A 70,365-nucleotide genomic window follows, 5' to 3' on the forward strand; every position below is an offset into this window, starting at 1 on the left:
CTGAAGTTGGGCAATAAATAAAATACAAGGATTAGAGGGTATGATTCACAAAGTGAGATTAAGGAATACACCCCATACTGCCCAAAAGCAAGATTACAAGAGAGGAACAAGTGATATTTGTATACAAACACCGTTGTTGCAGGCAATGCTTCGATTCCTACCTGCCTAGCTCTGACTCCAGGGTTATGCAGGAATGTATTTAACCACACAGTTGACTTTAAGCATGTGCTTAGCTTGTATTTACTATCCCATAGCCACAGCCTGTTGCTTAGCCTTCCTTGTTCCCCTCTCTGACCCCACAAAGTCTCTGCCTTTTGGGGTCCTGTGCAGAGCACATTGGACCTTCTCCCTCCTCCAGGGATTTAAGCTTATTCTCAATCACTAATAGAATTAGGAAAAAAGTACTAGCACCAGACACCATTTTTGAGGAAGACACCAGCAAAAGAAGCTAGTCTCCTTGCTTGGCCATCTACAAGGACATGTGGCAGTAGAGCCACAACCAGGGAAACCAGGGCTTTTTGCTCCTCTGAGTCTCTCCATGAGGAGACTGATAGTGTGAGGCTGCAGACACTGCTCTCATCACAGGGAAGCCAGAAACAAGGCAGAGCAGCTCTACTGCCTGCACCTTGTTGAGCAGAGCATCCATTCTTACTCTTCTCCTCATGAGCACAATCTTAGAGCTAACCTTGCACAAGAAAAGTGACACCAAAATCCATTTCAGGTATCTGGCTAAACTAAAAAAGTAGGGAAAATATTTTTGGTTGGACCGGTGTTCCTATAAGTAAAGAGAGATGCCATTTTGCAGTGAGAATTAGAACATTTCCACTCTGAAAAGTCTGAATATGAAGACTTTGGCTTCCCCCTCCCCAGATCATTTTCTAAAACCACTACTGCCGAGGAAAGTCATCCTGAGGTTTTGTTTGTTTGTTTTTGTTTTTTTTTCAGTCTTCCCCCTCCAATTCTGCATTTCCCTGTAAATTCACTTTTTGCAAAAATCCCACCCCTCTCCACCTTGCAAAAAAACTCACTCTAGATCTCTCCATCTCCCCAAATTCAAACGCATTTCTCAATGACACGTTCTGTTGTAACTAGCCCTGAAAATAGTGAACTCACCTTTTTGCTTGGCTGTACTGTGCTTCTGGGAAGTAGCTGAGGCTGGTGCTACTTTTCCAGCTTGTTTTTATTGACTTCTAGCAGGTGTTGCAAGTGCAGTTAATTTCCTTTGTTATGTAGGAGTTTGACAACACTGGGAAGGAGGGATACAAACAGACGCAGCATTCACATGTTATTTGGCTCTTAATGGGTAGGAAAGATGCAGGTTTCTTTTGGCACAGTGGTTACTTTCTCCTCTAGAAAAAAAAAAAGGAAAAAAAAAGGAAGCAAGAGGACTTTAATTGAAGCCTGCAATGTTGTATAAATGGAGGATCTAAGTTTTAATTGAAAAATAATTATAACCACTTAATCATTTTAAATGAGGGCTGTAATTGCAGTCAGTTCATAATAGCCAAATACAGACACTCAGATTCCTGCAATAAAGCAGGGATGGTACAGCTTGATTTGCTAATAGCTCTTCCACTTCTCTCCTCTTTTGTCTCAAAGATTAATTCAGGCAAGGGCTATTAGTGCCGTTAATTGGTTCTGCAATTTAGACCTTGTGCTGGTGAATGAGTGACTGATGCAGACCTATCAGCCAATAATGCCAACACTTTGTCAATGTGTTTCTCATTGTCCAGCCACTGCCGATGGCTCCTCCGCCACCCAACTGCGCAGGGCTCCCCAGGGGGATCAGGAAGAGTGGCCTCCTTGGGGGTGAGGGATTCACTTAGCTTTAGATAGGTCAACCAGATGTCTTTGAAACCCGGCTGGCTTATGAATAAAATAATTATTCGCTCGAGATGTCCTCCTTGGCAGGGACAAATCTGGGATTCAGGAGCAATCCACTCCTGCTGTGATGGGGGAAGACGGTTCATCGGGAAGGTGAAGCTTGGAAAGGGGACGTGGAAGTCACCACGGCCCAAAGGGGCTGTGGGCATTGGGCCAGCTGTGTAAGGTCCCACAAGGAGTCTCTTTGCTTGGGTCTGTAGCGGTGGCTAAACGTGCCAAGTTCTTCAGCACTGCCAGGACTCAGCAAACTGGTATCTTTCCTTCTGGTCCTTGTGGCATCCTGGATGGAAATGGGAACAGCTGGCAGGCACAGCTGGATGGACTTCGACTAACAGGAGCAGCTTGCCTGCAGACAGGTTTTGCCCAAGGGGTATCCATTTCATGGGAGACGATCTGACCGAGAAGAGCATACTGTAGACTCATAGAATCACTATGGTTGGAAAAGACCTTCAAGATCATCAAGTCCAACCGCAGACCCTTCAACACCATGCCTGCTAAACTAAGTCTCTAAGTGCCTCATCTACACATTTCTTGAACGCTGCCAGGGACGGTGACTCCACCAGTTTCCTGGGCAGCCTGTTCCAATGCTTGACCAACTCTTTCCACGTAGAAATATTATCTTTAACAGAAATAGGTTGGATTAGCCATAGGTCCCAGGGGAGGCTGGACTAATGCTTGCTCCTGGGCCCTGCTCTGAGAAAACCAAAATCCACAAATTGGCTCTTATGGAAAACCTAAGTGGGGCTAGGTGCTTTATTTAAGTGATAGGAAAGCAAGGAGGAATTATGCCAACAAGAGGCTAGAGGAAGAGCTGAGACTGATGTTTGATTCTCCCAGAACGACCCAGAATTACACTTGAAGCGCATGAAATAGCTGTTAAAGGTGCTGGTGAATCCTCAACGAAGGAAGTAAGTGGCACTCTCATGTCAAGTCTGCAGGTTTAGGTGGTTGAAGGAGTTCAGCTCTTGATTGTTTCCGCTGCAAAGCACTGTCAGCAGATAAAAAATGTCTTTTTGGTTACAGTTGTGAAATTTCTATTTGTGAAGGATGCTACCACAGACTTGCACCCAGGTCTTACGACTGCCTAAGTTGGTACAGTCATTGAAATAGATGGAGTGAGGGCATGGCTAAGAGCTGTCCCTTTTCATGCATAGAGCACTTTACAACTGGGGATCAAAACGTATAGAGTGCACTCGTGTTTCTCAGGCCTCACAGACTGATTATCTGCAGGTAAAATCCCCCTTTTACTTAATTTATTTCCCAAAAAAGTCACAGTTGCCATGAGCCTTTCCCATTGCCAGCTAATCTCAGCGGTGACAAACACAGTGAGTGTATTTGTGCTCTCCTTTTAGGCTCTATATTTAGCTATGTGGTACCAGGAAAGCTTTCTGCGATTAAGCTATGTTGACTGATACCGAAAGTAATCACGGCCCTAACGTGCGGACGCTGAGGTGTGTCACCGGGACTGGGTATCGCTATGCCTTAAAAGGGCCCAGGAGTGAGGGAGAATTATGAAGCTGAATGTGAACCAACCATTCTTTTGGGAAAGAAAAAAAATAATTAAAAATAATAATATTTTAATTAATAATAATTTTGAAAACTTAATATGGTAGTGTAGTGTTTAAATGGGAAGATTTTTGATGAGACACATGAGGTCACCTTTTCTCTGTTTGATATCAACATTTCATGAACGATACAGATTAGAATTCAAGAAAAGGAAGTATGAGTGCACCTGCCAAGAAGGATTGAATGGGGGAAAAATAATCTTCGGGCAAGTAAAAGTTGCTGTAGAGAGATATGGAAAAATCTCATCCTCCTCAGTATCTGATTCACCCTGAACTTGGAGAAAAAAAGATACAAGTTCATTATTAGGTTAAAAAAAGAAAATGTACAAATTCTTTTGTGAAACTTTGGGAAAGCCCATGGAAAGTTGGGCTAGGAAGGAGCAATCAAAGATAATCCACAAAGTGATGTACTGAGATAAGACTAGGTCTCTTAGTTGTTCTTGTCTCATGGTTATGTGTAGTAACATCTGTCTTGTCCTTGCTGATGCTATCCACCTAAATAGAGTCTAAATTCAAATATGGACAAGGGAGAGAAAGCAAATGAGGATAGACCCTTGCACCTACGTTTTCTCCTCAGGTTGTCTGACAGACTTGATCAGAGAGTAAAATAAACTCTTCTGGTCCCATCACGGCTGCTTGGTTGGTCACGCTGAGCATTTGTTCATGACTGCTGCCCTTCCTGGGGTTCCCAACCTGAGCCCACTAAGGTGGGAGAGGCGGCAAGAGCCAGTAATTTGGTCCAGGGGTGCCAGGGGCATTGCAAGGAGATACGTAGCTCCTCAGGGTTGGCCAGGCTGGGCTGGGAATGTGCCTAATGCTTCTGATGAGGTGCCACTCCTGGCACTGGGCTCTGTGCAATGGCTTGGAAATCAAAAGAGGGCAGTTTGTAAAATCCCTTGTCCTACACATTTGCAAATGCCCTCCAGATAGAGGGATGCTCATAAACGCCTCCCCAGCCAGCTTGACAGCATCATTGCTGCTGTGAAAAAAAAAAAAAGGATTAGACTCGTTGTGATTTTTGTCTGCCATATCTGATTTAAGCCCCTCTGGGCTGCCTTCCCCAGCCACTTCAGGGGGATCCAGTGCTCTCCCCGTGCCGCAGCTCTGCGTTGAGGCAGAAGGCAAACAGAGAGCAAGGCGTTCACGCTGTGTGGAGCAGCCGGCTCTTGGTACCGGTTGAGAAAAATTATCTCGCCGAAGCAGATAACGGGAACAGAGTTGGTTTCTGTGGCGCAGGCCGGACCTCTCCTGACTCCCATCTGTGACGTAGGCGGCACCTGCAGCTAAAAGTCCTTCCTGCCCTGGCCGCGTGCCTCAGACCCAATCTGGTTTGTTCGTGCCTTGGACCCGCAGCAGAGAGCAGCCATGTCTGTGACAATATGCCAGTCCATGGGCTTCGTGGTGTCCGCCTTAGGGATTGGCGGCATCATAGCATCCACATGCATGGACCAGTGGAGCACCCAAGACCTCTACAACAACCCAGTGACGGCCGTCTTCAACTACCAGGGCCTGTGGCGCACATGCATCAGGGAGAGCTCTGGCTTCACTGAATGCCGTGGCTACTTCACCATCCTGGGGCTGCCAGGTAGGGCTCGCTCACTTCCATGCAGGAAGGGCAGAGGGGTGGCAAGGAGCTCGAGTCATCAGCTTCTGCTCTCTGGCAAGAAGAAATGTGTGAGCGGTGGCAATGGGTGACTTCTTGGCTGGGAACCCTAGTTTTGACCAAGGGGGCTTGTTGCTCATGAGTGCAGCCCACCTGAAGGATGGGCTCCTTGAAGGTGTCTCAGCAGTGTCCTTCTGCTGGGATCTAGCTCGGGCACTCCAGTGCCAAGCTCTTGCCTAGGCCTTTCATACACCCGAGAGAGAGTGACTGCCCCACAAGATGGGGCATCCACCTTGTCGTAGCTCAAGAGTTGTCTTGGGTATCTGTGTGAACGTACGTGTCTTCTCAGCAGAAGCCACCGGTATCTTTGGCATCAGAGAGGGTCGTTTCCAGAGAGGAAATGTCACAGCTCGGCAAACTGTATTTCTGCCCCGTCTAGCAACAACAGGCTGTATTTCTCCCTCATTCTCCTTTGGTTCCAGGTTCTTTTCCATAGAAATCACTGCAGGCCTGGTTGCACACAGAGCAATTAGAGATATGAACAATTAGGTTAAAACAGGATTATCTGGACTTCTTTCTTGACCTAATACACTGAGAAAAGGAGTTCATAGACTATTGTATCCAGCTATTTTCCATGCCTTTGACACAGCAAGAATGGAGGGAAGGAGCCAATTTTTATCGGCAGATCATTGTATAACTTCTACAAAACAGCATTTCCAGAATATGCAGAAATAAGCATTGGGCACAAAAAGAGTCCTGGGATTAGGCATGCCCATCCCCTAGCTCCTAGAAGGACACAGGGCTGATCCTACCCGATGACCCATTAGTGCTAGCAAAAGCTGGGAGATGTAGCATGTACGAGGGGGATGCAGGATGCCATCTGAAGAGGAATGGGATTTTGCACTCGCAGAAATTGCCTAATGGCAGTTGCCTGGTTGCCTAATGGCAATTAGGGAAGCGGACCGATTTTGCAAAGGAAAAACGCATGAGATGGCGGATGGGATAGATTAGCAGAACTTGACTCTAGCAGGCTAATTGCCTGTTGATAAAGAGATTAAAGTTGCCAAATAAGTAGGGAATGGAGGAGTAAAAAACGAATCTCCCCACTGCCGCTTGCACTATCTTATTGTATACTGAAGATGTTCCTGAGTTCTCAAGCTCTTAAAAGCTTCAGATTAAGGAAAATTTGCCCATAGAGAAGGAGCAATGGCAGCTTTTCAACTGCCCACCTCTGGAAACAACTTCAACCCTTGAAGAAACCGGGAGACTACTCAAGGTCCAATATATCTCCATCATTATTTCCAGCATGATAGTGGAAAAAGGCAGGGCATTTTTTAGGGGGGTGAGAATTGTCAGCTTCTCCAGTTTTTAACAGGTGAACTGCTATGTGTGATTCACCTGGCTTAATGTACTCACCAACAAAAAGAGATTAAAAAGCCCAAAGACTTAAAAAATAAAACAGCGGTGGGTGGGATCCTGCCTGCTCCTCCTGAAGTTTGCTGTTGGAATTCCAGTAGTGTTGGAGGGTCCTTCCTCACTGGTGTGTCGGTACATGAATATTTATTTATTCATATACAGCTGATGTGCTGTGCAGCTCAATGGTGTGACCAGGGCTACCAGCACTGCCCTATAGAGTGAGCTGGGTTTTCTTTTCTTTTTAATGAGCAAGACTTGCTCCTTTTTTTAAAGTCTCTGTTTCAATCCTCCCCACCTCCTTTCTTTCCTGCTGTTATATATTGTCTGACACTTCCAGTCTCTGGAGAAACTAGTACAAAAATAAACTCCCCACCGCTGTGTAGATTGACTTGGTCTCCTGAATTCTGCTCCTTCCAGGCATTTCTTCCCCCTCCCTGGTTAATGAAGGGCAATTGCATCCCAACCAAAAAGTGTGTGTGTGGGGAAAGATGCTAAAACTCAAATTATTAATTTGAAAAGATATCATTTAAGCAGATCATCCCAAGGTTTGTTTTAAGCATGCTGCATGTTGATCTCAGTTAAAACCCCTTCGCTAGCTACACCATAGTTAATGGTTTGTCAGCATTTCCATTATAAACTCCTATTTATTATCCTGACAATGGCAATTTGTATTGGGAACAATAGTGCCGGAGTGAATAAAAATAATAGGACTCCAGCAACACACCCAGGTGACCTGAGCACATCAATGAAGTTTTGGGTTCAGAGGTTCAGAGGTTTTTTGTTCTTTCTTTTTTTTTTTTTTCATTTTGCAGTCCCTTGCTCCCATAACAAAGATTAAACTTGCCTTGCCTATCATCTATCTTCAATTTAGTTGGGAATTTTAATTTCAAATAGATTGAGGGAAAATCAAGATAATAGATGAAAAGGAGAAATAACACAAGTAGTTTATGACTCTCACCTTGGCTGTTCAGCTACAAACAGTTAGTGGTGAAATCTGTCATTTGAGAGCAAAGCCAGTTTGTTCTGATTTTGCTTTCTTTTATTAATTTTTGTTGCTGGCTTTGGCGTGTGGACAGACCTCACTGTAATTGTCTGGAGGATATGATCTGAATTTGAATGTCCGAAGAATAAAGAAATAGCAGGAGCTAAGCATTGGCAAAGCAAGTAGTTTTCCTTATGACTGAAGTTGCAAGACACTTTCTTCCCAAAGGAATATTTTGCACTTGCCTATAACTTTGCTAAACTACAACAGCATGGGCAGAATTTTTCCTGACATCTGTCTTGGTCATTTTTTTTTCTTTTTTCAGACCTCTTCAGTTAGACCAGTTCATCCTTTTGTGAAAGGCCATTTTGTTCACGAGCCAAAAGCTCTTACAACCCTTTCAGAGAGGCTGAGACATCCCCCGTTTCTAGGGTGAGAGGTCAGGGACTTAGAATATTAGAATATTTTCGCTATTGTAAGGATGATCTTCTGAAAATTTGAGCGTGCAGTGTTAGGCTTCTTTACCCGGTAGCTTTCAGTGATCGTGGAAGCTTTCCTGCTTCCTGAGTGCTTTGAGAGTTCAGTTGGGCTTGTGATAAACTCTATTTACACTACGGCAGGTGCTTTGTGATCAGGGTTGGAGGTGGAAGAGGTAGCGTGTCTCAGTGACAGGGTGATGTGGGTGAAAGGAGTTGAGGGGGTATGTGTTGCTAAAAGGGTCAAATAGGCCACGGAAATGCAAACACGAATATCCAGATCTTTGTAGAAGACAACTGTTTTCATTTATGCTGGTGTAACGTAGCATCTTCTAACAGGAGAATTCATGTATTGGGAGCTCCAGTGTTTTCTCCTCTATCAATGATCCTCCTATGACGTTTTCCCTTTGAGACAACTGATGCCTATTTGGTGGTATAACCCAAGCAAAACTCTCAATCTGGGGATTTTGGAGATGAGTTAGCTGAGTGGCCAAGGAAATGCACTTTACTCAATGGAGCTGCTTTTTACTACAAATATGTGAGGTCGGAGACTGCTAATTGCCATGTTGTGATCCTCAACTGACCACATCTGCGGCAAAGTGTCTTCAAAGCTCAGCTTGCTTACTGCCTAAAATCCTTTAACCCACTCAGTTCAGCTCCTAATTTTGACATGTCTGCAGGCCAACTTCTTCAACTTTCCAAAAATCTTGCAAGACCAGCCTCGTGCATAGAGGAGTTCAGGTGACGCAGGCTGGTTGAGGCCTTGACACAACCCACCAAGGGAGCTTGGGAGGCCATAACGTAACTCACCTCAGAGATGAACAGGGCAAAGTAGGGCTGCCAGGTGCTGTCACGATCCCCTTTCCCTGCAATTTTATAAAGCCCGGTCTTCCCTATGGCTGCTACTGTTGGTGACTCTCCACACCTTTCCTGGAGGTTGTGGCCATCACAGCAAGGCAGGACAGAAAGAGAGGAGGGTGGGCCTGCTTTGTTTCAGTCTGGACAAGCTGGAAATTACTCGCAGGGTGTGAGTTATATTTGCAATTTAGAAAGTAAATATGAGCTGTAGGTGATTTTTATGGGAGAGGCGGTGATAACATTCAGGAGTTGCAACAGGCCCCATGAACAGTTTTGAGATAATAAAGAGTTGACGCCTAGGTAGATAAAGCAGGTATTGAAATAAAGGTTGCGGAGGAGAGCAGTCACAAAGTACCCTTCCTTTTTCCAGTCTGGGCAAATCCCTATGATTGTCCCACACTCAGGGTGGAAGTGGTCCCGTTCTCTGCTCCCTTGATGGGAAAACTTGGCCTTTGGGAGAGCTGTCTCCTCACCCTGTCCCTTCCTGGGACATCGCTCAGCATTATCATGTAGCATGGTGAGGCCTCTGCCCCAGACTTCCACCCACCCTCATGGAGACTGAGCTTCAGGTGCAGGCTTGGAGAAAGATACACTAATCTTTAACCACTCCAAGTCATAGATGTCTCCAAGGGTTGCTGGAGATATGAGTGCCTCACAGTCCAATCTTACCATCCAATAATATTTTTTTTCAAGTTGTGCTCAAGCCTGCGGCTTAGAGAAAGCTTCCAGGTGATCTTATACTATTGGACTGGGTGGCAGGGAAACGTCGTGATGAGTTTTTGCAAGAGGAAATGTCTTTTCCCCTACTATGAGTGGCTCAGAAACAGCCACTAACAGTAAGCACATTGCATTTTGGCTTAAAATAAGAATATTTCAGAAAGGCAGAGAAAATGGGGTGGACGATATTTGAATGGAAGCAGGTTGGTTGTTCTTTTTTCTCCAGAACTTTACTAAAAACAACCCAGGATGATGTCAGTGGAAGTTTTGAGTACCCAGTGCTTATGAGTATGATGCTTTTCAGAGCATAAGAAATGGCAAGCAGCATTATGCTGGGCTGCCTGGATAGCACCTTTGGCAATATCCTTAGGGATGAGCAAATAGAAACTCCTCCAAAATGCAATAATCCTTCAAAGACAGCATCGCCTGGAGTGGTCAACGCTGCTGGGTACTCATTTGCTGCTTAGCTAAAGATCTGCAGCATGAGCCTCGTTGTTGAAGGTGCGTGTTCAGCTCTACTTTCTGAAGAGGCAAGTAAGAACAGCCATGGGGTGAGAGGCAAAGCAGGATAAACCAACCACCTTGGGATGGTTAATCATGTTCAGAGACGTGGCTAAATTTACACACTGAAATCAAAGAGACATTGGTTCATGTGCGCTTTCTTGCAAACATGGAGACTGTTGGTAGTAATTTGGGATTCCTGTACTATGCTCTGGGGGTTTGATGCCCCTCAATAAGAGGGTCACTGAGAAGGAGTAAGCCCTATCAGCCAGAGGAAACCATATCCCTGAGAAAACCAAGTGGCGTTGCCCAGAGGGCTCACGGTCAGGGATAGGAGTGTTTCGTGCCCATACCTGGTGTTGCTGAACATGACTGGGATGTGTGGGAAGCTGGATTAATCTTTCATTCAAAACACTATTCATTGACCATTTTGAGCCTTCCCAAAGAAGGGAAGAAACATGTTGCTTTGCAAAGGGAAAAGGAGGAGGAAGGTTAAAGGCAAGGAAGAAAAGCACTAGGGAAGAAGACACAAGGAGGTAGAGGGTTTCACTCAATCATATATTCACTCATATATTATCTGAGGGACTGTCTCAGGAAGCATTAGGGAGCTTGGGAGTGTGAGACACTTGGCAAACACTTGGGCATGGTGCACAGGAAGGCCGGCTCAGCAGGGAGCCAGGGCCCGGGTCTCAACATCAGGGAATTTTTGCACGAGTTAGTGCCAACTCATGGATCTTGATGAGAAGGTACTGCCCTCCAGAATCGCTTGGGCCAAGCAACAGATCACATCAAATTTCCTTTCCTTCCTCCTTCCTCACAGCTATTATAATGACTCGGTTTGGTTTGGTTTGGTCACGCCTGAAGCGGTGTGGTTGTAAAGCCTGTTTCAGGCAACTATTGACCTGTTCAATTTAAGTTGAAAACAGTACTCATTTAGAAAGCGCCCTTACTTAGAGGGCTAAAGATTTAAGTCTGGGTGTTTTCTGTTTTTTTTTCTTTTTTTTTTTTTAAAATGAAAAAAAAGTTAGTTCTTTTCATTGACTATCTTTTTTTTTTTTTTTTTTTTTTTTTTTCCTCTGGGGTTATTTTTGGCCGTAACCGGTCCCTGGGCCCATTTTTATGTGCAGTGCTGTGAACACTTGTGCACAGATGCAGTGCGGTGAGACTAACCTTGGAAGCAGGGTTATATCCTAGAGGAATATCCCCTGAGAGAGGTTTGTAGAGGAGAACATTACTCTTCAACCATTCCACTGCTCTGGCGACAGAGCAATGTGGTCTCTTGCCACTAGATGGCAAGAAGAAGACAAGTCCTGAGGCACGATTGAAGAAGAGAAGTCCTTGAGAGCTGTTGAAGAGCTTTGGAGTGCTCTCCAGGCTGTTGGGCAGTAAAGCCATTCTGAAACGCAGGCTCTCATTCCTCCCGGTACCAGAATTTCCATCTGTTACAGGCTGTTGGGCAGTAAAGCATGGGATAAAGACTTGGCCATACTACTTGTTTTAGGACTTGTTATTTTCTCCAGGTTTCTCAGTCCTCCCCAGCCCTGCTTTTTCAAAATGAATGATCTGAGACAGCATATTTATAAGCAAGCCCCCATGTTGGGACCTGGATCAGTGAAGCAAGCTGCTTTCATCTTGTAAATTTAGGATGGAGGATCTAGGATCCTTGATGGAGTTTAGTTTTCTCCAGCTTCGCCCTTCCAAATAGCTGAGCTTTGCCAAGTCCAGAATGCATTATACTGCAGGGCTGTAAGATGCAGCAAGTATTAAAGAGATGTCCAGCGTGGTCATCCTCCAGGGTGAAGACGCAACTGTCAATACGTAACAACCCTGACGTAACTCATCCATCCATGGAAATTAGCCTCGCCTCCCTTGCTGGTTGCTTTGCTTCGTGGCGAAGTGACCATATTGACTCTGTCTGTGACATGTAAGGGCATTAGGATTAGGCAAAGCAGAAATTTGTTTCTAGGTCAGGGTTGAAGTGCATCAGGTGGAGCAGAGTATTAGATCAGAACTGAGGAGCATGAAGCAGGGAAGGTCCTTGTAACTCATTGCACTGCACTATCAGAGCAACATTGCAAATTTATATTCGCAATGAGCCCAACACTTCTCCACTGTGGAAAGAAATAATTAAGAAGAATTCCTGATTCTTACAGCTCCCATCCAGTTTTGAAGACCACCACCACTCCCAAATGCTCTAAGCAAAAACCTGTAAAAAGGCATTTTCTGGCCTGCCTCTGCTCTCTCCCCCTGCTAGGCACCCCACACGTCTGCAGGTGCCTCTCTTTGTGTCGCCATACAGGTTTCACTAAGGCTGCTTGATGGACGATGGGGACATGAATGGGATGAGACCAGGCCATCCCACATGGCTGTGTGCTTGCATAGGTAGAGGAGCAGTTCCTTATCAGGAGGACTCTCCACAGGGTCTAACTTGGACCTTCAACTTGATGTCTTCCAAATGTTGCTTTATCTCAGGTTTTGAGGGGTTTGCTGGGTCGTTTTGGGACTCTTGGATCAGTACCTGGAGGTATGCACCAAGGCAACGTTTTCCTGGCGATGTTGGGAGCAGGACCAAGGAGAAGGGCCCTCTGTGTTCCCATTGGTGCTGTGGTGGCTGAACGGGTGGTCCCATGATGCAAGGGCTGGTGAGGTCCTCCCTGTCTTGGGTTAGAAGTGTCTCCTGCCTTGGCCTCATGGCAGACTTACTCTCAATTTGTGGAAGTGGTCGGAAAAGAGCCAGGGCCAAGGAAGCGGTGAGCTGGGTTAGTCCATTGCACCCTGGGGAGAGGAGGATGCTGCAGCAAAAAGTTATGTCCATGATGAGTCCATCTGTGAACAAAACCCTTCCCTCTCCTTCCACTTGGGAGCATTCGTAGCATGCCAAGCATGCGGGATAAGTCTAGCAGACATCTAAGTATTTGGATAGCAGGGAAGGTGCATGTTCCAAGTGGGTTTCCCAACACTTGACCAAACATGGCCGTTTCACTGGGGAAGGACAAGCACTTCTAAAGGACAAAGGCTCATATCTCTGGCCCTGCCAGTGTGAACCTACCCAGCGAGAGCGAAACTGGACTATCTTGCAAAAACATTTTGAGCAAACACACCACTCAGTGGAAACGATCTGATAAGAGCCGCTGCATTTCTGGTGGCTCAGTCAAGAGGACTCCAGCATTCCCATTAGGTCTACGGCTTCATCAGGGCTGTCACCTCATCTCTTTGAGGGAGACACCATGTCCACGACAGTCTGCCAGGTGATGGGGTTCATCGTGTCATCGCTGGGCGTTGCGGGGTGCATCATATCCACGGCCATGGATATGTGGAGCACACAGGACTTGTATGACAACCCCGTCACGGCCGTTTTCCAATACCAGGGACTGTGGAGGAGCTGCGTGAGGCAGAGCTCTGGCTTCACAGAGTGCCGGCCTTATTTCACCATTCTTGGGCTGCCAGGTAGGGGCAAAAGACGCATCGGGTCTGACCTGGGAGCTCTCCTGTAATTCTGTATAGCTTTCATCAAAAGGCAGGTATCTTAAAGCACTTTGCAAGGAATAAAATTTCCAGGTTATCTGGTGAATGAGCATAAAAATATGTGCATATTTGTTACCAAAATAATACCTTTATGTGGTAGAGATTACGACTTGGAGCATGTGTATGTGATCTCCGGATGAGTGTCGCGGGTTCAGCTCCATTGCCGGCATAAATCAGCACAGCTCCATTGATACTGGGTGACTGAGGGGGTTTAAACGAGCCTGTAAATTTGGTGCCTTTGAGTCGGAACACAAGGAAAACATGTGCGTGTAATTGTTGTGTTATCAGAATAATGCCTTCTGCAGAAGTCAACTACAGCGTTATATTCCCCAAAGAGAAAAGCATCTTCTTAATTTTTGCCCTGGAGAAAGTGGTTTTTGAGCAGGGCATGCAGCAAGGACCAGAAGGGTGAGGAATTTTCCTTCGTTTTGTGTTACCTGGGGAGCTTTTGTGGTTGCAGTAGTAGGCTGCAGGAGGGGTTTTATTTGCTGGTTCGCTTACTGTTTGCTGCAGTGCTGAGTAAAGCAGCACCTAAACTTTAAAAAAGAGCTGCTTTTCCCATCCCACTGCATGCGAGTACTAGCGGGGGTCCTGGGGCACTATTGAGCTTGCAAGAGCCCAGGGGCAAGGGCAATGAGAGCCCTTGCCAGTGAGCAAGAACCATGCTTCTTCAGCAGGGTTCATTTTTCATTTGTTGGCTTTATTTCACTCATTTTTCATTTTGGAGTGTTTTCTGTTCTCTGTGCATAGGTGCAATAAGGTACAAGCAACCACTAACGCACACAGGCCTCTAGCATCTATTTAAATATATCATTAGTATATATGCATATATATACACAGGTTTATTAGAACATATATTTATCTCTCCTTATAATGCTATGTGTAGGTGGTCTTATTTTAAAGTATCAATGAAGCAATGGTAACCATTTTGATGCTAATTTGTCACTACAAAGAATCTACTTTTTACGTCATTTTCAACTAATATAATAATACGGAAAGGCATAAGGCATTCTCAGATGTTTTGTATTGTGTCATAGAGATGCCCTACCAACTTTATTCTAGCTATGTGTCGATTTAGTTGATGGGTACCTTGAAAGACAGAGGGAAAGTCCTAGCTTGAATTTGGTTAAGTTAAAAAATGCTTGTTTTTTTTTTTCCTAAGCTTTCTAAGTTCCATTAGTCATAACTTGACATAAAGTTACACTTCCACCTTTGAATTTTTTATTAACATCAGAAACACGGTTGATGTTAGTTAAGATTAATTTATATTGCTTTATTCCACTCACCTTTCACTACTAAGCAACACAAATGGAAACAACTCTGAAGTTTCATTTAAGCCTCAAAAACAGTGACGCAAGTGCGGTTTCATGTGGCAGAAGTTTATTTTGATGAATGCGATTGCACAGATACCGTCTTGTGTGCACATCGTCCCTTAGACATATGGAAATCAGGTGTGCAAAGCAAGTAGCCATATGAGCACAGTAGCAAGCGTAGACACACTTCATATCTCATGCAAAATACGCACGCAAATTTGTGCCGTCAGTTTCTGTGCTTGACTTTAATGACAGGGCTGTATACCCCTCAGTGCTCCCAAACCAAATTTCTTTCCTTAGGAAAAGTTATGGTGTTCTTTTATGCTGAGACCTTCTGCTAGTTCGTTCTGCAGGAGACCACCTGCCTTTGAAAATTACACAACATGCCAAAGACTGCTTTGCATCGTATCTCTTCTGTCCCTCTCCTGTTCCTCCAGCTGCAGAGGGCAGAACCCTCCTCTTCCACAGGGAACAGCAACGCTTTGGCTTTGGCACACTGAGCACTGGGAACATCTCAGTAGAGAAGCCCACAATACCCCTGTGAAGCCTTAAGCTAGGGTCACTTCTTCTTCAGCAAGGCCATCATCGTACTGCCTCCTAGGAGCCCTAAGATCAGTGGGAAGCAGCCAGAAAAGAAAAAAATCTCTTGGGGACAGCCTTCTGGATAGAAGGACCTTCCATCACAACCCTTAGTGTCTTACACTACCCTCGAGCATCTCTCTCTTCTGCTCTCCCCAAAGTCAAAGCAGATGGAGAGAAACTTAAGCAACTGCAACAGCACATGAGATTTGCTATTTTCTTCCCTTTGCAGGTTCCTGCTTTGCATCAGGTGCAGAAACACCCTTCGAGGGCTGATAAGCCATATCCGTCAGCTGCTTTTTCTGCGATGAAAAATAGCTAATGAGCTTGCACCTGGGGGCTGATGAATGGGAGATTGAAAATCCTAGGCTCGTTAGCATTTGTTATCAGCCGATAAGGGCAAATTGAGTCATAAGAGTGGCAGCCCTGGTGGGACTGAAGGTGGTGTAATCCCGGCCTGTGGTCAGCACAATGGTGGCTTCCTATGTGCCATGGTGAACAGCATTAGTTCCTCATGCTGGTGCAGTTCTTGTGGTCATCTCATGGCGCACGGATGGTCCTTGCTGAGCACCAGGACCTCAGCACCTGCTCTTGCCCTCCTGAGGAAGGAGGGTTCATAAATATTCCCCTTCTCCCTCCCCATGGGAGCTAGAGCTCTTGAAATGCTTTTGTCTGCCCCGTTCCCAGCACGGTGCTGGCACTGCCGCCTTCCTGTCTGCCTGGGCCGCGGGCCTAGGCACGGATACGTCTGGAGGCAACGTTACGTCGCCGGCAAGATGGGATTTGTGCCATCTTATTAGAAAACCACCTTGGTATTCAAACGCCTGCTCTGCTCGGCACGGGTGTGGGTACGGGTAGCTGGGTGGCACTTTCTGCTATCACTGCCCATTGGAAGGGGGAAAAACATTCCCAGCTATTTCAGTTATAAAATAAGCAATGTCTTTTCAAACCAAGCAGCTCACAACAACATAAGCAATAGTGTGAGGCTTATATCACTGAGTAGTGAGCCCACATCTCATGGGATTTGTCTTCCACAGGAAATCCAGGTGTTGCAAGAATTCAGTTTAGTAGCAGTAAAATGATGTAGTCTGGCTTCCTACATATACCTGTCACTTGGCTGAATTTTTAAAGAATTTTTATACGTATCACTCTGAAATGTATTTCTTTTCCACTTGAGACTTTCTTCTCACAGAGAAATCTAATGCTGATAGGCAAACCTGTGGCTGCAAAAGCCAGTCAAGTAGATAGGTCGGTATTAGCATCAAACTTCCCAGGGTTTAATCCAGAGTTCGAAATGCTTCAAACCCTCAGTCTTTCTCTCTCTGAAGTTTGGTTGAAATCGACCTCAGAGCTGGGTGGAGCAGAGATGCACATAAATATCGAGGCAGATGAAATGAGTAAACCACAAAAACAAAGTTAAGGAAAGAAAGTTTCTCTTGCACACAGAAATGCAGAGAGGAAGCTTCAATGGATCCATCAAGAAATACGTGTTTTTTAGCCTGGAATATTGGAGCTGCTTTAATTGTGAATCTGAAATACTCTCACAATGCTAAATATCTCCTGACACACCAACAATGATTCAGAATATCAGTATCCTAAGTTATCTTTTTACAGTCAATACAAGGAGCTTTTGCTTTGTTTTGCAGCAATGTTCCAGGCAGTGAGGGCCCTCATGATTGTGGGGATTGTCCTGGGTATCCTTGGTCTCCTCGTGTGCATTTTTGCCCTAAAATGCATCCGCATTGGCAGCATGGAGGACACTGCGAAAGCCAACATGACTCTGACCTCCGGCATCATGTTTATTGTTGCTGGTAAGTGCACGGTATCTCTCATGTGCAATGGAGATGAGGAACTCAAGACTGGGCAAAAAACTTAATGTGCTTCCAGCCCTAGGTAGCAGGTGATTTAGCACAACTCAAAGCAATGCTGCTTGGATAAAGTTACAGGCTTTTACCTTAAAGTGATCATAGGCTCCTGGGATCAGGTGAATCTGTGAGAATTTCTTCCTTTGTTTATTAAAAGTATCCAGAAATTTGTAATCTTTGTTTCTGAAGGGAGGAAAATATAGAAGACTGAAAAAAATGATTGTAGATAAAAAAGAAAATAGATATTTTTCTGCGTATCATAATATTATTTATTTACATAAAATGGTTAATTTATAAAGAGTTTCAGGATTTATATGTAATCATTTTATTAAGATTCTCAGGGTTTTGGTAGGGTAGTTTGAAATTATTTGATGCTTTGGGTTATCAGAGAGGGCATGTGCATACCCAGTATCACTCAGCTACCTCTAAGCTGCAGACGTCTTAAGAACAGCACTTACAGATTTTCCCACCATTTATTTTGGATAAATATCCTTATGTAGCCAAGGAGATTGTCCCTGTTTAAAATCCATATGGTTGAGAAGTACTTATTGATGTTGGGATGTCAGACATAAAACACAATTCAAAGATATACAAGCTGGATGAAGGGGCAAAATAGTTTGGAGAAGTCAACTGTTAGATTTTTTTCACCAACTGAGGGACACTACTTGCTAAACTCATTTTCTGTGACAAAATACACCACTAGAAGCAGCGCTGGCCACGTTTTCCAGAGCTGTAATATGCTTCCCCAGGTGTCCAAGGTGGGTGCTGGTGTGTCTCAGTCTGCCCTTCTCTCCCATTGCAGGTCTTTGTGCCATCACTGGAGTGTCTGTGTTTGCCAACATGCTGGTCACAAACTTCTGGATGTCCACGGCCAACATGTACCAGGGAATGCAGAACATCCAGACGAGGTGGGTTGCTCCTCTGGTTCATGGTGGTCTATGGTCTCTCTTGGGCCAATGTGGGCTGTGGGAGAGGCTGGTGAAGGGAAAACAGACTTTGGGTGCAGATGAGTTTGGACCTAGGACTTGGAAGGTTTATGAAGCCCTCTTCTTATCTCCACTGGAGATAAGGACAACTTTTCCAGTAAAATTGACTGGGATCTCTCTCATGTTCAATGAAATAGAGAACAGACCTCAGCCTAAGACAAATCTAGAAGCCCTTTAAAGCTCCAAGAGGGCCGATTTCCATGGATTTCAGCAGAAACCTCCTGGAAGCTCATCCCAGCCCTAACCAGGCACGTCTCTCCGTTTTGCAGGTACACTTTCGGCTCAGCCTTGTTCGTCGGCTGGGTCGCAGGCGGCCTGGCGCTCGTCGGGGGCATTATGATGTGCCTTGCTTGCCGAGGACTCGTTCCAGAGGAATCCCAGTAAGTCCATCCGTGCTCGACACCAAAAGGTGTCACGTAAAGTCGTGGGCACCAGGAGCACAGACAGCTTGCAGCATACCACTGGTCCATGCATAACACTCTGGTTGCAAAAGTCATCTTGATATCCGTGTAGCTGATGTCGTGTTTTATTTTCCTTGCAGTTACAAGGCTGTGTCCTACAACGCCTCGGGACGGAACATCTCCTACCGGACAGGGCCGTACAAGGTTGGGTCTGGTTACGAGCCTGAGGTGAAGACTAGAAAAGGTGCAGGGTACGAAGAAGCCCCTCGAAGTGAGGAGGATGGGAGACGCTCATACCCTTCCAAATATGACTATGTTTAGGAGTCTTTCTGGGCTAGAGAATAGCTATGTTTTATAGAACGTTTTTCAGTACTGCAACCAAAAGTATACATGAAGCAGCCTGTAAAAAGGATTGTGTTTTCTGCTGTGTTTCCCTTACTTTGAAGTAATGCTCTAACTGGTTGTGAACACTGCTTTTATTTGACTGCTCCCTGATATGCCCAGCCTGAGGAAGCCTGTATTAAAAGCGAAGGCTTTTGGTGCTCGTAGGGTAGAATATTTTGCTCATATTTCAAATGCAAATTCTGCCTTGTGCCATTTGTCAAATTCTTTCAGTAGGTCTGAATTTCCATGTAGGATCAGCCCAGATGGAGCTAGTAGTTACCTGGAGGTCCATCGCAGTCATTTAGATGTCTGCAACTGAAAACCAGAGAGAGATATTGTAAAAAAACGTATTTAAACCAAAATTAATTTAAACCAAAATTACTGTACTGCCTTGTTAAAATGGGCAAATGCTTCTGCAGCACAATGGGCAACTACTGAAGACCAGCATTTAAAAGCAATGTGCCTCTTCCCCTCTAAAGAGGCTTTTAGATGGTCGTGTATTTCATCTTCTGCTTTCTCAGGGTTCGGAGAGGTGAGCAGTCCCTTGTGACCATGGCGTTCCTCAGAAAAAGCATTGCTTTGCCAAAATGGTAGTGTATTTTTGCTCTTGTTTTCCCACACGATCTCATTGCAGCAGGTTGAAAAGCCAAAGTAATCACTTAGTAGCCTCCTGTATTATTTTGTCGTGTATTTTAGGTAAATCCAGGTGTTCTCTCCTGAGTGTGGCCAAGACATGCAGATCCTGCAGTAGTGGCTTTTTCTCCCCCAGCCGCTATCTCTATGCTGATACTTTTTGCTTTGCTGGTTGTTCTGTGATGCTCATCCGCTGTGATATTTAAACTGTATTATGTTACTTAGGCACTTGTTGTAACCCGTGATACCAAACTGTATTTATTTCTTCTGATCTCATCAGGAAATATATATAATCCATTGTTATTCTTGTGCCTGATATTTGCTGTAATAGATGCAAACCTCTGAGTGCTACCGGTGTTCCTGCAGATGTCATCTGTAATGAAGCCAGAAGAGTTTCTCATTTAAAATTAATTAGAGTTACATCTGGAGTAGAAATCCCAGGGAGCGTCAGTTTTCTTGTGTTAATTCTTTCCCAAATTATGCAAATATTAACTCCTTAATAGGGCACTGCCTCTTCTGACCAATCCGCTTGGGAGGACATGAATTTGAAGGTGTCAAGGACAGAAGAGCTGTGCTCTATGTTAGCTGGTCCTCCCACCTAGTTCTGTGGCACATCCTAGAGAAGATCTCAAAAATGCCTGTTAGCAGCGTGCTGGATACCAAGGAATAAGATGCAAAAAGAAAACACTCTTCCAAAACCTCAAAAGTAGTCATTTTGATAGATGTCCCCGAAGTAATTTTGCTCCCCTTGCAAGAATTGTAAGTTCTCTGCCAGACTTCACCAGCAAGCATGTTTTGGAGAGAAACACTGGTTTTCCCTTGGGTGGATTCACATTCCAGAGGGACAAGAAGTCAGAGCTGAACATGTCCTCAGAGCTCAGTGTGTGTTGGGCCCCCAGGTCTGGCATCTCGTGTGGCTTGTACAAAACACAGGGCAGCCCGTCGTGCTCAGCACAGTGCTCCCAGGCAACACAAAGTGTCCCCAGCAGCTCTCAGTAAAGACACAGCATTTCTTCCCTTTTCTTGAATACTGGATTTACTTTATTTTGGTTTTATTGTTTGTCTGTTTGTTTGGATATTTTTTGTACTTGAATATTAAAAAAGAAAAGTCTTTAAGACCCCAAATCACTGTTTCTGCTTGTTGTCTGAAATGTCTTAACGCAGCCCATCACCTGGACAGTAAAATATGCTCAGACTGTTTATTAATAAGCAATAAGTCATCTATTAGCAGGCAGCTCTTTGGCTGTGTAAGTACATGGAGAACTTCCAGTGCCAACCTCCAGCAGGTTTCTGCTGCTACGGTTGTTGCAGATGTGCTCAGAGTGAGAACCAAATCATTTACCGCTTATTCCAGCTGGAAAAATCGAGGAATTATCACTCAGCGTGCTGGGAATCACAAACTCCATTTCATTAGTTTGATCCTTTGGTCTGTTGATTACTGGTTCGGCTCCTAGAAACAAGCAAGCTCTCACTTTTTCCACTATTACTAACATACTGAAATTGCAACATTATCAGAAGAGTAGTTCAAAAAGCATCAGTAGATGCTTATTTAACCCCCAAATCACAGAGGCAATGAAATGATAGCTTCTTGCTCCGAAAACATTGAGCTTCTATTGAAACGCAGGCAAGCAAATGTTTTCCCTGAGCCACTAGTCAGTTCCACATCTGCTTGACTTTCAAAGTAGTTATTAAATACTTCTAAATGACTCATTGTTCTTAGGAGAGGAAAAAATAAATAAATTGCTGGTATGCTCTCACTCCTGCCAGCTTCCACTGGAAAGGGGCTGAAAAGCATGGGAATGTTTGATTTAGATAGGCAACACATAAGTGGCAGCCATGTAGAGGTACACAGGATAACAAGTAATAGAGAAAGCTAGGAAAAACTGACATGCAAGTTTCGACTGCATTAGGACAAAAGGGATGCAAAATCACGGGGGAATGTGTTTGGAAGGTGTTTTATTTCTATGCAACACAAATGCTCCGCCAAACTCACTGAAGCAGCCGTCAGCTTCATTTAGGTATAAGCGAGCAGAGAGATAACAAGATTGCAGGCAGGAACGTTAGGGAGAATGGCAAGGGGCTGAAACAGAGCTGTAGCCAGGAATTTCTGTCCTGGGTAGATTTCTGATATCCCAGCACCAGTTTTCATTTCCTTACCTTGGTCAAAAACTTGCAGCGTCACGAATTTGAGTGCAGTGAATTTTACTAAAAAAAAAATCAAATTCTGAAAAGGAAAATAATTCGGTATATAAGGAAAATAAAGTCGGTTTGTTGTGCAACAGCACCCAATATTAGAGTTGCACCCCTCTTTTTCCTGCCCTGTCCAGGCAGACCTTATCTCCTGGCATGCAGCACCCCGAGCAACGAGCGTGGTGCATCACAGGAGGGGAAGTTCTGCCCAGGAGAACATCCACATGGGGAGAATGAGCATCCCTGGGCCTAGGGCTGCATCTCCCAGTGCTGCTGCAAAAAGCACTTGATTTTTCCCTATCTCTGGGCACAGACTGGAGTAACAACTGCGGCAGGACGCATCGAGGCCCAGCCACGGGCAGTGCGGAGGGTTTTCCAGAGGACTTAAGTGGAGGTAACACAGCTGAAGAGCAGCAAACAGGAGCAGAGGCTGTGGGCAAGCAAGGCCGTCTTCAGGGCTGCGAATTTCAAGTTATGTCCCAGGCTTGAGCGCTGATTTGCACCAGGATGGAGGGGCCCGTCCCCACAAGGCTTCGGGCTCTGAAGACCATTCGCCCACTGCTTTGCCCCTACAGGCACTGAGCTGGTGGGGAGAAGACCTTTTGGTAGCTCTGGAGGGGCCAAGAGAGAGGAGGCAGGGGGGGTCTTGGTTGGACGTCCATGTGAGCACACATGTGTGTCCTCTAAAAGGGTTTTTTTCCATAAATGTGATCATTCAGAGAAAATATATATACTGTTTCAGAGCAGCTAATTAAATATAGCCTTGTCTAATAAAGCACACAGTGAAAAGCCTGAGTGAATTATCTCCCAGCAGAGCTCTCTATCGTTTCTTTCTGAGCTTCCAGAACATTTATAACTATGCGGGAGCATGGCAGATTTGCATGGACTTTGACCAAGGGAAGCAAAGACCCATATCTGAAGCTACAAATTGGACTATGAGATAAGAACTCTCCTGAAATCTATATGCAATTAAAAGCCCAATCTTCCTTCCTATAGTGACAAGGTTATTGCTTTTATATAGCTGAACAGAGATGAATGAGTCTACGGATTAATAGCACTAAGATTTATGACACTCTGCTTGCCCCAAATATTATGGGAGAATAGCTTTCTGGGTGAGATATTCCGGCTGAATAAATTTGATAGGATTTTTCTTTTCCTTTATTTTTCAGCTGTGTATTATTTGGGAGAGTTGTGTTCCATTCAGAGGGCATTAGTGCTGTGGTTTGATTATCTGCTAATTGTCCTATATATATTCACGCTATACAAAAGTATTATCAATCGATCCGATCTTACAAAGATGAATGTCATTGAGAAAATAAAAGCAAAATACACATTCCTTTGAACTGCTTTAGATTCCAATGACATTCCACTCCTGCCAAAGGCTTGGCCCACCAATCTCAGTGGAGTTGTGCTGCTTCGTCCCCCATGGGGAATGGGTCATTGGCCAGGTAAAGGCACACGTACTTAGAGCACATATCCAGACCCTCGTCTGCCGAATCATGCCACGATGCTGGAGTTGTAACTCCCGTCATTTCATGAAACTACATTTTTTAGCCCTTAAGGAAAAAATCTTTGAGCATTAAGGAATATGGAGGAGTCGGTCCAAGTGCCAAAATCTTGGAGGGTTTTGGGTCCTGTTTGACAATTCAGGGAGGCATCTGGGCTTTGAGCACGCGACATGCCCAGACCGCCTCTGCCCATGGCAGCTCTGTCTTCTTGCTGCTAATGAAGTCACGTCACCTCGTGTTGTTGCAGCATCTCATCTTCACAGAGAGGCAAACTCACCCTGGTCTCAGCTTTTGTTCAACTCCTTTCCCCTGGGAGAAGCCGAATTTGTTTTCTTAATGCCGTTACAAATAAATCTGTGCAAAGGAATTATCAGGACACCTGTCTGTCTATTTAAACTCGGCTCCACGTGAGAGCTCCCCGCCGCTTGCTCTTCTGCCTGCTCTTCCTCTGTGCACTTTCGCTCGACGCTGTTTTGTTTGGCTTTGTTTTTAATTCCCTCGGCTGTGATAATCCGCCTGCCAGGGGAGCTTCCCTGCTGTTTGCTGCTGCTCCATCACCGTGAAGGATGCCAAGAGCGCCCAGCAATGCTAACGGGGTGGCGATGGGCACCCTGGGGGGTAGCCCTGGTCTGCATGATCAAGGAAAGAGAAAAAAAATGGACAACACCCTAAGAAAGGGCTGCAAAAGGGATTTCTTTTCTGCAGGATTCCACAAAACATCATAGAAAAAAAAAGTACTAAAAGCTTTCCTTCTGGCAAGATAATTTGATGCAGAAGTCTTGCTTTTCTGCTGATGGAGATGGTAGCTTTGGAGGCTCTTCTTGCTCATCTCTTTTCCTCTCTGACTTGATGTTAGAAGACAGAGCCCATCACCTATATTAACCCAAGAGGCTTTACTGAGTCCTTATGGCTGTCCCGTGTTCCCAGTGCATTTTCTAAGGTGTAGCTGGCTGAACACAGGGAGCAACCTCCCCAGTCATTCAACTTCACAGGCTCAGAAATGTCCAATCTGAAACCAAAAACGCCTCATCTGTATGTCTATTTATATGTTCATCAGAGTTAATCACTTCCTTCTCATATAAAATTAAACTCAGGGAATTTTTTTCAGCTTTCTCTTAGCACAAGGATAACAAGGATTTTTGAAGTTAGCCAAACTCAGCTACCCAAACTTTTCTTCATCTTCCAGGTTCTTTTTGCCCATATCTGGACTCTTTGTTGAGTGCACCAAACCAATGGCCATGGCTGCTTTCCCTATTATCCCTACAGACGAAGAGGAAAACGTTCCCTCTTACAGACACGTACTACAAACATTTCAGTATAAGGCTCTGCTCTTCTTCCCGGGTACCGATACCAGGAGCCTGAAAAGCATGACTTACATTTATAAAAGAAGCCATTGGTGAAGCAGTCCTGGTCCCATTAATTTACTGAAATCAGTGTTCTTTATGATCAACACTAAAAGAAAAAAAAGTGAAATTAACCATAAAGTAACATGTGTGGCTATAGCACTGTAAACTCAATGAATAATACAAATCAGTCCTAGCTCTTATTTAAATTTGAAAGACTAAAGAGGAAAGATTCAAATTTTCAATATATGCAGCATACATAGTCATACATATGGAGCACATAGGTGGATGCAAACATACACAGGGATGTGTGCATGGGCTATGTATGTACATGTATGTTTTAAAGCATAGCTGCATCACGGCACTTGATGGTGATGGTTTTATTGTGGCGGTTTCTTTGAGGAGGAAAGAGAAACTGCTGCAGCCTGTTCCTGGTCTCGTGGCACCATCAAGTGGCTGCTGGCAGCTGCTTGTTCCCAGGGAGGTCTGTCATTGCTCCGGTTGTGTCACCTTGCAACGCAGCTCCCCAGGCTCGGGGTCACCAGCACCTGGTCCCCGCGTTGTCCCAGCTCCGGGTGCTGGTGTCAGCGGAGCCTGACAAGCCATCGGGAAGCCTCGTCGTGGACATTCCTCCCGTGCCCGAGGTGCCACCAGGTCCTCCAGCGAGGAGGTGCCCAGGTCACAGCTGTCACCCACAGACTGGACGGGGAGCAGGGGAGAGGCAGTGAAAACGGAGAGGACCACAAGCATCACTGGCACCCCAAGCCCCATACGAGCAGTTCAAAAGCAAGCAGAATTTATTGCCTTTTCCCTGTTTTTTCTTTTTTTTTGGCAGGCCAGAGGACACGTGGCAGGCAGGGCCACAAACAGGCTGTGGGCACAGAGTACCCAGGGTCCTAGTTTATCCCATGAAGCTTTAGAGCACTCCTTGCTCTATTTTTTGCATATTTTTTTACATTGGTCAAACTCATTCTCCTTTTTTTTTATTCACTGAGCTGCAAATTGTTCCATAAATACTCCCCCCTCTGCCTTTATTTTTAAACTTTACTGATGAAGACACAGAATTTCATTCTTAATGGAATGAAAAATCTCGGTTTTGTGCTAGGTCCTTTTTTTACCCTCTCCCTAAAAAAAAAAAAAAAAAAAGGCAATTTGATTCTAACACTGCCTGTGCTTTAATTACATCAACGGTCCCCCATAAATTGAGGTTACGTTTAAGTCCTGGTTTAGCAATTTAATAATTTTGCCATTGCATCGCTCCAATTATCTCTGGATTTGTTCCAGAGACCTCTTCTCAAATTTGATTCTCTAGCCTTTATTGTCATTCTCCCAATGGCACAAATACCAATTTTTCCAAAGAGGGTGAACTGGACAGATGTTATGGACTTCAAGTGGATAAAGGGGCCAAGGACCAAGTTTTTGTCCCTGAGAAACCCTAGAGAACATCCTTGTCCACTCAAAGATATAGAAAAAAGAGCCTAGTACAAGTGTGAAATGCCCCGTGTTTGCCTCCAGTGTCGCAGGGTGGGATACAAAACCTAAGGTCTGGCTTTACTTGCTTGCTCGAGGCAGCCCACAGGGTCCTGGGGTACCACATCACCCACTGGCAGGCAGATCCTGGGGGCTGAAAGGGAGCAACGGGACCCACCTCAGCTGTGGGACAGGCCCTGAGTGAGGGCTGGTGGGGCTGCTGGCTTTGGAGGTCCCCAAGGGTGTCCCTGGAGGGCTGTGCCTGGTGTGGGCTCTCTTCCGGGGTGCTGGCCGGGGGGTGCTTGGCATCCATAGCGTTCAGCTCACCTGCGACCAGGTGGGCTCTGTAGCTTTTTGCAGATATGGTTCCCAACGGCAAAATGACTCCACGGTATGGGTGAGCTTCTGAGCAGAAGGCCTGGGCTCTCTTTTGGGTCTTCTTTGGGATAGCTGATCTTATTTTTGAGCATGAACGGCCAGCCCAGGCAGGGCCAGTTATGCAAAGAGCAGTTGCAAACACTCGAGTTGCCCAAACTCCCTTGCCTGCCCCTCTCTCCATCTCGCTGCCCCATAGGGAAAGAGAAGGGCACCCTGCAGCCGTGGTGAGGTGGGGACGGGAAGGAGGCATCGGACTTCTTGCGCTGTCCAACTCTCCACACAACACTCTCCACACCGCTCGGATCAGCTCGTCCCTCAGGCTCCAGAAATCACTCAGCCTTCTGCTGCTGCTGGATCCTCACCAGTGCTGGGAGGTTCTCATAAGTGTGGGTTGAGATCCCCTTGGCAACCTAAAGCAGAGGGTGGCCTTGGTGTTGCTCTCCCGCAGCGCTGGGCCGTGCAACGTGCCCTTGCCAACACTATCCCGATCACGACAGCTTCCTGCGAGCTCCAAGCCCACTGCCTTAGTACGGATGCTCTTATCCATGCAAACAGGCCACTAAGAGGCTTTAGTTCCCTGTTTGCAAAGCCCTCCTCTGCTTCAGTAAGCGACCCCCGAGCAGTAAATCCAGCTACTCCAAGCAATTTCTAGCCTGCAGAATAAGCACGAGCATGTTCAGTTGGGAGACATTTATAGCCCGGGCAGGTTTTGTGATCATGAACATCCTGGGGTAGCAGAGGTGTGAAATGCTGAGAGGTGAGGGGGGTTGTCCACCTCTGGAGCTGTTTTAAGATCTCAGATGCTCCTGCCTCTCACCAATGCAATTACACCAGGAGTCAACAGTTCACTCCTTTCTCCTTGCGCCTTCAGGACCTGCAAATCCTGAGGGACGAGACACGCTTGCCTTGCTCGGAAGGAGCAAGGAGGGACACGCAGGTCTCCAGCAGCTCTGCGCTGTGCACGCACGCACACGGCTTTTGCAGCAGCTCGGCGAGGTGCTAGGTGGTAGTGTTGCATCGCTGGGAGCTCCCGGAGAACTTGCAAGCGATACTGCTTAACATACTTGGCGTGAAAAGGGCTTGGAGAGTAAAAGTCCCCTTGAAATCCCCATGATAGAGACTGTTCTGCCCTTGCAGACCCTGCTTTCACAAGGCATTTTCCTGGATGGCAGCCAGGCCTGGTTTATTTAGCATATGAATTGCTGCTTGCGGGAAGAGCTCCGCATTTCACTGCTGTTTGCCTGCTCTGGGTGTAACTGCTCCAGGCAGGGATGGTTTTACTGCCTGTTTACTGCTCTACCTAAAACTAGAGTAAAACTAAAAAAAAAAAAAAATCAGAGCAATCTTTATGCCCATGTGTGGCTGGGGACTGGCATTGCAGGACTGTCCCGCAAAGGCCATCTTACCCTCTTCATGCCCATGCCCTCCAGCTTCTCCTGCAGTGTCTCCTCCAGGACAGGGCAAAACTGCTGCAGGAGGTTGGGGTTTCTCCACAGAGTTTCCAGGAGCCTCTGCTTCCCACGCAGGGCGTCCTCTGTGCCTGGGTGAAACAAGGGCTCGGGAGGTGAGAGCAGAGATCCCACCAGGACCAGCCTCCTTCTGATGGCTCTTCCACAGCTGCCGCTTTGGTGCTTCCCGCGTCACTGTGCACATAGAAAGGAGCCTGTGAGGGCCGAGAGAGGAACCGAGGCCCCAGGGTGGGAGCACATCCCCACTCCGTGCCTCGTGCAAGCAGACAGGGGACACGTGTAACTCAGGGATCCACCGCTGGCTGGTCACAAGCCCTTGGAGAGCCTCCCAAGGGAGACCTTGCACCCCTTGGGTCTCGGGTGAGTGCTATACCCATTTGGTATTTCCTGTTAGCATCTCTGTTTTAAAGCCTTTTCTTCTTTCTTTTCCTTCCTTCCTTCCTTCCTTCCTTCCTTCCTTCCTTCCTTCCTTCCTTCCTTCCTTCCTTCCTTCCTTCCTTCCTTCCTTCCTTCCTTCCTTCCTTCCTTCCTTCCTTCCTTCCTTCCTTCCTTCCTTCCTTCCTTCCTTCCTTCCTTGTCTTTCTTTCTCTTTCTTTCTTTCCTTCCTTCTTTCCTTCTTTCCTTCTTTCTTTCTTTCCTTCCTTCTTTCCTTCTTTCCTTCTTTCCTCTGAAAAGCAGCTGGACAGCAGCAGCACACATCTGGGATCTGGGTTTGCTGCTGTGCTGCAGACATCAGGGAGCTGAGAAGTCCTTGCTTTCTTACTCTGGCTCTTGATTAGAGAAAACCCAGATAAATGAAGAAAGCACAGTGTCTCAACACTCTATTTTCATGCAAATAACCACTGGCATCATTTTGGAGAAGGTGGCTGGGGAAGAAAGGGGTCATTCATTTGTTGTGAGCTTCTGATTGAAATCTAACTCCTTTGGGGTATGTCTGCAAATGCAAAAGGCACCCAAGAGAGTTAGTTTTCCACCAGCAAGCCAATTCTGCGGGCTGGGCTGTTGCAGCTGATATTAGAGGGTCTGGAGGATATCTGCCCCAGTGCCATGTGAGCGGACACGCGGCCAGCTCCCTGCAGCGGCCGCGGCACGTGTTCTTCTCTCACTTGCCTGAAGCAGCAAAGATATTGTAGAAGGACAGGGAAAAAAACAGCGTGCTCTGAGTGGCTATTGACAACTATGTAGAATTTATCTAAGCCCAAACAGACTGACCTTAAAATACATAGTCATTACCTTCAGGTTTGCTTGCATAAAGCAGCTTGATCTGTAAATAAATAGAGCATCTCCCAGACTACACCACCAAAGGGTTAGCCAAGGCTCTTCCATTCCCATTACGTAAAGTCATGCAGCGGGTGCCATCCTATTACACCCCCATGCTAGCTACAGGTCAAATAAAAAACAAAAGGTGCTCCAAATGATGACACAAAGAGTCACGGTGGTGATCTAGCCCCTTGAATACCTGGTTCGCAAGGGCCAAAACTCAAGGAAAATCAGGAAAAAACATTGACTGTATTTTTCTGACCATACCACACATGTGGAACACATACCGTTTGCTCCTGCAATTTAATGACCTCAGTCTGGTCTCCAAGGTGGGCACTGAGCATGTCCATTTCCTGGTGGAAGTGATCCATAACTGCCCGCTGCTCCTTGGATAGCGTGTCACAGAACATCTCATTCTCCCTCTTCAGCTGAGAGGGGCAGAAAGGCAATGAGAAGAGTTTAACATGCCAAAACTGGGTTCAGAGCCATCTCAGCCAACTGGGAAACTCCTTAGGTTTTGTTGGCAGACTCCTCGTGGTCTCTTTTTGCCCTGGATCCCAACTCAGTGTAAGTCTAAGTAGAGCCTGACCCACAACTGCTGTCATGGGCGAGGCAGGGGGCAACCAGCCACCGGGGGTCACATCCTTCAAAGGGCAACTCTGGCCTTGCAGAAGACATACAGTCAACCTTATTTTGGCCAGCTTCTGCCTTCCCATCAGTTCAACTGGGTAATTGGATACAGGTCATCTTTCCCTGAAGAGACCTAATAACCTTGGGACTCGAAGCCAAAATGGAGAAAAATCATGAAGGAGGTATCCAAGGTGCCCACGTGGCACCTACCTGGGCTTCCTGTACCAGGTGCCCCCTCCACACGTCCTTCATCTTCTGCTTCCACTGTTCCCTCTGCCAAGCTAGCCACAAAGCTGTTTCCCTCCTCAGTCTGAAGTGAGCAGGCTTCTCGCTAGTGAGGGCATCCAAACACATTCCTGCGTGGAGAACCGAGCTTTCCTCTGGGTCCTAGAGAAACTCCAGGCACCCTAACAGCAGTGTGAGGGAGCCTCAGAGCTGGCTTTTCACATCCTCCTCAGTTTTGAGAGGACCTGCCACCAGAAGCGGCTCCACGTCCCTCGCTGCCCCCACACACCACATGGCAGCCCAGGAGCCCGGCCTGCAAGAGGAACTGCTGCTGGGCGGCCACCATCTTGCTGCACCTCCAGCTTCGCTGCCTCAGCGCCTGGCGCTGCCGGGCCCGTGCAGTCGCCTCACACCCAGCACCCATTAGCCGGTGGCGGGCGGCATGGAGGTGAGCGGCCTGCGGGGCCAGCACAGTGCCCAGGCTCTCCCGGCAGAGCAGCAGGTACTCAGCGCTCAGCTGGGCCATCTTGGGCACCTCGAGCAGCGCGAGGTGCGCGGACTGCCCGCACGAAGGGCAGTGCCCCGAGCCCGCCATGAAGGAGGCGGCAGGGCCTGGCTGACCGGCATCATCAGCATCCCAGGAGGAGGCCTCAGTGGGGAAACATCTGCAGAAAAGGGCTGGGAGACAAGAAGGAGGCACTGGGGCAAGGCCACCCCCGGCCTGCACGGCCCTCCAGCATCCCAGAGCTGGTTGAAGCACCCCTGAGACGAGAAAAAAACAAAGAGTCTCCTGTTTTTTGTAACCCCCCCTTCACTCCAACTCCCAAAAGTTGTTGGAGTTTTGGGGTATGTTGCATGTTCTGGGGTAAAGAATTATCCTATATTCAAACCACACACGCTAAACACTGCATATGCCCTTAATACCACTGCAGTCTGTTACCTTGCTTGGATTTAAATCTAGATGATTTCCTCATCATTTGCTCGTTTTCCAAGCTATATCCTAAACCATATGACCATGTTAATCTATTGCATTTTATATCCCCAAGGGTCTCTAGATTGCTCTCCAGCTGCATAATGGGTGAATTCTACCAGGGAACGGGCAAACTATGGGGATTGTGAAATATAGTTCAAGCAAGAGCCAGTGCTGGGGCTTTTGGAGTTAGTTCAGGTCTGTGCCTGCAGATCACACTCTAGTTTTCCAACTGCTGCACAGACCCAGTACCTTCAAGCAGCTTTTTATAAAATATTTAACCTGGAAGATGTCCCCCATACTGCAGGGCGAGGCTTCATGGAGGCAGCAATGCATGAGGGCGATGCTGAGCTAAACCCTGGACTTGCTTTAGAGCATCCTTCACCTTTTCTGCTGCATACCAAAAATATATGTACATATGCGTGCATGCATATAGAGGCCCAAATATAAAGAGGTTGAAAGCAGCATAGATCTGCTGGGGAAGGGTACGTGGTCTTGCTGTTTCAGGCCAGATCCCCTTGCAGCCAGGCACCCTGGAAAGCGGTGCAAGCTGCTGTGCCGTGTTCTGTTTGCCCTTGCGCCGCAGAAAGGGAATTTCTGGGAAAGCCTGTACCCTGAGTTATCAGCACCAGTGGTGTTGGGCAGACATACTGCTGGCCTCCCAGACTGTAAACACCAGGTTGCTCTTTTGCAGGAAAATCCAGAGGAGCGTTGTGCATGGAAACACCTACGTATTGCAGGAAAATCCAGAGGAGCGTTGTGCATGGAAACACCTACGTATGTTCCTGATGGATAGGGATGGGATTCGTGCAGAGCATCAATCCAGCATGCCAGGGCTGAAGTGGCAATGGGAGCCAGCCCCATCTCCCTCCTTCCAGGGCACAAATCAACCTCCCCTTAGGAGCTCCTGTGCACCCTGGGTACAGGGGCCATTGCACAACCTTGTTAATATTAACGCCAGCTTCACACTCAGAGGCAGGAGCAGTCAACCTGGCAGCCATGGTTAACCCGGCTGTGTCGCTGAGCAGCGCGATGGAGGTTGTCCCCTCACCCCGTCTGCTTCCCTCGACGTCTCCAAGTGCCTCCATGCATGATGCCTCGTATAACGCTAAGACATGCAAAAAAGTCGAAGTGCTGGCAGAGCTGGCGTGCAGCAACCACGGTGAGTGTTCATATTCCAGACTGGCAAATGGATCAGGGGATGGGGAAAAGTGTGTGTCTTCCTAATGGGAAGAGGTGGAGGGGCTGCAGGGGTGATGCTGGCTTCACAACATCCCTGTTGTGGCCTTTGTGTGGTCCTCCTCCTCGGAGCCTGCAGCCTCCGGTAGGGAAATCTCTTCCCCTTCACTCTCCCTCCACCCATCCCCACCTCCACCCTATGCCTTTTGGAACTATCTAGGGATTTCTTTCCCCTCTCCAAAGCATTAAGGTGCCCCAGTTCACCCCAGTGAACCTCTGAGCGTTCAAGTCCAAATGTTTCTCCCAGTGCTGTCCCTCTCTCGCTGCCTAGGTTTTCCCAGCAGAAAAAGCAAAGAACTTAATCCCAGAAGGAGCAATTGAAGGGGCTCTGCCACAATAAGACTGAGGACTGTGGTTTGACGCGACTTGGAGGGGCTGTTCAGAGTTGTGCAAGGAACAGGGGGGGCTCTTGATGCCCTTCCCACCATATCCCCCTTCCCCAGGAAGCTCAAAGCTGCTTGGGAAGCCGGAGGCAGCCAAAAGCTCCTTCCCTGCGGACACTTCCTCCTCAACCTGGGTGTGGGATAGATGCGCTCCGAGATGCTGGAGACTGCAGGACTGGGACTCCAGCAAACTCCCTAGCATTGACACCACCTGGGTGTGGGAGAGGAAAATGAAAGAAAGTGGGAAGGAGGGGAAAGTAGGAGATGCAAGCAGGGAGTGGTACGTCCTGGGGCCGAAAGGGAGATAAGAAGGCAGTGGAGGTGGCACAGACTCTTCAGGCTGCCACACCTATTGTCAAAGGTGACAGAAACCCACGTACTGCGGAGGGATAGTCCTTGGAGAGTCAGTCCCACAGTCACCTTGGTGCTTCAGCACCTCCGCTCTGACAGGGGTAAGGAGGGAGACACGACTCTTCATCCCTGAACTGAGGAGGCCAGGAGACACCAGGAGGCAGACGGGGCTGAGGGTGGAGAAAAGCAGCCCCTTCCTGCAAGGCGCTGGAGCCAAAGGATAGGAGGAAAAGCAATTTTTTAAATAACAATCTTTCCCCCTCCCTGCCCCCCAGAGGAATGCAGGGGGAAAGAATCTCAGAGACTTGGTGATATCTATTATTTTTACTTGCATTTCTAAGGTCCCTCTCAAAAACGTAGGGTGTAAAGTTTGTGTCACAAAAAAACAGCCTATCTTAATGAAAAGACAGTAGTAGTTTGGGCTATGTATGTCATCCATACACTGCTAGAGGCTTGCATTACGCTTCCATCAGAGTCCTCAGTTAAGTTCCGTGTTGTGTCTGAAATGCAGAGCTGTCACTAGTGCAAAGGGGTGTGGAGACACTTCTGAGCTTCCTACCAGGAGGCCATGGGTCTCCTTGGAACTTTTCCCTCTAAAAATCAACTCTCCTGGAAGACCCTTTGACTCGGTAAGTCTTGCAAATACCTACAAGGGAAGAGAACCGAACTTCGGAACCCCCTCGGGCAACAGAGTCCTTAGCATCATGTCAGATGGATGCCCACCACCATCCGCACATGCTCCTCAGCATCCTAAGGCAGCAAGGAGAGTGGCCGTGAGAGGTCTCTACCACCCAACAGGCTGCTGAGAGCAACGGTCCCAAGGCGGTTTAGCCACAGGGAGGGCTGCAAGGATCACCATGCTCTCCTACGTCCCATCCAGCACCGTCTCTTTGCTGCTCCAAGTCTCTCTTGTGGCCCCTTGGATCAAATCCCTGTACGTCGTGGGGCAGTAGGTCTTGTACAGCTTTTCTGCCAGCGTGTTGCTCCCTGCCACCACCACTTTCTGGTTACGGTTCATGAAGTTCCACAAGTGCAACGCGTAGGAGTGGTTGAAATTAGGGTCTTTGTTCCACACCTCATAGTACTTTTTCCAGGCTGGGTATGGGATAGGGTAGAAACGTTGAGGGTTCAAGAAAGAGATGTTGTGGCATCTGTGGTCCTCAAGGCCGACAAAATCCGTGAGATTACAAATGGCTTTTAGCATCCTTGTCATTAGAAAAGGTCCCTGGTTGCCCCAGATTCTCCCATTGTACTTCAGAACAAAATTATTCATGCAGTCCCAAACAAATTTGTGATAGGAAGGAAAGCCAAAAATCCCATTGCTGGAGAACTGGGACTTCTGTGCCGCCAGGAAACTTGCCTCGGGAATAGGCCGGATGGAGATGACGTCCGTGTCCATGTAGATCCCCCCGTATTTCCAAATGAGCGCCAGTCTGCTGGCATCCGAGCTGATATGAACCCAGTTCTTCTCCTGCTCTGGGTTTACCTGCAAGAGTGGGAGACACAAAACAGTGATGCTGCTGCTGAAAGAGCTCTCGCCTCCTCTGTCCCCTTAACTGCGCTGTGAAACTCAACCCAGCACCTATAAATGTCAGCAACAGTCTTTTCTTTTTACAGCTATTAAATTTTATTGGAATAACATAATGGGGGGAGGCTCAGAACAATGATTTTATAAATATAAATGAATGCAAGAACGTTTTATGGGCTTTTTCTTTTTTGTTGAGGAAACTCAAAATGTTAAATCAATAATGCTATGAATCACAGGCTGCTATTTCAGCAGGACACAACCCATTTAACACGCTCGCTGCCTCGTCGCTCACGGCTCTTTGGAACAGACTGAAGGGCTTTCACTGCCTTTGCTACTATTCCATGTATTTTCTTTCCTGGGGAGTCGCAAGGGCTTGAAGAAATCCTTCACTGCTTGCCCTGCATGGAGATGGAGCAGAACGACCTTCCCAAGCTGGACTTACAAGGGAGTTGCAGAGAAGCTTGTTTTTTGGGTGGACCGGGAAAGATCCCACCCAGGGTTTTGCCCGTGGTCTTTATGAAACCTGAAATCTCTCTGCCATCTAATCTGGCATGGGCTTTATCAGTGCATGACAGCATTAATAAGCACTCCGATGACTCGGACAGCACATTTCATTAAACAAGCATCTGTTGAACGAGGTGATTAACCGATGTTTAATCGAAATACGTATGCAGTCTATTTTTGCCAGGGTTGTGTTTGTCAAAGCTCTGATTGCACAGATAGCGAAGAAAATACTGATAGTATGTTCAGTACAAAAAGAGAGGAATGTATTGCAACATATGGCCCGAATGGCCCTGTTCTGAACAAAGTAAAGTGAAAAGACTGAAATTTCATATGGTTGGGCAAACCCTCAATGCCCGTTCCCCTCTGTTTTAAGCCCACTTCAGAGTGGTTTTCCCTGCATGCCCATTCCCCTCTGTTTTAAGCCCACTTCAGAGTGGTTTTCCCTGCAGTGTAGCTCTCACCTCCTTGTACCATTGGAGCAGAGGGGTGTTCTCGAAGAGGATCTCCATCTGCAGGGGGAAAATGAAGACGTTGCTCATAGAGGATAAGAGCGAGAAGGCGGCGTAGCTGGAATTGGAGTCCAACGCCGTCTCGTTGTTAAGCCCTTTCATGAAGAGGATAACGGGCCTGTCGGGGTAAATCCTGGCAGCAGACTCCACGGAGCAGGAAACCAGCGGAGGCGGCTCCAGGCGCTCTGTGGTCTCCAAAAAGAAGATGCTTTTGCCAAGGCTCAGAACCTGCTCAGGTGTCAGGAAGTGCTTGGACAGGGGGATAAAAGAAAAGATGCAGCCAGACAGCAGGGATATCTCATACAAGATGCCAGAGACAACGATGAAGCAGAGGCAGATCTGGATTTTCTTCATCATTCTTGATTTCCTCTTGCCCTTGGAGTCGTGCCTCAGACATGTGTACTATGGAGAGACAGCAAAGAGCAAAGAGTCACCGTCAGTGTCGCTGCTTGTCAGGGCTAGGGAAGGACAGAACAGGGTTTTGGACAGTGTAGGGTGGTGGTGGAGCTGTCCTCACGTGGAGCCAGTGCTAAGGCTCACACCTTCCTCCCCAGGATAAGGCTGGGTCAAGGCACAGCCAGGCTCTGTCCCATGCTGGATGCATCCCCCTCTTATCCCCACCTCCTTACCCACCCAAGGGGAATAACGACGGCCCTTGATGTGCCTTGAAGGAGGGACACGTGCACAGCTCATGGCACAGCCACACAGCCATTGGGTTTACAGAAAGCCAAGGGTCAAGGGCTAGAGTGGGGAGGACAGGGCAAGGCTGCCTGTCCACCTTCACGTGAGGTCCACCTTACCCTGTCCTGGAGCGGGCACGCGGCTCCCAAGTACCATGCCATTGCATCCTCGGGTGCCTGTGGAGGAGCAGGAGGTGTCCCAGCCGTTTCCCTGCCAAGTCCCCACGCGCCGGTGCAATCAGGTGGCTCGGGAGCTGGGAACACCGATGAGGAGGAGGCAGCAAACGCTGTTTGGGATGTCTCAGCCAAAGGCGGCGTCAGCCGGTGGACGCCCACGTCTGTTTTTCTCAATCCTCCTCCGGTCTGCTCACACGTCTGTCCTAACCACAAAGACAGAGAGATTACTCGGTCCTGTCGTGACGGGGGCTGCAGAAGGGCCAGAGGGAGGCAGTTATGATGACCGAGAGGGGTTGGTTTGTTTTTGCACAAGTGAAGGATGTAGGCAGCACCTGGATTATATTTGTGACCAATGTACATTTCTAGCTCTTTTTTTTTTTTTTTTTTTTTTTTTTTGCCATTGTGGTGGCAATTAGGTGGTCACAGAGGCTCCTTTTGAGCCCATCTACTCGGTGAAGATACCCAAACTCTTTTCCTTCTGAAAGCAAGGAAGACAGCCAGGAGACCAACCCAGAGAGGAAAGCTGGTCCTGCTGCAGGCACATAGTCCCAGATAGAGTTTGAGACCAATGGGACTCACCTGGAGGGGTGAAGCAAGGGCGAGTTTTAGACTGTTCCCATCAGTACAGCTCTCTGGGCTGCACAGAAAATTTGGCCGTTTTCCATTGTTCCAGCACACAGAATTTCTCATTTACTCTCCAGGCTCCTGTGATAGCATGGGAGGAAATGTCAGGGTGAAATTGTGCATTTGCATCTCATGGTCTCATGTTTATTCTCACTTTTCCAATGCTGCAGAGCAGCCTCTGCCCCTGCTATAGAAGGCAACACCAGGGTCTCCCTTTGAATATCGGATTTGTGTGGGAGACAGGGAGCAGAGAGCAAATACAAGGAGTTTGGCCATGACTTATTCTGAAGCCTGCGGATAAAACAGACCACGCTGCAGAGCAGAGCAGCCCCAGCCTTGCAGGTTCTTCAACAATCTCAACTTGGCCAGACCCTCATGTTTATTTTTCCCAGATCCCAGCTCTGAACTCAGTTGGGTCTCTAATTGCTCCCTTATTGTTCCAGGGAATTTCAGGGACTGGAGAAACCTCCTGGAATTCCCTGCAGTTTTGTAACCTTGATGCCACTCTCTTGGCTGTACGGGCTCGGAGCAGAAAACCAAGGGTTTTCTTTGATTAGAAATGCAAACATCAGAATGTTCCCATTACTGGATTAATATCCCTTCTTTGATGGCCTAAAGATCCGATGTCTCAGTTCTTTACGAGAAGCCCAGAAGGCTGTGGTGGCAATAGCCGTTCAGATTTAAAATAGTCCAGGAGGCATTTTATTTGCAAATTGTGGAAAGAGAATAAGTAGATATCAGCTCTATGTACGACATTGTGAAGAAAAATGTGAATCTTCATCGACTTATTCTGGGAAATTGTTTTGCTTGGTTGGTTTTCCAAAACCACTATGTGGTGAGTTATGAATTCTCATCACATTTGACCCGGAGGCTGCTGTTATCAAAATGTTCACTTCCCTGCTCAAGTTAAAAGGACTGCAGAACTGCATGTTAAAAATAAATCCCAGGCACTGAATAGATTACCCTGCCGAATGGGTTGCTTTTTTGGATGCTGCAGACAGTGTGCTGCCTTGATGGCCCTCCATGTAAAGATATTTCCTTTCTCTGGGCAATTTCAGTATTTCAGGCGGAGGACAAGAAGCCGGGGGAGACTACAAGCAGGATTGCTACGGACACTGGTGCAATGCAACGCTGCTAGCACGGCGTGATAAGTCCCGTGAACCGTGTGCGGGGCATGCGGTGAGGCAGGTCGAGTGGGATTTTCCAGTGGGATAGTTCCCCATGGAGGAACCTTCCCCAAACCCTGCATGACCAGATCCTCGTTTGCACCATTCCTGGACACTTCTTATTATGCAAAAGAGACATTCCCCTGCTCTTGCCTATTCCTGGGGTTTGCCGTTGCGTTTGCATTCATTGGACTTGGGGACTGTCCTGATTTCTCCTGGCAGAGCGTGTGCCCAAGGCAGCCACCGCTCATAACGCACATGGCATCCGTGGGGCTCACAGCCTCTCTGTCAGGTCTTTTTTACAGAAACCAACCCGAAGAAATTGCAGCTACAATCAAGCCAGTGCATGTGCATGCACTTTAAAGCTAGCTTCATCCAAGATTTAACACTAGGCATACCTGGAAATCTTTCTGAAATGGGAAACCTGTGGAAAAAAACATGTTCTTGGCACAGGGCAATTAATGCATCTCTTTAAGCCCACAACAAAGAACACAAGCCAAGGGGCTTCCTATCACACTGGTTTTCATTTGCTTTCCTATTCTGCAACCTGACATGCTTATAGAGAAATCAAAACTCACCTCTTGGCGCCAGGCAAAGCGTGCAGTCTGGAAGCAAAACCAAGCTGAACCGCACCAGAAAATATCCACAGGCGGCAGAGAGCCCTTTGCTAGTGCCCGCGACGCTGCGCTGCCTCTGCAGTGCCTTCCCTCCTGCCAGGGCTTGGAGCAGGCTCATGGCTTGCCCTGCACCAGCTCCCGTGTTTGCATTCGCAGTGCGCTGCGATAACGCCGAGGACGCAGCTCGCGCTGCCGCTGCGGGCGCGCAGGAACGCGGGGGCACGCGCGCCGCAGGGCAGCACGGCCCTTCCTGCGGGCCAGCACGAGCCCTGCAAGCCTGGTGAGATCCTGGTGGGACCGGGCCGGGACAGGGCACACTCTTTGCACCTTCTGCACGTGCTGTTGTTACTGACTGGGCTGCAGGTGCTTTGGAGCGTGTGTAGCCTTTTGGCTTTGCGTCAAGACCTGAGCTTGTGGATGATGCTTGCACCACGTCATCAATCTCTGTGCCCTCCAAAGCGAGGCTTTGCTGGAGCATTGTGCAATGTTAGCAATGCTACCAAGGAAGGCTTTGCAACTGGACCTTACACACAAATACCTCCCAAATAACACCACATGCCAGTCATGGACTAAGGAGCTCAGATACCTGCCCAGCTCCTGGTTACAGACCATCCAGGCAGGGAAGGTTGGTGACAGAGTCCTCTCCGTGCAGAGGAGGATGCTCTGGTGTGGATCTGGTTGGCTTGACTTCATCTCTGCCAGCACCCTGAGAGCTTGTTTAGTCTAAGCAGTGCTTTATCATTAGTCTAAAAGCACTAGGTGCCTGCATGGCTGGGCTTGACGCTGACAAATGCATGCTGGAAACACGGTGGGTCAGCCAAGATGTGGTCACTTTTACTCCTATTGAAGGGGCTGTGGAGCTGGACGTGTTTAGCCCATTGCTGTTAGATGCAGTGTTCAGCCAAGTGACGCCTGTGCGGCCCCCTCGCCACCTAGAACATGCATCCCCATGTGCCCACGGCCTTCGCATTGCGCCCACACTCATCCTCTCTGCGGCGGCGAGGAAGGCTGCGAGATGCCTCCTCCCTCGGATCCCGGCCGCTCCGGGCTGGCACAGGGTGCGCCTGTTTGCTGCAGGGCAGCTCGTGGGCACCCCACCTCGCCCAGCCTCGGGGAGCCAAGGGCCATGGTCCTGCCCCCGGCTTTGTTTGCGCTCCCGGGAACGTGTTTCCTGCTGCAGAAAGCTGGCGGAAGATGTGGAGCTGCTTAATGTGGCCGCAGCGAGGCAAAGCAAACAGGCTCCGCCGAAAGCTATCGAGATATTCTGGGCCTAATCAGCAGATAATGCCCCAGGCAAAATGCAAGGAGGGCTCAAATTACAAATAAATTCCTCCGGCAATGACGTCCCTGGCAGTCACACCTGGGCTTTGCTGGGGAAGAAACCAGGAAGACTGAGGTGGGCATGTTTGCTTCTCCAAGCCCTTGGCCAGGCCCATCTTTTCCAGCTGAGCCCGTGAGGAGCGGGAAGGACCTGCATGCAGCAGGTCTAGTTCCTCCAGGGACGAAGGCTCTTGCTCCTCATTCCCAGCACACGTCCACGGCGTCTGCCGAGCTCCAAGGATTTGCATTTATGCATGAATACGGAGGCATGTACGGAAACAGATGGTATCTGTTATCAAAAGTCTCACCCCAGCTTTCATCTTGTGATGTTAATGGGACTCCACAGGCCCACACTGGTGCAGGTTTCCCTGCCTATGCAAGGTCTTGGCAGCTGAGCCAAGCTCCAGAGATCCCAGCTCCCAGGAAGGTGGCCTAAACCAGAAGCCATCCTTCCCCCTCACCTCTCCATGCATCCAGCAAGTGCCAGGCAACATTTAACCACATTGCATTTTTCCATGGGCTTCGTCCCGTGGCCTGCCTGCTCAGTTTGGGCTCAAATGCAGTGATGGTCCCTTCTTGCAGTTCAGCCAGTATCTTGGACTGCCTACGTTCAGCATCTGTTGCATGATTCATTTCTCTCCTGAGCTTGGCAATCAGCTTTGGTTTTCCTCTGTGAAAGATTGCACATATTTGCTCTGGAGATCTCCAAAACCAGAGGTGTGTTGGTCTGCCTGCCTGAGGATGCTGCGGCAGCGGCTCAATGCTGCTCGCTGCAAACCCACCAGCCTCACTCTGGGTTTGCCAGTAGTAACGTTGGGTTTGACATCCAAAAGGATGTTTTTTTTCAGCCATGCAGGACAGAGAAGTCAGGGTCTGAAGACAAATGCCCCACGCAGGCACTGACGTTCCTGTTGCAGTTTAAAGCATTTCTGCACAGACCGATTATTAAATGGTATTAAATAATAGCTGGTTTCATAACAGGTACCAAGGGCATTCTACCTGCTAAGGTCTGTGACCACTGCCAAGTAGAGAGGCTAGATAAGTTCCTTAACACCTTATCAGCCACTCGCACTTCCCATATCTCTCCTCTTGCACACAGTCATTCAAAATGAGCCAACATATGCTGTCTTTTGCCTAAATGGCAACAAAGACCTCTTTCTAGAAAATTTTAGCCCTCCTGACAGCCATCTCAGAATGCTGCGACGTTTGAAACCTGGCAATGGTGGTGTTTTATTCACGTCGTGTTGGTGAAGGCTCTCAGCGGTGGAGAGCCCAGCTGTGCAGGCAGCTGCTCGTGCACAGCCGGCCACTGCTCAGCCACAGGCCTGGCCGGGGGAAACACCACCGGTGTCCGGCTGTCCTGGTACAGCCGAAGCCCTGCAGGGACCGGAGAGAGGGAGCACGAGGCTTTTGAAACTGCTGCGCGATGCGGCTCTGTTTTGATCAAGTGGAGACATGACTTGCACTCTTTGCGCTGCTATTTCTTCATAGGCTTCTCCAGCTCTCAGTGTGATGTTTCACACAGCAGGAAAATGCCAGGAGTATGTGTATTTTCTTGGTTATGTCACCCTGGTGCCCTTCGTTTGGGAGCTGTGGTTGGCGACCCATGACCAGTACAGCAGCAAGAAGTGAGAGCTCTTCTCCCTTGTGAACTTCTTCCTTTCTCTATCCCTTGGACAACAGCATATGCTTTCAGAGGGCATCAGTCTGCAATGAGCTTTCTATCCATCATAGTCCAGAGCAGGACCAGGGCTTCAGGTTTCAAGGAGGAGCTGAAGGTGGAAGGGACCTCTGGAGGTCTCTCATTCAATGCCCTGCTCAAAGGGCCAGTATTCAAGGTGGAGCATGTTACTTGGGGCCTTCTTCATCTGGGCTTTCACTAGCCCTCCCGGAGTGCCAGCACCACCCTCAGGATGAATAACTTTGCCTTGCCTTTCACCGTGTTGCTGTGCACTTCTGAGAAGAGTCTGTCTCTGTCTCCCCCATAAACCCTGCTGAGCAGTGGTAGGTAGCCAGGAGATCACCCCCTTCACCTTCTCCTTGAGGCTGAGCAAACTCAAGTCCCTCCACCTCTCCTCAAATGTCACATGCTCCATAACCATCCTGGTTGCGTCTTCTCTGTTATTAGTAAATACTATTAGTATTAGTAAATTATTAGTATTTAGCATTAGCAAATACTAAAAGCTTGATTTTTTTTTTAGGATTATGCCAATTTTGTAGAAAACACATTTGCTCCTGAGCAACAGAAGACTCATAAAATAATACTTTCTTAGGCAGTCTACCAAAACCCAATAGCTATCGCTTTGGAAACGTTAAACTGCTTATGGTTTATGAGCATATAGGCAGAGAATGAGGGAAGCCCGTGTCACTGTAACTGAGACACCCAGAGCTACCTGTCCCAGAGGTGAGCTTGTTGGGCAGCAGGCACTAAAATATGGTAGGAAAAATATTAGAGAAAAGAATGAAGGGAGCCGAAGGGTGCCAAGTTGCAAGGTATTGTAAAGCAATGTGTCTGTGCTTTAATGTTTCCATATTCATATTTCTAATGCTCTGTCATGTCCATACAGTTTTAGTGATAAAGCAAGCATAACAACTAAAAAGGAAGCGTTTGCTTTTATATGCCTGATTTTACTTTGTTAACCTTCTGGAGCTCCCCAGCTCCTGGTGATATCACACCCTGCAAATGAAAAATCAGATTGTTCATTGAGACATGCGATTGCCAGCACAGTATAGAAGGGGACGGTTTGGTTAGTCACCCTCATCTCGATCCCTGGAAGAGTGATGGAGTGGCTCATCCTTGATACCAATTCCAAGTGACGTGCTCTGGGTGACCCTGCTTGGGGTTAGGCAAGGTGATCTCCAGAGGATCCTTCCAGTCTCAACGTCCTGTGATCCTGGGCTTTCAAGTCTTACATAGCGCAGGATTTTATGAAGCTGTATCAGAAAGCAAACACCATTAGACCTTCTAGGCCTCACTTGGCAAAAAAAAACCAGTTTCTAAAAATCTCCCTCCCACTAAAACCAGTTCCATTACCAGAACCAAAGTAAACTACCAGTTTAATACACTACCAATTATATTTTAGTCATTGCGGTTCAGGCTACGTCAATCCTGCTGTCCCTGCAAGGCAGAAATCCTCTCATGCCATCCGTATCCAAGCAGGCTGGGGGAGAGCAAAGGCCGCCAAGTCCTACCTTTACTTTGCTGGGTGCCAAGGTCTGCGAACCCACACAGCTGCCCAAAGAGACACACTGGAGAACGGTGAAAATCCAGGGAAGAGATCACCGAGCTTCCAAGGAAACCCCATTTCCTGCGTCACAAGCCAGCACACATTCGCACAGTTCCTTATAAGAAGATAACAAACACATATAAATGTGGCACAGCGGCCTGAGCAGGCAGGTGTGCTCAGAGCTGCCCATGCCCTCCGAGTGCTCTGCTCCAGAGGGGATGGACCCAGGGACCAGGAGCTGAACATCGACGAAGGCGCTTTGGGAATGTGCTTTGGGAATAAGCACATTTGAAATCTGCTGCAGAAGTCTAGCAGAAAAATCACACTCGGATTTTATTGCCATTTTGCAAAGAGCCAGCAACAAGAGCTTTCTATATTCATGCATTCATCAGGCTTGCATTTCAAAAATAATGAATGTTGTTATTATTATTATTATTATTATTGGAATGAATTTCCCCATTATGTACTGAGTGATTGTAAGTACTTGCTGCCTCCAGCACAGAAACCACCTAAAGAATAATGCAAGCAAATAATATTTTGTAGTTGTTGCCACAGGGCTTTTTTATTTTTTTAAAGTGAGAAAGGTAATAACTAGAACAACAGCAACAATCATAACAGAAATAAAGTCATTATGAGGTTGCGTATAACACCACTAGCTTCTTCAGGTACATTTAGTTTGGAGGGGGAATGACTCATGCCTCTCTCCTGGAGTATTCCTGATTGCTTGGAGCTCTGCCTCTAATAACAGCTTCATACTTTCTGCCTGCTTTATCCTCTGTGCAGAGGAAGGAAAACAAAACAAATCTCAGGAAAACAGCTTCCTGATCCAAACACTGCAAAGGAGGACAGCAAAGCTGTTTGCTGGAGCTCCACTACCAAGCGCTCTATTTGTCTATCCGTTGGATGCCTTTTTGACCTGTTAGCTGTAACATGCACTTTGGAGGTGGTGTTTTCGCTGCTCCTGAGCAACTTCACTGCGGTAACTTTTCTTATCACAAATAGGTCCATAAAATCCTGTGCACTGACATAAACGAGAGGAAAGGAGAGGAACCAACTAGCCATAAATTATGCACTTGCAAGCTGAATCTCAGTAGCTCGTGGACAGAGCAGATCAGCCGTAAGAGATGCCTTTCTTCCAGCTAACTGAAGATCTGGTTACCATCTGGTAGCGACCAAAAAGAAGGCAGAAGGGGGTTCAGAGCTGCTCAGGACATGGAGGAGGCACTTTGGGAGTGCCACAGTGCCACGTGCTTAGCAGTGCCCAAGTCCCTCCTACCTCCTCAGCATGATGTGTGGCAGAGGTAACTAACCCTTCTTCACCCCAGCTTTTCCTTCCCTGCTGCAACTGGTGAGTCCCAGCTCTCTGTCCCTGCTAGTTGCCATTCTGACCTCTCTTTTTCCAGGGAGCAACACAGTACCTCCATCCAAGGAGCTGCCACAGCACTGTACAGAGAAACTTAGAAAAATGCAAGTGTTTCCAAGAGGGCATATCTAGCTGTAGTTGACATGTATCGAATGGGATGGATTAATAGAGATGGGATCCCACCGTGCCAAAATGCAACATGGGGTTGCGGATCTGCTAAGGCCTAACTAGCTGACTGCCAGATAGCTGCATTCTCCAGCATTTTTTTAAGCATTCACAATGCCAAAGATGATGCCCTGGCTAATAGTACTATGAGTATCTTCAGCTCCCGAGCCTGTATAACCAGATATCCTTCAACTGCTGGGTCAGCCGGAGAGGACATATATCACAAGTGCTGAGTAAGATTTAAATTTACGGTCCCAATATGATGACAGCATGAGTTATCTATAGGAGTTTGCTGGCCTGCTATAACTCTGCCTGGTTATACTCTTTCTCTAAAGCTTCCACTTTAGACTCAGAAGCCCTAGATGTGCTGAAGGTGAAGGCCAACAGGTGGTTCATGGAATAGAGGAATAGAGAGAGGAGAGCAGCTTTGGAATGGAAAGAGGTTTCCTCACAAGAGAGAGAGACTCGACAATCTTCCCATAGGAAGCACCTTTTGGATTTGAGGCTGGCACAACATCAGGACAAGTCCTAGGCTAAGAAATCCTGGGGAAAGTCTGAGAGAAGCCCGTGAAATCTCCTTTCTTGAAGGTAGCACATAGTAAGAGGCGAGCCCTGGAGGAATGCCAGACGTGGGCTGATAGACCATGAGAAGGAAAGTGCTGACATTGACAAGAGCAATAATCCGGCAAAAGGAACAATTGGCAAAAGGCTCTCCGTAATGAAGTGAGGAAACCAGATACAATCAGTATGATATGACTGGAAGGCTGCCCGCTAAGACTGTCAAACTCCACCCGTTCTTGTGCCACTTTCTCAAGTTAGGCCCAACCCTTCTCGAGCTCAGCACCTTCTCCTTAAGGCTCTTGCTTGCCTCAGACCGGTGGTCAGTGGCCTTTCTTACCCCATCCAATTTACCAGGTTGCTGGTCACCAGCAGGACCATAAAAGCGGAGAGGATGTTGCTTTCAACTTGGCTTTAGTAGAAGAGTTGGCCATAAAAAGTAAATTTAGCTTCATCTATTGGGAGTTGTTTCAGTTAATGCCATTTAATTAAACGCTCATGAAGTTGCCTTCAGGGACAAGGGCTGAGGAGAGCCCTCAGAGTTGCCCCCCTGAAGTTGCCTTCAGGGACAAGGGCTGAGGAGAGCCCACGTTCTCATGAACGTGGAGGGTAGATAGACAGATGACAGGAATGGAGGAAGGTAACACTCAGCAAAGCAAAGAGCAGCATCTTTGAAGTGAGGGGAAGCCTAGAACCAGACCAAGTTTGACCTTGAACAGGTTAAGAAAACAACATCAAAAGCATCCTGAACCATATACAGAGGAGTAGGCAGAAGACGGGCAGCCAGCCAGCAAAAGCACGCTTGAGAGAAAGGATGATCAAAGCGTTGCCTCAAAATTAAGCAGGAACTTGGCTGCAGGTGTGGTGGGAAAGGTGAGGGTGGATTGGGGCATGAAGGCAGATGGTTAACAGGAAGATGAGGAGGAAATGACAGCAACCACCTGTGTGGTGAAAGCAGCACTCAAGAGAGGCGCAAGCTGATGCCTAGGCATGAGGGTCATCCCCATGTCAATTGGAGAGAAGCAAGGCTTGCTGTCCCAAGGGGAAAGCAGAGATTTCTAATGGGTCTCTTGGACTGGATGATGTCACCTGGTCAAAAAAACAAATGGATTATAAGGAAAGCAAAGGAAGATAAAGAAGGGAAAACCATGAGCTAGCCAGGTATGGATGTGTTAAGCTATCTTTAGTTAGACATGAGGTTGTAGGACAAATTCTGAAGGAAACATTAATTAAAGGCACTGAGAAAAATGAGATAAAGTGCAACATAGGTTTACCAAAGGCAGTTTGTGCCAGACTATGCTGACATCTTCCTTTGATAAGATAATTGGTTTTCCAGACAAGGGAAATTTGGTAGATCTAATCTATCTAGAGTTCAATAAAGCATTTGATATGGTGCCACATGGGAAATTATTAGTGAAGCAGGAGAAAATGAGAATTAACAGAACTCCAAAGCAGAGGAAGTAGTAGCTTGTGGAGAGGTGGCAAAGGGATTGTTGTGGGAGAGAGGGGATGGGGGACATATTTCTGATGATGATCTCCAAAACTCCCATTTGACTCAAAAGGCCCTTCCACCTCTGGCCTTGGCACAACGCTGGGAGCAGACTGGTGATGTTTACTTACCTTCTTTTGAAGGGATTTTCCGTGGTGCCCCTCAGGAGCCTTTGGAGTTTGCGACCTTAAGCAGTTTGAGGGAGCATCAGCGGAGACTTTGTAGAGGTGCACCTGCACCATGAGGTGGCAATGTTGTTCCACCAAACAGCATCTCATATTCTCTCTCCCCATCTTTCAGCAATGGTTTGCAGCGCCTGGACACATTTTGGGACTTACTCCGAGAAATATCAGACACTACAACTGTGACCTGCCACTGTCAGCAGAAGCTAAATCGGTTCCCGCGTGGATATGGACCAGCAGACATTTCTGGAAAGTGAAAACATGCCGGTGACACAGGAAGGGAACTTGCTTAAATAGATCAGGTGAGCAACAAGACATTATTTTCATTGCATATCCAGTCCAAACAATCTTTCCCTGTTCACAAGAAAAAAAAAAAAAGGAGGAGATATTTTGTATCGTTCTAAAATGGGTGTATGCCTTCCCTGAATTCTTAGCTTAGATTACAGCCAAATGCTATCTGATCTATGAAACTCAAATCAGCCTTTAATCATAACAATTCTTGATCATATTTTCAATCTTGAGAAAGAGTAGGCAACTCGTGCCAAGTATTAATACCTTGACTCAGATTTCCCTGTTGTGTATCAAACTTAAACAAGTATAAATTGCCACTGTTAGTGTTAAGCAAGAAACTGAATAGGGCAAAAATATGCTTCCGTTTGCATTCTCTGCCTACATATCACCACTAATCACTCCAGCTCCACTTTCTTTCTCAAAATGAAAGCTAAGGAAGGTTCATTGCATTTTTGCTGAAAAATCTGGAGGGGAAGGAGATTGCAAAATTTTGTTTGCAAAATTTTGGTGGGTTTCAAAGATTTCACATTAGCAGAGCAACACAAAGCAGACAGTTTTGCAGAGTTACAGAATTGGTCATGGTCATAGTCATCTATCACTAAATTAGGGACCAGAGCTGCAAGAGGGGAAGGGCTGGTTGGCAGCATCTCTTTTTATAGTAGCCTTGCGAAAGGCTGGCACCAGCTGGTCTGAATGAGCGTGGCTCCAGTGCTGTAAATCAGGGTGTATTCATCCGAATGCAGCTGTGATTATTCCTCCCCAGCTGAGTCTTTGACCGGGGCCTTTTTCTGCTAGAAGGTCTTGCCCTGCTAATCATCCTTTGGGCTCGCCAGGAAATCTGTGCTGCAGAGTCCCACTGGCTCGCGGGAGGACAGGGAGGGAAGGTGCAGGATGATCCTGAAGGTGGTAGCATTGCCATTGCTAACAGGGAGCCAGCAGCGAGGTCCCCATGAGCACTGGCTCTCTGCTTCCACGCACTCTCCTGCAGGAGCAAGTGTTGGCTTGTAGACCCCTTGGAGCTGCCCCTGGGCACCTGGAGCATGGGGTAAATCAGGAACGTGGTTGCACTCGTACTGCTTCTGTTGTCAGCAGGTTCCACACTGGGGCCCTGCTGCAACTAAACAGGGTTTTAGAGCTCCTCTCCCATGTAAGTATAAATAAAAGCACTGAGATCTTGACCCCGGCAACTTTTTGCGCCCTCATCGTTGAGCAGCCGTGCCCAAAACACTATATTAAACTGGAAGGGAACATAAATCTAGGAGGAAGTAATGAAGACCCCTAGGGCCACAGTTCTCCATAGCTGTCTTGTTAACATGATCTAGGAAAGACTGGGGGCCTTTTAAAAAAAAATAAAAAGTAGAGGTAATAAATGACTCATCAAAGAAAGACATCAAGGAAGCTCTTCAGTATTAAAGAGCATTATGACAATCACAAGTAAGCACCAGGACCAAGGGGACTGGAGGCCCGTTACCTCTCCGAAATTCTAGTGACCTTTGAGGCCCATCCAAAATCAGCAGCTTCATTAAGGCCATGAAATATCTCATCCTGTGATCCATCCCTCTTCTCTGTGTCCAAAGCAAAATAGAAATGAAAGCCCTTTTGTTTTTGTTTCCGTGCCAGTAGGGAATGAACAGCTTGCGAGCAGTGTGATATCACAGTCTCTTGCTCATTTAAAAGGCCCAAGATCAATATTTTATGAGAGACAGGAGGACTTTCAAAGGCTCCCAAGATGGTTAGAACAGAGGACTGAGGTGTGAAAAGCTGCCTATGTGGTTTGTATGCCCAGTTCTGACTCAAATGGTTGAAAATACAAACTCAAATATGACCAATAGCAGAGACATCATGGCTCTTGCTGCATCCCCAGGTACTTGGGGTGTTGATACTTTCAAGGGCAACAAGGAAGGTCAGGAGCTTGTTTCGTGGATAAAATTAGGCTTAGCCAAGTCCCTATGAATCCCAAAGCCAAAGATGTGGCTCAAAGCCTTTTGGTGAGGAAGGTGACCATGAAACTTTGGCTTGGGGTTGGCCTCTCACCTCTGTCTCTGGACAACTGTCAGAAGCAGGATGATTTGGTCAGGAAATCTTCTTGGTGACCTTGACCATCCACCCCTGGATCACAGGAAAACAGTATTGGATACAACATTGCATCCCAAGGCCCCAGAGGTGCGTGTCCTGGCTTTCGTCCATATAAAATGCTGCTTTTTTGTCACAGTTCTCCGATCTTAGAGCACAGAGCTAATGTAGCTTTCTAGGTAATGCAGGCACTGATTGCCCCCAGAATTGTATTTTGGCCACTTACAGTGATTTCTCTGTCCGAGCTCCCACTGAGGATCCCAAAGGAACCAGGAGCCAGGTGGGTTCCCATTGCGTTCACTCAACAGCTAGGGCAAAATGCCAAGAATAGATTAAATCTCAACGACAGGGACCTCGGGAGCCCTGACACCTGGCACAAGTGTCCCTTGCTAACCCTGCTCACTATTAATTTGTTATTCCATTAACATCTTGCATATCTCTCTCTCTCGCCGATGTGCTATCCAGAGAGACTTCTGGGGATCTTGTAATATGGCATTTTGCTGTTAAGAGTGTAAGCCGCAAACTCTTCTCATCTTTGCCTTGAAATCCCTTGATAGAAAGAAAGAAAGAGAGAGAGAAAAAAAAAGGAAAACCACTGCTTTGTTTCTTTCAATCAATACTATCCATTAAGATCTGTGTCTAACAGCTCTGAGACCAAGTGAATAACTGAACGAGCTGCCTCCTGCTCTCTTAAAACCTTTGGAAACTGTAAATGCTCTTGCAAAAAGAACAATTTGATGTTGCTGCCCTAGACTAGGCAGGAGGGGCAACTTTCTGCTCTGATGCATGAAAACAAAATTGCTCATGATTTTCATAGAGAGCAACCAAGGGCAAAGGGAAATGTGCTCCCACTTCTCCGGTGAGCTGAATGACACGGGAAGCCCAAAGTCCTCATTTGGAAGAAATCTCCCCTGCCAGTTTTTCGTGCTCTGGTTTGCCATGCTTCGCAGGGGTATTTAGGGCCTTGAGAGATGTATTTGCACAGCAGTACCTGCAACTGTGCTTTTTCAAATCACGCGGAGATATGAAATGGTTTTCCCTTCCCATCTGCCGTGCCGAGGAGCGTGCCACGGAGCGAGCAGGAACTGGAGGCGCGAGGTGACTGCGGTCTGTGCTCATTATTGATTGGAAGGTTCATCGGTTAGTGTCAGCATGATCGATACTTTATTATTCCAGCAATCGATCTCGGCTTTGTTTGTGAACTTTACCCAATTGATATACATTAAAAAGTTTAGCGGCATTGATAAGCGGGAGCTGTACACGGAGAAGAAAAAAGAGGCTGCTTATAATACCGAGCTGCTGGCACCTTGGTGCCTCTAGCAGGGGGACCCTGTGGGCAGATGCTGCTCTCATAACCTCGGCGCTTCCCTCTCCCCCGTGCCAAGACCCGGGCAGGGCTCTGGCCTCCAGCCAGTCCCTCGTGTGCGTTTATTATAGTGCAATTTCTGGGCCTTGGCGTGGGGAGCCCTGCTGCCTTCACAGACCATGCAATTTAGGGCCAGCGGCTAAAAAAATAGGGGAAAATTGCCTGAACAGGGTATGGTGCTTTGGGCACATGAAGACTCCTAATCAGATCCCCCTAATCCACCTCTCTCCCACCTGGCATTAGCCAGGGTTCCCGTTGACCTTGCACACTTGCCAGCCGGGCAGGATCTGAGTCCAGAAGGTCCTGAGCTCGGGGTGATCCTGGCTGACACGGTCTGACATAAGGAGGAGGAAGCCTCCTCCTGAGCCAGGGATGAAATCATTCGCAGCCCTGCCCAAACCCGCGCCGTGGCTCACGACCAAGATCAACAAGCTCTTGGCTGCTTTGCCTCCATGAGAAGGCCTCCGCTCAACTGTCTGATGGTTTCCCGATCCTCTTGGAGCAGAGGAAATTCTTGGAGAATGTGTAGACACAATAAATTCCACTGCTGCAAGATGAGAAGCCCCCAAATCCTTCCCTGGGGAATGAAACTAAAGTGACTTTTGGGTTTTCTGTGAGAAGGGGGTGAACGTGGCAATTTAGCTGCCGAAGGTTGGCCATGGTGGCCAGAGGTGGAGGACCACTGCTAGATATCTATCCTTCTGTAATAATAATATCTCCCTAATAATAATAATAGCCATGAGTGCTATTTCCTACAGGTGCTATTTAGAAACAATTCTCCCACTTCACCACCAGGCCCACATTTTCCCTTGAATCCAATGAAGATTCACACACCCAGCTCTGTATTCCCAGCCTCAGAGTGTCCACAGATGGGCAGAGCCTGTCTTCAACACCCGGCATCCGGATGCACAACATTGGCCCTTCCCAAGTGTCATCCCGTGCCATTCCTGGCAGAGTCCTGCTAAGGGCTTCATCTTTGCAGTAAATCCTTCACTTTGTCTCCCATGGGTATCCAGGCAGGAATAAAAAATATCAAATGGCTTTTCATGCGTATATATTTATAAGTGTGTGTGTTTGTGTGTATATATAAATATTGCCAAAAAGCACCTCGATTAAAACTGGTTTTATAGCAGGATGTAAGTTGCAGCCGGAGTCAGCATCAGATTTGCTGGTCCCCCTCCTCTTCCCGACCTGCTTGTGCATTATTCACTGCTGTAAATTGCTTGGAGATTTCTGGGAGACATTACAGAGGATCATACCCCATTTCTCTGCAGCCCTTTTAAATGTCCTCGTGTAAAATCTATTAACATGCAGAGGGATGCATGGGGATGAAAGGCAGAGGGGAAAAAATATAAAAAACGTCTACGAGCATATGCAGTGCCTCAAGCTCCATGCAATTTTACCTGAAAATGAAGCTTTTGTCAGGCTCTTTTCTCCATAGGGCTTTTCCATTCCCTGATGTAATCTGAACATTTTACTATTTGTGTCATTACCGAACAAAGGGGTGAAAATGTGATTTATTTTTTAAATTAAAGGGCTTTCCCCCCATAGAAATAGTCAAAGAATATCAAATTATGGCCCGACAAGGTACACTTGTGAATCACCAGTGTACAGCAGATCTATATCTTATCTCTCTATGAAATTGCATGTCTACGTGGTCACGTTGTAACCGATTTCAGCTGGGCCTAACTCGTAGCGTTGCAGAGCCTCAGTAGGAAGCTTATTGGAGCCGAAATTGCAAGTGAGCTACGCACGACCCGATTTCAATACTAATGAGCTCTTAGCCACCTCGGCACCCAACGAGAGCAGGCAGCTGCGGCTCAGAGTGCCAAGGAGCCAAAACTGCCCAGCGCGGGGCCACAAGGATGATCAGGGGCCTGGAACATCTGCCCTGTGAGGAGAGGCTGAGGGAGCTGGGCCTGTTCAGCTGGAGAAGAGAAGGCTGAGAGGGGACCTGAGCAGTGTCTAGAAGTACCTCAAGGGAGGCAGTGAGGAGGATGGTGCTGGCCTCTTTTCAGTGGTGGCCACTGACAAAATTAGACATAATGGCCGGAAACGGAAACACCACAAGTTCCACAGGAACTTAAGGAAAAATTTCTTAACAGTGAGGGTGACAGAGCCCTGGCACAGGCTGCCCAGAGAGGTTGTGGATTCTCCTTCTCTGGAGATCTTCCAAACCTGCTTGGACACAGTCCTGTGCCACGTGCTCTAGGTGACCCTGCGTGTGCAGGGGGTTGGACTAGATGATCTCTAGAGGTCCCTTCCAACCTTAAGCATGTGATTCTATGATTCTAGGAACCCTTGGCCAGGCCGAAAGGGAGACGTGGTTCACCTTCCATGGCCCACGTGGGGCAGTCCACAGCTGCTGCCCCATCCTCGCCCAGGAAGAAGCAACAGGCTGCAGGGCAGGCTCTTTCCCTTTCTTTCTTTGGTCTAAAATCTAAGAAGTCGTTTTCAACAGAAGGGGGTTACTGCTATGCGGAAAAACCCAACTTTCTCATTGAAAAGTGTCTTTGCAGAACTATATTTTTTTGGCCCCGACATTATGGAGGATCTACAAAGCCTCCAGCACCCGCGTGAGGAGTGCAACTAGCTAAGGGCACTGCTTTTATTAATTATGAAGTCCTTGTTTCTCCCTCCTAGCGTTGTCTCCTTGAGCCTCAGGTCTTTGCATATTTTTAATTGTGTGTGGAGGGCATTTTTACTTTACTTTCCTGATATATCCCCTGAGCGAGTCCTTCCGATAGGAAATATTTTTAACAAATATTTTTTGAGACAAGGGCTAGATGACTTGTTCTAGTGTTCATAAATAGCGTTTGGCGATAATAAGGCTGCATATATGGTTTAACAGAGAGAGCAGCTGATTTATGATAACATTAACCGTGTACGTGAACTTCCATTTGAGACTGATAAATACAAGTCTTTAATATGCGCATGCATCATTTTTATGTTTCTTTTACAAAGAGGCTTTGAGTTGTGTGCGTATTATAAAATTATACTGGAAAGGATGGCTGTAGTCTGGACAGGAGTTAAGACTGTTGAGCAGTAATGAAATATGCATTTTCTTGTAGATCGTGTGCAGGTCTGTTATGGGAGCAGTATAAAATTTATGATATCCTGAGCTATTCCTTTTCATGGCTTTCGAGAACTTGTAAATGCTGCTGCCGATAACTACCTAAGCAGTTGTTAGCTTGCAACTTTAACTGTTTCTTTATTCTTTTTCATGATTGAGTTTTATCATTATTGTAATTGGTAAATAAGAACGTTTTCCAGTTGTGTTATTTTTCTCCCGTGCTTTTAGCCTGGAGTGCTAGGAAAATGCGCTCGGCTCGGTCACAGTGGCTGATTTTCCCCACGTTATCTCCCTTAGCCCTTGGTCTATCCCAACCACCTTCCAATCTGCAGGAGATGTCTCCAGGGTAAACGAGGTCCCACAAGCTTTGGGAAAATGGGCAAGGGGATGGAAGAGAGCAGTTTAAACCACTGGCACCAGAAGGGGAAGGGAGGAAGAGTATGGCCCTTGTGTGCTGGATTTTTCACCTCTCTCCATATGACCACACTTTGTCCAGCAACAGGAGAGCTTAGGGGGATGTATAAGCATAGGGAAGGGACCAAAGGAGCATCATTTGGTTCCATCCCACACATTGGGCTAGGACCTAGGCGCAAAGGCTCAGGAAGGTGAACTCAGCCTCTTCAAGAAGACGTTAAGGAGCCTGTCAACACGGTTTGGTACTTCAAACCATTCCCTTCAGAAGCCCTCAGCATTTTCACAGGGAGAGGAACGACTAATGAGCTGCATAACCATGGAGAGGAGCAGCAGCAGGAGGGAGAAGAGGTATCTCCAGGTGCAGGGAGGTGGGAAGAGCTAGACCTGTGTGATTTTTGCTAACGTTTTTGCTGGGCACAAAAGGAAGGTTCCCTTTCCAGGCAAGGCTCTTCTAAAGAGTCCTAGAGTGTATTTGGACACAAGTAACACATCCTGTGCTGCAGCGTCTATGTGATGCAGCATCACATAGAAAAAACTGAAAAATATAAATAAATAAATAAATAGAGGTAAAATAATATGGCCTGAGTCAGACCTTTACTGCTAAGCAGGAAGCCAAGGATTCGTTACTGTCAACAGCTTTTGGGGAGAGCAGCATCCCTGTGGCCCCACAGAGTTGGATGCAGATGCATGGTCAGACCCAGCAAGGTGGGAACTGAAACCTCAGCAGAGAAGGGCAGACTGGGAGAGAGGCAAGGCGAGGAGCCGGAGCGCTGGCACTCAGCCAGTCTTTATTCCATTGCCATTCTCAATAAAAACCAACAAAACCCTGCAAAGAGCTGCACGGTTTTGCTTAGGATTTTCATGTTCCTAAAACTCAGGGAAAACGTGCTCAGATGAAGCTGATGAACTGCTGATACCCTTCCAGTTTAGGGTGGAAGTTTCCATAAGCTGCCTGCGTGCTTGCTACCTAAAGATAAATTTCCTCAAGCATGCGTCAGATATGATGATTTATTCTCATTATTACTGATTGATAGCGCACTTTTAAATAGTTGAGAAAGAAAAAAAAACAGATGCACGTTATTAGTTTAAGGGAAAATTGAACTATTTTCTTCACTAGTTTCATGTACGCTGTGGGTCATAAATATTCACGTAGCTTCAGCTCTCCACGGTCAGCCCACTGGATGTAGCAGTGGGGATGATTTCAATGATGGTCCATCACTCTCTAAGATGAGGAGATACCAGATGGGTAAGAAATCACCCATGAGAGACACTATCCTATCACAGCCATAAGGGGCCTAGGCCTCCACCCAAACCCAACCCTTCCTTCCAGCAACTGGAGCTCATGGATACGTCTCCCCTTAAGCCCATCTGGTAGTCCCAACAGTACAACTGGGGAATACCCTCTGCTCAATGGGCATCCTCTGTGTACAGTGGCCTTGTTTTCTAATATGCTGCTCCAGGCAATAATGAAATACCTGTGAAATGCAACTGGTAAGTAGGTATTTCAGACCTTTTCCAGAAGTATATTCATCCAAAAAAAAAATCAGGGATTTTTTTTTCCAGCTCCCAAAATACACCATGACTTGTTGTTTGAAGAGGGTTGGGAAACAAGTGGAGCACTGATCACAATTAGTACGAAGTAATTTAAAATTATTTGAAGGGCTTTCGTAACATGAAGTGTTCCAATAATTTGTAATTACTTAACGTCTCACCTGCTCTGAATCCCATTTACTTCCCAAATCAAGCCCTTGAAGGGATCTGAAGTGGCACATTTCAAAATGAACGGGGCAACCTGGAGTAGCTGCTAATTCTAGAAGCACTCCTAGTGCTCCTGCATAACAACTAGGTTTTTTTTGGATGCAATCCCCAAATGGTCACTTAAAGATCACCTCCTAAGGGGATTGGGAAAGGCTTAGGAAATGCACAGGGAATATGGATGTAAGTGGAATTGGCGACACATCCCCGAGCAGTCATGGGGGCACCAGCAAGCATGGGAGATGCACTCTCAGAACCACCTCCAAAGGAGGAGAAGTAGGGTGGGCTTGTGGAAACTGAAGGAAAGCCACCAAAAAAGGAAAAGTCCAGGTGATTAGTGATTTTTCAGGCCAATGTGGATGTTAGGCAGCCGCCCATCCAAACCCTGTCCTCCAGGGTTCTGCCACCACTGGTCCAAGGTACAAACAACGGCTCCTCATCCTTTGGGCTACAGTAAGCCCAGGAGGCCATGGCTGACTCCAGACATCACGCATTGGCCTTGGAAACTTTCCTTACACCTCTGAGAAAGCTGTCTCAAGCAGGTTGTGAGATCCTCTAAACAGAGCAGATGTGCTAGAGAAGTGGGACCAGGCATGAGCCTGCCAAGGTGGATGGATGGCGAGGCAGCTCTGTAAGGAGAAATTGCTCCTCTAGGTGTATCTAGGGCAAAAACTTCCCCAGGAGCATATAGCAAATGCTTAGAGCTGCAGGCAGGAGGTTTCAGAGCGGGGGAAATCTGGGAAGTCGCCTCCCAAAACGCTATTAGCAGCGTTTCCCCTGCAAGAAGCACTGCTGGGGTTGGGGAGCGCGGAGCAGGGATTTGTTCCGGCCTTCCCATCCCCAGCAGCATCTCCCCTGCAAAACGTTCGTGCTGTCGTGAGAAGGAAGCCGTAAAGGGATGAAATGAATATGCACTTAAAACTTTATATGGGAGGTATTAATGTTACGGCTTGCTATTGTGCTTGGGCTTTGCTAAAGTGAGAAAAGAAAGGAAAAAAGCCATTCAGCTTCAAAGTATCTTCTGAGTCAAACTTCTTGCCTCGTAAATTATTTGCTGCTAAGCCTTACATCAAAGAAAGGAATACATGCTTGTAGCTTGGATAGGAGGGGGCAAAAATCCTCTGATTTTATTTTTTCCAGCTAAATTTCGGCACTAGGGAGATAATTAACATTTTTTCAGCCAGCTTCGCAAACTCTGTTGTCTGGGCTTGGGGTTCAAACGACTCGGAGGTATCGGAAAGTCCCCTATATCCTGTATTGCCTTAGATCTACCTGGCCCAGACGCTGCAGGGGATGTGGACCTTCTCTTCAAAGCACAACCGGTCCTTTAAAAGATCTGGGCTGAGAAACGGCCCCTTTGGGAACACTCTGCTATGGACTGGTTGCAATTATTGCAGCAAGTTAGTGGCCCAGGAGAGAATATTTGCTCCAATGATGTCTGGAAGTGGCCGTGGCATTTAAATAGCCCCTTGCCATGGTGATGCTGGTAGTGCTGGGGAGAAGAAGGACGTGCCCCTGTGCTGTGTCAAGGCCATGGAATCTGGGATGCCGTGAAGCAAACAGGGGAGCAGGACGGCAAATCCGGACGCCTCATCTCCAAACAAAATGCAAAAGTCTTAATGAGCAAGACGAGAGCGGGCAAATATTTGCACTGATGAGCTCGAGCAGGCAAATAAAGCAGGCGTTTAACAAATGAGGCAAACGTTATGCGTGGGCTCTGCATCGGAAGCAGGACTGTGTTTAGGACCTGGCGCCTCCAGAGCTGCCCTGCGCCCTCTCCAACCTCCTGCAAAACGCAGCCTTGCCAGCGAGCAAGGACCAGCAGCCTGTACAAACACCCGGGGCATCAGCAAGGCCAAACTGGGATGGAAAGAAAAGGGAAATTAGTTCTCGTTAGCCTTACAGTCGCAAGATTGATTCCTGGCTCCTTGGAGAGCTGAGACCAGCTCTCCCGTTCTGGTGCTGCAGAAGTTGCATGTTCTTGCAGCAGCACAGGGACCTCCTGCAGCCTGTGGGAGCCACCTCTGAGATCAGAGGTGACAAATAGATGCTTTAAAAAGGGCAAAAGTCCCTGCAAAGCCTTGAGGACACAGGGCTTGATCTTTCCATAGGTTTTGCAGGTTCAGGTGGTGCCAAGGAGAGTGGTTGGGGCATGGGCTGAAGCGGTCGTACCCAGTTCAAGCCTCATCATTGGGGTTATCTGCAAGGGTTTGGGCTCCCAGATTTGTCACCAAGCCTGGGGACAAGTGCCAGGCTCACTGTGACCTTGGTCAAGGCTCCTGTGCAGGCTGGGGACCACGGCAGCCCCTCGTCTCCCACAGAGCCCCCGGGGCATCCCCGCTCGAGGGCTATTGATTAGCAGCATTACACGCTCCCTGCAACAGATGGGCTTTTAGGATTGAATTAAGGGAAGTGTGGAGCTAGGAAAGCATGAAAAACGTGTATGATTCCTTGAGCTAATCACGGCTATAATGTACGTTTACCGATAAGACTTTCTCCACATAAGGAACAGCCTCCATTTATCCAATGTATCCGTTTATCAGGGAAGCAGATATAACAGTAAACAGCAACTTGCAGGCAGGTCCATGGCAATAAATCAGCATTTTTTCCCCTGCGCAGCAAGTAGAACGACAGGCCTCAGCCTAACAGCTCCGTTCCTCAAGTAGGAATTACTCACCACCAAAATGCAAAAGGGCTCTTGCTCCTGGCGGGCACTGAATTTCACTTTGTGCTCCACGCTGGCACCAGGCTCCCAGTTAAAAATATTAGCTTCGCTTCACTTTAACTGCAGCCCTTCCTCCAGCTGCGCATCCTGGTTGCTTATAGGAAGGGACTGTATATTCTTATTACTTCCCACGATATCCTTCACAATCAAATCACTTCTTGTTCTTCTCTCTAGGCTAAACAACTCCAGTGCTCACAATGCCTCTCTGCAGTGCTTTGTTCCGCTTAATTATTTTTCCTGGCTGCTGAGGAACTAAGAAGCAGAAAGTGAGCAAGTGGGTGAAAAAATAAAATTAAAAGAAAGAGTGAAAAATTGACGTGGTTGCAAAAATATTTACTCGCTTCTCATAAGAGATAGCTGGTGTGTTTTAGCATTTCTACGTTCAGTACAGAAAAGCAATTTCTGCTTGTAATTAAATGCTTAGATAGAGCCTGCCTTTGAGTTTGCCTTCTGTGAAATGGGAAGGCAATTAATGGCTTGCATTAATGCAATTTGTCTCCCTCTTCTTGCAAGTCCACCTGACAGGGTAACAGTTTATTACTAGGAGGAGATACCTGCCTAGGTCAAAAGGATACGTTTTTAGGAAAGTAAGTTTCCAGGCCGAGCCTGTTGGTGATCTATATTTGCTGTCCCTATCATATACTGGAAGATTCATTAACAGGAGATGGGAAAGGGGGAACCAGGGTGGAAACAGCAGTAAAAAAAAGACTATTTGTTATCCTGGCAACGTGAAAAACATCTCAATAGATCGGTTTCCATTAGAAGAGGCAAAGAAAATTCTTCATTTCCTGCTTTTAATAGTGCTGTCTCTTGATGGAAACAGCCAACAATTTCCTCTCCTCATCAATTTTGATTAGGAATTTTCCTCTGGATTTAGAGGCCAATTTTTGTAAGAAATGCTTGCCCACGGGACAGCGAATATCGGTCTGACCCGAGAGCTGTTCGTCACCGCCTGCCCTTTGGGCGCTCTTGCCCTCAGCTAGCTGGATGCAATTCTTCCCAAATTGATGACAGCACCGTCCATCATCCCCTCCCTCTTTTTTTTCCTACCCCGATGTGGAAGGATCAGTGCACATCATCTGGGGGGCTCCTTGGTGCCTCAGGGGCCTCTTCAGCAGGAGGCAGGAGAGCATCCAGCAGGCTCCACGTCACCACCCAGGGTCTTCTTGGGGAGCATTGCTATATGAACACGTTGCTGACGCTCCCAACGTGCCACCCTTGCCAGATGCACAACAGGGAAACCTTCTGCTGGTGCCTCAGCTTCCCACACGCTGCTATTTTGGCTCAGGAGGAGAGTGACTGAGTGGATGTATCAGCCCGTTGAGCATGACCAGCCCCACCGCTTGCAGTCCTGCCCGGGAGCTCCAGGAGACCGTAATGGTGAGGAGAAACGGCAGCTCCCAAGCCATGGACACGTCCTTGGCCAGGTGACCCAACGAAAACCCACCCGGTTGCAACGAGGGGACTAAAGCCGTTTCCTGAGGAACATCAAAGCAGGAGTGGCTGGAAACCTCCTGGTCCAGAATGAGGGGCTGACTAGCTAGGAGGATGGATAGTCCTTGGAGACTATCCTTGACTTCAACTGCTCTGCCAAAATATCATGTTTGGTTTTTGTTTGTTTGTTTGTTTTTCACCTGGGAGCGAAGAAGCTTCTCAGGTTGCAAAATTGCTTAAATGTGACCATCAAAAAACAAAGACAAAAACAAGTTTTTGCTTACTTCACTTTTAAAAAGTGGTTGAATCCTGTTAGGCACTCAGCCAAGGGTCCAAAGAATGAAAATCAAGCAAAATTATAAGCAAGTTTGTATAAAGGAGGTTGTCAGTAACTAGGAATATTGGTTCTAGCCCTATGTTATAACGAACAGTAATGACTGTGCCCTATATAGAGACTGTGCTCTCATTTGCTTTTCCTCTCTCAGAAAAAAAAAAAGAAACATATAAAATGATCTGTTATGAGACGCATCCCAAAGCTAAGAATTATCAATTTATTATTATTAGATATTATTCATAACAGCCTAAGTTTGTTCAGCACTGCCCAGAAAGAGCAGAAGATAAAGCCTCCGGCCCAAAGAGACTTCTAAATAAGTGGAAATAAAGTTGGAATCTCTGCATGCACATGCACGTGTGTGTGTAATTTCGAAGTATTACTGAAGAAATTGTGGGAGAAAAATGAATTATACATCAGCTTATTCACCAACAGAAAAAGAAGAAAAAAAAAGGGCAAGTCTGCATGGTCTTGATAACATTTTAATAATTTACAAATTTGGCTTTCTCCCTGGGAGTGACTTTCACGCGGGCCGTAGGAAGCCCCGCGACGTGCAGGATTCTGGCTGCGGAAGCCGCTAGATGTCAGGGCTGCTCCGCGGCGGTGCCAGCCAGATGTGCGCACAGCTGGCCCGGTGTCCCCAGCCCCAGCCAAGGGGACAGGGAAGAGGCAGGAGCGGGAGGACCCTGCCGGAGCGAAGGGACACCCCACAGGAAAGCTTCCGCTGGCCTAATAATAATGTAAAACATGGCGTTTGGGTGAAACTGCCCCCTTTTCTGGAAAGTGGAAGTTGTTTCAGCAGGTTTATTCTAGTATTGTAAGCTGAGTTCATCTCATAAATAGGGATTTAAAAAAACCCTCATTTTAATGTATTGGAAACTAAGAGAAGTCAGTTCTTCATTATAAACCGGGGAAAGTAGCAGCAGCAGCTTAAATGCTTGAGACTTCCTTTTCCCAGGGGAAATCTGTTTACCAGAATTGCAATTAAATAGCGGATATATGAATAGCCAAACTCCAGTCTATCAGGTGCTCTGCTGCTTCTTGAACTTATTTCTCACAACAGTTAGCCCCCAAATACTTCAAAAAACTGTACCAGACCCTCAATATTTAGATATTTTGCTGCCCCACCTTCAGATTTATCCTAATCTCTGCAAGAGCAGCAAACAGGAGGTAGGCAGCTTTGCATCACTTCCCAAACCTCTCCAGCCCTAACTATTATAAGTGTGGGCTTACAACTACCATTTAATACCTGAGCCTTCTTAATCTCACAGCACTCTCGGCCTGAATGACTTTCTGTGCTGAGAAGTCCCACAAACTAATTACAGTGTATATGAACATTCATTTTTTTTTATCAGCCTGCATTTTCTGCCTTTATGGGAAAGTGGATTATTTATTAGGAAAAAAATAGCTCTATAGCTTTTTGTAGTTATAGCTTGTAAGATCACCTTTGCGCTGAAGAAAGCAACAATTAAAGTTGGCTCTGCGTTACATCACTACTTAGTCATGATAGATATGCAATTTCATAGTTTTCATTATAGAAAATAGGCACCCAAGTACATCAATAAACTATATAACGTGAAGGCAGACTGATAAAAGCGTGCTATTAGATTCATTAGTGCTAATCAGAAGGAAAGCATCTATGGTTACCCACTGATAGCATGCAGTTTTTAAAAAGCCAGTTTCTTAGGGTGAACGATTTTTAGTGATCACTGCAAAATAGTCTAAAAGCAAATGTCAAACCTGCCTCATTCGTTGAGCACTGCCACTAAAGGGGGAAAAAACCATTAGGATGAGCTCATACAATTAACATTTCTATTATGGAGAAGGGCAAGGAAGGGACTATAACGGCAGCAGAGGAGATGGTATAAGCAAGAGAGAAGAGAGTGAAGGGCTTGATGAATGTTTCTTTTAGTGGGAACGTGACAGGCACTGTTTTATAACCGCAGCATCAACCAGTGGGGAAAAGATGAGGGTGTTGGATAGAGGAAAGATTTGGGAACTTTCCTTCTTTCCATGGAGGCAAGTGGAGGTTAAGAGACCAGTTCTAGATGTGTGGATAGGACTGGGTACAGCAGCTCCCCCACGAATAGCATGCCTGGGAGAGCAAAGCTTTACTCCTAAAAGGAGACTTGATATAAAGTCTCTCCCATGTCCTCCTTCCATTCCTTGCTTTTGTCTCCATGTTCACCTTTAGTGCATGGAGGAGAAAGGCAGGTGAGGGAAGACATGGCAAGTGGTCGAAGAAAAGCAGGGATGACGAACGGCAGGGAGGCTCTATGGTTGGCCACCCATCTCTAAAACCATGTTGAGAACCCACGTAAGGGACAGAAAAATGCTGTGCACCAAAGCGAGGCATTGTATGGAGCTCAGGAAAGGAGAACTGAAATTTGGACTGAATTGAAACTTGCAAAGTATATTAAAACCTCTAACAAAAGGCTGTCTCCAGAGCCTTAGCTCTTCCTGGTTCTTTTGTTGTGTAGCTGGAGATTGTAGTTAATCTTGTCCTGGCCAAGATGGAAATGAGTGTGTTTCTAGGGATTATGCTGAAGACTGGAACGAATGCAGACCGGCTAATGGGGGCACGGGAGCAGAAACGTGGTGGAAGCAGAATCAAAACTTGCTTCATCCCCTCAGACTGAGGTCATGAATGTGGGAGAGCGGACTGTGACACCAGGACCAGTCTCCATCCTGAATCCTGACGAATCCTTCCCAAAAGTTTGCAGGAATAACAAGGACTGGTGGGGGTATCATCCACCTAAAGAGCAAATTGCAACTACAGGCGCAATATTCTGAATACAGCCATATGCAACATTGTAGAATGGGTTTGCAAGGAGAAAACGAAGAGTTGGAAGAAACATAGGGAAAGTCACAATAAAAAATCAAGTCATGGGTCTATTCAAACTACGATTTCTTCTAAACACAGGGAATTATCTAAGTAGATCAAAGCAAGTTGAGCACTGGTGCAATAGTGACAGTGCATGTGGAGATGATGTAGGATTTGATCTGCATCTGAAGGTCTGGTCTCTTACTTCTACCCTCCAGCAAGGAGACAAGGGTTTGGCGCTACACTCAGCTCTTTGCTATCCAGCTTGGCTGCCCTTTGGCAAAGCAGCTTGTAGCTCTGTTTTCCAAGCACTGCTTGATCCACACGGATCACAGGAAGGTATTACCTTGCTCTGCGTGCGCGCGTGTCATCTGGCATCATGGGCGATTTGATCTTGGAGCCTGTTGGCCTAATCACCATGAGAAGAGCAGATGTTGGCAGAAGCAAGGCAGCTCTGATCAAAAGAGCACACAGAATTTAGCCAGACTGTGTTTTTTTTTTTTCGTCGTATGGACAAATATTGACTGGGGCTGCTTCCAACAGCCTCCTTTCTTAATAGATGCTCTAACATTGAACACTGGCGGTGACAAACTGGTGCAATTACTCACCATGTTACTAATCACACCATTTCCCTCCCTCCATTATTGATTTTGGAAACATTATTTGAAAAGGAAAGTAAAAAAAAAAGAAAAAAATCCTTCATTGCTTTTAATACCTAAATGGAAATCTAATCCCCCTTCCATCCACCATCCCCTGTTCACATTTGTTTTCAAGACACATTTTGATTGTTTTGTTTACTACTGACTGTGTTTATGATTATTTTAATAGAAAGTGTTACACGATACATTTTGTATGAAGGTCACTGCTTAGATATTCTCAATAGATGCTTTATTCTAGCGGCGCTGATTTAAAATGAATTCCTGCCAGCCTCTTGCAGGGGGTTCTCTCCATATCCAGATGGGGGTCCCGCTGTAATCCGACATTAGCAATGTGCTGAATAAATAACATTATCTGCTGCAAATAGCAGAAAGGCCACTGTGAAGTTGCTGAGGCCTATCATTTCACCCAGAGGTTAATATACTGCCGATAAACAGGGACGCAAACAACGCTCGTGAGCAGTTGGCTCACCCGGAGCCCGCGACGCCGTAAATGGAAGATTTCATCTTTTCTCCAGCTGCATAAACACTCGTGTGTGCCATAGGCATTGCCCTTCTCCCTGTGCCAGGTTCTGAACAAGCACCACGGTGTCGGACCTCGCTAACAGCCTCTCATCTGGCTTTCTTAAGCATCCATTTCTCCCCAAAGAATCGCTCTCGGTCTGCTGAGCTGGTAACTGTTTGCTCTGTTTTGTGCACAGCTTTCCTGACTGTGAAGATCTGGGCTAGCAAAGATCCCTAGGAGTGTCAGTGCATTTTGTGGGCCAACCAGGGAAAGGGAGAAATCCTGTATGGGCAAAATCTTATCTTTCCATCTGGACATGTTACATTCTGCTTGGGTGAAGGCTCTATTTCATTGAGAAATTCTGAATGAGTCAGGGTACACTCCCCCAGGTTCCAGCTACAGTCATGTCATGGCTCACATACAATTTCTCTCTATTTAGCAGCCCTTCTTGGTTTCTCAACCATGAGCGTGTCCCCTCTACCCTTGAATCTACACAGACCCATAGCAGTTACCATAGCTTTTGGTGTTGACATCACACAGGGGGAATCATGTCCTTCACATGGTCTGCACCACCTTCTGCTCCCTTCGTTTGATGTCCACCTCTTCTTCTGTAGGAAGGGAGGCTTTTCCAGGGATACCACGGGATTTGTGGCTTGGGTTGTTGTGGGAAGCTTCACACGGGCTTTGCTCTACTGTAGCATGAACCTCTTCTTCAGTGCTTCATAACATGCAGTGGGAAGAGTCTTGATGGTATGTGCCTCGCAGGTGTCTATGTCCTTGACTCCTGTTGGGAATGGTTGCATCCAGACTGCCTCTGGACTTTGCGATGCTTTTCTTTTTTCTTTCAATGTGGGAACTGGCCACTGAAGGGCTCTGGGCTTGGTTCCCAACTCCTGGTTATGATTAGATGCTCTGCAGCTCAACATTGGCAAAGGCAGAGATCCCTCCAACTCTCCCCCCAGCTATTATTGTTTGGTTTAGAATGGTCTGGGATCCATTAGCATGAGGGAAAAAAAATCACAGATAATAAAAAAAAAAGAAACAGCTTCTAATTATTTTTATGCAGTCTGGCTTCTCTTTCAACAAAACACAAGCAGAACTGTCTTTCCAAAAATTCCAGGGCAACAGACAAACGTAAATGCTTGACTTTTCCACACAGACTACATGCTTTATTCTCAATACATCAGGATGTACCACAATTATCTCTGCATTCATCACATTTTATTCTTGCCACCTGCCACATGTACCCATACCTGGACTGAATTTTTGACTGTTGAGGAATTTTGTTTTTTTCCTGTTATTCTATCCTTAGCTCCGTGCTGTGCTTTGTGGTTCATGTTCTCCAGGAAAGACATTCTCATTTTAATACTAAGCAATACAACTCCTATATTCTAAGCAGTCTTTATAACCAAAGGATAAAGGAGCGGGGAAAACAATCCCTCTGATTTACCTTAGCCAAACCTCAGTTCATTCCTCTTTGCTGGAAATACGGCCAGGGAGGTTGACAAAGGTCATTTGTCCCTCCCCATCTCAAAGAAAAGGTGTACATAGACACAGCTGGGAAGGAAAAGCATCCCTAGGACTCTTTAGAAATTGGCTGCCAAAACTAGCACTTTATATATACATATATATATATATAGTGAACAGCAGAACAACAGCACTTAGAGTAAGAATGTATCTGCTCTGTGATCCTGTTCCATCACCTTTGGGGCAGGTGGGGAGGAGCCCGGTATTCACAGCAGAAGATGTCCCTCTTGCGCTTGTCACCTCGACCAGGAATGAGAAGACAACTAGCTTCTCGTGTCTGGGTGGCACTGGTGCATTGTACCAGGCTTTGACGATCCCTCTTCAAGATTCAAATGAGCCTCTCCCAAAGAATCCAAGTTATGGAAAACTGCTTTGTGCTGTAACCTTAAGGAACTTAACTTGATTCCTTGAAGAGATAGTAAAAAGGAGGGTCCATTAAAATATCTAAATGTAGAGTACTTCTGCAGGGCTTTTCTCTGTCACACCATAAATATAAATACAGGTTGGTAACACTCTGCTCTCTTCTGGCCTTGTCTGAAACAGATATCTCATGACCTTAGGTTCAAAATGTTAGGCCTAGTTCATGTTTTGACTTGATGTAGATATCTGGGTGACCTTTAGCAGCCTGTGATACACAGAAAAGCTGATTATATGCTCTTTCATTTCATAAGCAGGTTCAATAAGAACAAGATAAAGAAAAAGTTTCATCCATGTTAAGATCTAACAATGGTTTCTTTCAGAAACTATCCTTCCAGGACTTGAAGCAAGGATTTGAAAATTGGCAGGAAATCACCCTGCTGTCACAGATGTATCTTCTGACATTCCCAAAAAAGCCTCTGCTTTTTTTGCAGATAGACTTGTCCATCTGCAAAAAGAAAAAGTCTGGACTTGTCCAATCTATAAGTCTCTAGAAATCTTCCTTCACATGCACTCAGAGCATGGACAGAGAGAGATCAAGCTACAACATTATGTTTGCTGCAAGCAGCCCTTCCTCACTGAGCCTTGTTTGCTTAGGGGCTTGTGAGGTTGAACAGCTCCTCTTGTCCTTCTGCAGGAGCCCTTTGGCCCTTTGTCCTTCTTCAGAGTGGCCCAACACATAGCTATTGTCAGTGGGACATATGGTGTGTATATACGCATGTGTGCTTGTGGCCCTCCAAGATGTTGCATCAAGATGTTGCTCCTCACACTGTCTCCTGTCCTTTTGGTTGGATTTGTCCTTGCTGCTGACCCATGGCAAGGCTGAGCCTCACAGAAATAGTCTGGGCATCAGGATGTGGTTGCAATTAACCAAGCACGTGAGCGTGGCCAACTCCGGCTCAGCCCCCCTGCAGCAGCCCTTCTCCATAGACATGCCTCCTCAAGAAGAACGATTCTGCCTGCTGCCTGGGTGAGCAGCTGTGCTCCTAATGCCAATTATGCTATCTCATATTTCCACAAATAAAGCAAGCTATTATCTCATTTGTTTGGTTTCCCTTCCAGAAAAAAATGTATTTGTTCCATATCCCGAAAAGACTGAAGAGTTTGCAGATGCACCTGCAAACACAAATCAAGCCCACTGTGACTTCTGGGTGAGCCTGAGCAGTGGTGGTTGTATAAGGGGCCCTCATGACAGACGGCACTCCATCCTTTTTTGACACTGGCACATGACAAAACCACTGCACGACAGAAAAGGAAAACAAAACAACAAGAAACTGTCCCTGGTGGTAATTGCCAAAATGCCCTAGCTCCATTAGCTTGCCCTTTGGGGAGTTTTACTGGCAGAAGGAAAACAAAAATTGGTTATGTGGAACTATAGCCTCCTTCCTGTACATACAGATGATTTTTCAGAGAATTCATTCATTAGCTACCAGTGAACACTACCAACCTTTACCCTAGCCAGCGTGTCTTGCACTGTTTACAGCACACAGTGTTGTGAGAGCTGATTTACATAGGTCAGGTGTGCCTTAGAAGACCATTTTCAAGGAGATATTCACAGATCAAATCTGTGTTCTCTTATGCATGAGTCTCTCACGCCTATTGAGAAAGCTCTTTTCTTTCTTAAATAGCTACAGTAAAGCAGAAAATTGAAGCATCTGTAGATTTTTTTTTCCAAAAGAGCTTTTAATCCAGACAAGAAAGAGACAGCTCCCTTTGAAAATAAGGGGCTATGCATGTACAGAGCTGAGCTATTCAGGAAAATGTTCAGATTTAACAATAATTAGTCGAAGACATGAGGAAAGACTTAATACTGCTTAATCTTGGAAGCAGAGCAAGCTCTTTTCTAAGACTGATACCTATCACTCTTCTGAACCATTTATATGGTCCCAGTTATTGTAGTAAAATGGAGACCTACGCGTATCTGAATACTTGTACTTCAAGCTGTCATTAAATAAGGTGAGACTTAGTGGTTTCTGCTCTCTCTTTCTACTCATGGTAGGAAGACAAGAAGATCTGGGATTATCTCCTTCCGATCTATAAGGACCAACAAAGTTCTCTTCAAACATAACCCCACTGACAGAGCAAGAGAAATGTTTTGAGCATGGCAATGTGGAGCCGCAAGCTTTTGAAACACAGCAGCAGCTCAGAAAGCTGTGCAGAAGTTCATTCTAATGATTTAAAAGCAAGATAAAAACCATTTCCCACCATCTGTACTCTTTCCAACCCAAAATACTTCACTTGATTTACGCCACAGTCAAATTCTTTCAGCAACCTGTATCTCGCACTCCTCCGTAATCTCAGCTCCCTATTCAAGAGGCCACCAGGAGCCTTTGATGATGTGTTTTCTCCTTAGGATCCTTCAAGGGACAGGCAAATCTCTCCTTTCCTGTCCAAGAGAGGGACACCAGCTGCTGCAGTTCAGGTGTTCTGGACTGATGTTCTACCATAATACTGTCACCATCACCCAGAGGAAGTGCTTTCCTGTGAGGCTGAAGAGTGCCAGAGGTTAGGGGAGACATGGGTCCTCAGGGCATTTTCTGTGGGCCAATTCTAACCTTCATCCCCCACAGCACACGGTGCTTTAGCTTGGCCTGTCCTCCAAAGGGAAGTATCGTTCAGTTCTCACCATGGATTTTCCCTAGCTTAACTCATCACTTAGCTGACAACATTGGCTTTCTTAGCATCAGGCTAAGAAACATTTCATTGTTTTTCTCACTTCTGCCTTTTAATCTGACCTTAGATAGTCCTTAAAAGATTACTGCCTCAAGTGCTTGCTAAATAGAGGTTCCCCCCCTTCCAGAACTGCTTTGATACTTGGAAAACCCGGAGAGCTGTTGAATGAAAGTCTCTCACCACCTCCACATCTTGCTCTGGATGGGTTGCCAAGGGAGTGAATTATCAGAGCATCCACATGCATATTTGGTCACTATTGCATTGGCAATGGGAAGCCTCTTTTTTCTGGCATCTGGACTGTAACTCCTGCTGGCAGAGATTCAGAAAGCTTTTCTTTTTCTTCCGGAATGCTGTGCAGTTTGACATTATCTCCATAACATCCACGGTAGATTAAACCCTTTGTAAATTTAAGTCAACTTTCCAAATTCTAATTGTTCCTTGTTTAAGGCCTATATGCGTTGTTTTGCCTGCAGGATATTTAGCACACAATAAACTGAAACCGGTACTTAACGTCAACGTTAAGTCATCACCATATAAACCTAGCCTTGTTATATAACCATACATCTTGTATTGTTAGAGGAATATATATACAGATATAGCCATGCTTCACATCCTGCACTTCAAGTCATGACATTTACCGTCATTTCAATTAGGGCCATTAAAGGGAATCCATGTGAATACGATTTCTTTACAAAAGACCATCAATGGAAAGGAAAGATACAGGAAATCAGAATCAATCATTCTCTCCACAAGAATGACACACAAAAAAAGAGAGAAAAAGAGAGGAGAAAGTCCCTTCTATTTACAGTGTTCTGCCCTTGAGAAACCAACAGCTGAGGTTTACCAATAGCTGCAGCCTGTTACGTGGCTCTGAAGGAGATTTTGTAGATAACTGCAAATGCAGTGTAGTTCTTCAGTCATCCCAAGTACTTCAGTTCTCTTTTCAAATTCATACAGCTCAAACGTGCATAAAATATCAGCGCTGTCCAGGGAGGACTGCAGAGGTTTAGCAATGATGCAGCTCACTGTCCCCTTGCAGCCTCCTCGTGGCTGCTGCGTGGATTCACCAGATACAGTCCTTGCTGGGT

The 70,365-nt window shown here is 46.7% G+C and overlaps 3 protein-coding genes across 4 annotated transcripts; 1 reads left to right on the forward strand and 2 right to left on the reverse strand.

Annotated features, from left to right (window-relative positions):
- The first annotated feature begins 4,814 nt into the window (after positions 1 to 4,814).
- Positions 4,815 to 19,151, forward strand: CLDN18 (claudin 18). 2 transcript variants are annotated; one of them, XM_010213697.2, is made up of 5 exons: positions 4,815 to 5,034; positions 17,066 to 17,230; positions 18,087 to 18,192; positions 18,540 to 18,650; positions 18,812 to 19,151. In XM_010213697.2, exons 1-5 carry the CDS (start codon positions 4,815 to 4,817, stop codon positions 18,990 to 18,992), a joined length of 783 nt encoding a protein of 260 aa, XP_010211999.1. In that variant the 3' UTR covers positions 18,993 to 19,151. The 2 variants fall into 2 exon arrangements, with proteins under 2 accessions (XP_010211999.1, XP_010211998.1); XM_010213696.2 differs by lacking the exon at positions 4,815 to 5,034 and adding an exon at positions 13,171 to 13,449.
- A 5,394-nt stretch (positions 19,152 to 24,545) lies between these two features.
- LOC148593604 (cilium assembly protein DZIP1L-like) lies at positions 24,546 to 30,756 on the reverse strand. Its single transcript, XM_088530161.1, is given in 10 exon segments — positions 24,546 to 24,646; positions 25,329 to 25,428; positions 26,873 to 26,909; positions 26,911 to 26,987; positions 27,984 to 28,111; positions 28,167 to 28,220; positions 29,280 to 29,310; positions 29,594 to 29,734; positions 30,147 to 30,209; positions 30,451 to 30,756. Coding segments are annotated over 10 exon segments (1,038 nt in total).
- Positions 30,757 to 33,969: 3,213 nt separating this feature from the next.
- A4GNT (alpha-1,4-N-acetylglucosaminyltransferase) lies at positions 33,970 to 39,027 on the reverse strand. Its single transcript, XM_088530162.1, has 4 exons — positions 38,895 to 39,027; positions 36,296 to 36,333; positions 35,598 to 36,047; positions 33,970 to 34,590 (listed from the first exon to the last, which is right to left on the reverse strand). Exons 1-4 carry the CDS (start codon positions 39,025 to 39,027, stop codon positions 33,970 to 33,972), a joined length of 1,242 nt encoding a protein of 413 aa, XP_088386288.1.
- Between the last annotated feature and the right edge of the window lie 31,338 nt (positions 39,028 to 70,365).

Source organism: Tinamus guttatus, unplaced genomic scaffold, assembly GCF_059628265.1.
Source record: "Tinamus guttatus ecotype Peru unplaced genomic scaffold, ASM5962826v1 Tinamus_guttatus_pri_ptg000364l, whole genome shotgun sequence".
Taxonomy (NCBI): domain Eukaryota; kingdom Metazoa; phylum Chordata; class Aves; order Tinamiformes; family Tinamidae; genus Tinamus; species Tinamus guttatus.

Excerpts from the sequence above, each read along its gene's own strand:
- CLDN18 (XM_010213697.2), top strand. The coding sequence starts at position 4,815 with ATGTCTGTGACAATATGCCAGTCCATGGGCTTCGTGGTGTCCGCCTTA. Across the intron at positions 5,035-17,065 it reads CACCATCCTGGGGCTGCCAG|CAATGTTCCAGGCAGTGAGG; the intron begins GTAGGGCTCGCT and ends TTTGTTTTGCAG. Across the intron at positions 18,193-18,539 it reads ATGCAGAACATCCAGACGAG|GTACACTTTCGGCTCAGCCT; the intron begins GTGGGTTGCTCC and ends TCCGTTTTGCAG.
- A4GNT (XM_088530162.1), bottom strand. The coding sequence starts at position 39,027 with ATGAGCCTGCTCCAAGCCCTGGCAGGAGGGAAGGCACTGCAGAGGCAG. Across the intron at positions 36,334-38,894 it reads CTTGGTTTTGCTTCCAGACT|CTGTGCACGTGTCCCTCCTT; the intron begins GCACGCTTTGCC and ends CTGTGCCATGAG. Across the intron at positions 36,048-36,295 it reads TTCAAGGCACATCAAGGGCC|TACACATGTCTGAGGCACGA; the intron begins GTCGTTATTCCC and ends GTCTCTCCATAG.